We start from the raw sequence: 50,979 nt of genomic DNA on the forward strand, positions 1-50,979 counted from the left end.
GGCATTGGGCGTGTATCCCTCCCAGCCCCCAGCCGGGGGTGGGGTAACTTTCAGGGTTGTCCAGCATGTGTGGGGGTTGGGCTAACTCTGGAGAACATATGTTCAAGCAGATAGCCCGCCCCCCGCGATGGCCGCCGCTGGAAGGGGAGGGCAATAACAGCCAACTGGCATCGCCAAATGCCCCCCGCCCCATTTACAGGAACCCTGTTATTGCCGCCGCAATGGGGCGGGGGGGTCACTGTCCCAAACCCCGCCCCTTTATGTAAATGACTAAAAGATTCCGCCCAAGGCCTGCATCCACCAAGTTGTGACGAATTGCTACGGGAAAGGCGAAACCTGCCAATGCAGGGAAAGTCCTTTCCTGCCCTTTAACAGCAGCCTTGTTGTAGCAGCGCCTGCGTGCGTGTACACCTGTGGAAGGAATAAACCTGTAAAGCAAGCATTATTTTAGAGAGTGGAGGGTGGGAAAGCTCTGAATCCGTCGGCTGCTTCACCAGAATGGCTCCTCTTCTCTACGTGCCAGGTAAGGCTACCTGTTCCTACCTGGCCAATCCCCCAGCACGCCTCCCCTTGGCCGGATTGGATGGCTGACCGAGTGGGTGGAGACACCAGTCTCCAGCCTCAGGTAGGCAGTGCCGGCTTCCAAACTTCCAGGGCTGCCTCAGGGATCCCAGGGGGGCTGCACGCGACTGCGCAAAATGCACCTCCCCTTTTAGGTTGGGGAATCGGTCATTCCAAAACAATCTGTGCTTTTGCTAAATGTTTTAAAAGGCAATGAGCTTCTGTTTCAAGAAAATTAGTTTAGAAAACCCTGAATGCAAGGACTTTCCCGGGGCCATTAAATAAAACATCTTATTAAAGTGAAAACAACACATGTATTGATGATAATTCTCACACGCTAATATCTAAGAGTCGAACTTGTATAGCAGGTGGGACTGGCTTTGTGAAAAGATCAGGACCTGCTGCGTTCTCCATCCTATGCTTAGCCAGATGCTTGCAAGAGGTGTGATAGCCCTTGGTATCTTTTGGAGCAAAACGGCTTTTCCATTTTGTTTGTTACATGGGTGAGTGTTTGTTCTAAGTTTGCTATATATCAGGCAGTGAAGTCTTGTAGATTTCACTATGTTCGAGCTCGGTTCAACTCCCAATAATGACAGTGTGACTGAAAAGGGGGTTAATTGGAAAGTGAAAGGTCTAGGAAACCCAGCCAAGAGAAATCCTATTGCCCAGTACATAAGAAAAAAACCTAGCATGATCTGCCTTCAGGAAATTTGCCGTGTTAACTGTTAGCAATGTTCATTGAAACAAAACCAATTAGGACTTCACTTTTCTGCATCTGGCACTTAAAAGTCTCCTGGGATAGCAATCATATTAGACTGTAATTTCCCCTTTTAAGTGCCATATAGTTATTGGCACCCCTCCAGGTACCTGTCACTATCAATGGTTTATGGGGGGAAGCACATCACAATAGCTTTGGTATACAGCCCCAATGTAACACAAAGGGACTTTCTCAGAAAGACCTTGACAAAAATTGCTAATATTAACAAGAGGTGATTGGAGACCACATGCAGACTAACCTTGAATCTGCCATTGTGTATATACACAATGTCTGAAATAAGGATGGAGCTATGGAGAGGCATTGGCTGGCTTCACGGTTTCCCCCTCATTGTGATTTTTGCATCACACACACACACACACACACACACACACACACACACACACACACAATGATCTTGAGAAACTGCGAGGTGAAAAATTATGAAACCAATATCACGATAATGGACTTCAAACCAGTTTTGGACGATATAGGTATCAATATATCACCCACCCCTAATGAGGAATGGTAGTTTGCTGAAATGTCTACATTTTTCCCCCTTCAAAACTGATGCTCTGATTTGGCAGATATGCATACGAGGTCTCCTGGTCTAAATCATTAGGAGTATGCCTTCTATTCAGCACTCACAGACCCTTTTCTAAAATAAGTTATGTTTTTTCCTCCAGAAAACTTTTTGGATTCCCAAATTGCATCCAGGGTATGCAAAATAATAGTACATGCATCATGATGGCACAATTCTGTATTTTCTTTAAAAAAATATTTTTCCGCAGCTTAAAGAGCTGACGTCTTATTTCTTGGCCTTTGATAAAAGCCCTTCTGTTTCCACCACCAAACCTTTCAGGGGAGAATTTGCAACAGTTTGGCACCATTTTTGAGTGAAGTGGATAACGTCAGATTTTTGGTGAAATTGTGACCACGCAGCTTAGGGATTTTTTTTAAAAAATGTTTTTCCGCAATTTAAAGTGTTGAGGGCTTATTTCTTGGCCTGTGATAAAAACCCTTCTGTTTCCACCGCCAAACCTTTCAGGGGAGAATTTGCAACAGTTTAGAACCATTTTTGAGTGAATTGGATAGCGTCAGATTTTTAGTGAAATTGTGACCGCGCAGGTTAGGGACCCATATGATACCCCAATTTTCAGATTTCATTTTAAGTTACTTTGCAAGAACATGGAAGAGACAATCCACTACTACCTTAAAAGGCAAAAGTGATATGGGACTACAATGAAATCTGTTATAAGGTGGTTGCAGCAATTAGTGAAGTTGCGACTATAAACGGCATGAAAAACAAAAACTTATTAGGATCTTAAATGAAGGCATATAATCTACCTGGTTCTCCAGCAGCATGTAAAATAATGGAAGATAAAAAAAAATGTGTGTAAAGAACTAGATAAGATAAAACAGAACTGAAGGATACCAGTTATTTGAACTGGTAAATGTGCCCTTAGAATAAATGAAGAAAACTGCCATTAAAAAGAAATGCAAAAATTGAAGCCAAGATGGAGCCAAGACTTTTGATTCGAAAAAAATGGAAGATTTGTCAGGTACTATGCACCGTTACATAAAAGCAGTGACCTGGGAGGGAAACGAAATGTTCCAAGTTAATTTCCAATGTATTTTGGAGGATCACAACTTACCTAAATGGCGAAATAAGATTGGAGAAGGTGCAAAGGCAATTAATAAGCTGAAAATCTCATTTACCTGATGGGTTTTTGAGTGCTCTTCTACAAAGCACTTAGAGCGCCTTATACTTTATTTAATAGACAGAGGAGGGTGTGCTAGAAACATGACGGTGGTTCAAAAGAGTAGTTATAACCTATACTAGGGGGTAAGCTGAGAGCATGTTGCATCATACTGACCAATCTTGCTATTTAACTCTCTACATTAATCTGGGAGAGGAGTTGAACTCACTAATTTCTAGCTGTATTGGTCTGGATCACCTCTAAGAAAAATCAACAATTTTGCAACTGCTTTTATTCAAATTATTTCCAAAATATAATTTCTAGGAATTGCAGTCCAGAGACTTCTAAGACGGAATTATTGGTCTTATGTTTTATAATGTTTTGGTGATGGGTTGATCTGTTACTGTGTTTTATAAACTTGTATCCCTGCCCTCCAATGTAAATCTTGTCTATGGTGACTTAGGATAATGTGTACACACACTATTGAATAATGAACATGATTCTGTGTTATGTGATCTGGGCAAGTGTGAGTGCAGGTTAATCTAGCAAAGAAGAGTATATAATTTTTCTCCACCCCCAAGAAAAATCTAATTTAGTGTTAGCATTGCGTGCCCTCCTTTAAAAACTAGGAGGAATAATAATAATAAACTTGCTGTCCCCAATGCAAAACGAAAATGCTGTTAATTTCCACATGGAATATGCTTTCGATGGCTGGAGGCCACCGGGGAGAAATGTGTTGCAGTCCTACTAGGAATCATATTCAAAGGTTGAGGGAATGAAAGCCGTTAGTTTAATTGAAATGATGGAAATGACTCAGCACTCTGTAGCAGCAAGAATTCTGAGAACTAGCCCTAAGTGTGGCCTAAGATGCAGTGGAGGGGAGAGGCAAGGCAGCTTTGAACTCTGCAAACTGACTTTCCTAGTTTGCTGCTACACCAGAAAGGGATGCTGTCATTTGCCATCTGGGCAGGGCTGGGCTGGGCTGGGCTGGCAGGAATACACAATAAACTTATTGTACATGGCCTTAGTGAGGTGATCAGTACTGGTGAGTGTTATAACCAAGTACAGTCATACCTCGGTTTAAGTACACTTTGGTTTGAGTACTTTCAGTTTAAGTACTCCACGGACCCGTCTAGAACAGATTAATCCACCTTCCATTACTTTCAATGGGAAAGTAGTGGACAAACAGGCCAAACCCTACGCCAAAGGATAAATGGACATAAATCTGACATCAGGAATCACAAGACAGAGAAACCAGTAGGAGAACACTTCAATCTCCCAGGACATTCTATACAAGATCTCAAAGCAGCTGTTTTATTACAGAAAATTTTCAGAAACAGACTGGAAAGAGAAGTTGCTGAATTGCAACTCATTACCAAGCTTAAAACCATGGAGACACCTGGTATGAACAGAGACATAGGATTCTTATCTCATTATACATGATCAAGCTTTCTTTAGCACCTCAGCCCTTGCTTTTTCCTGCAAGACCAATTGCAGTCATCAACAGGATTACCACTCCTATCAGCCCATCACCCATTCCCATCACCCCCCCTAACTATACATAAGGGTCTGGTGACTTCTGTTTCAGTGTATCTGAAGAAGTGTGCATGCACACGAAAGCTCATACCTATGACAAACTTAGTTGGTCTCTAAGGTGCTACTGGAAGGATGTTTTATTTTTATTTCAATAGGAAAGTTCGCTTCAGGTTAAGTACGCTTCAGGTTAAGTACGGACTTCCAGAACCAATTACACTCATACTTCGGGTTAAGTACGCTTCAGGTTGAGTACTCCGCGGACCCGTCTGGAAGTTCGCTTCAGGTTAAGTACGCTTCAGGTTAAGTACAGACTTCCAGAACCAATTGTGCACTTAAACCCAGGTACCACTCTAGCAAGATTGGGTGGGTGGTGCCATTCTGCCATTGATTTAATTCTAGACAGTTTCATTTTAGTAGCTTCAGATGGGGAGGCGTAACACAACTGCATGTGTGTCCCAAATCAGTTGTATTTATAAATGTGGAAAGTTTCCACTCCAGTGATGGAGTGTGATTCTGTGGCGCTCTTTGTTGTGAGTACATTTGGTCTAGTCCAGTTCTTGCCCCCCCCACCTTTTCACTGAAAGCCTTTTACTGGGTCAGCTGCAGGAAGGAAATGATAAATGATCTGGGTTTAAGCCTAATGACAGAGAGGAAAAACTATCTTCAGGACCAATACATTAACCATAAGAGTTTGAGTACTCTAATGTAGCCAAAGTCGCAGCATTCGTGCACAAGAGGAAGGTTCTGACAGGTTTGCAGAACTACAAAAATGTTTTGGAAAAAGAGCAGCAGCTTAATCATGACTGAGAATTGTCAGTGGCCACAGATTCTGATTGGTTGTTGTCAGGGTAGGGACGAACAGAATGGAGTTCTCCAGAACAGGGCACAACTGGCTGGAATCTTCAACAGCAGCACTCCAGACTGCAACATTTTAAAAGGGTATAAGATGTTAGCCAAAAGCCTGGTTGAAGAGGAATGCTTTCACCTGACGGCTGAAGGAGTATAATGAAGGCACCAGACGAACCTTCCACTAACCTCTAAATGTATATATACCAAAAGAGTATATTATCCAGCCCTGTTACAGTGTGGAAATCATTATGGCTTTTCAGTTATTGTTATGTTATACCCTCTCGCTTCCAGCTTTTGGTATTTCTACTGTCAGTTTTATCAAGCAAGATATGGAAACCATGAGTGCTAGAAACATTAAAATAAATAGGAAAGCTATGGCATCAGAGTTGCAACAGGAAATGTTGAGGGGTATAAAAGTGGCCCTGTTGACTCTGTAATCCATGAGCCTTTTGTCTGCCTGCCTATAATAAGCAAACAGCAGATAAGTTTGCAATTTTTTTTTGAAAAGTCTGTCTCCACTGAGAATTCATAATCCAGAGTTCTCATCCTGCTGAAACAAAAAAAAAAAGCGCTTTGCAGTTGTACAGCTCTTAAGTAATGTGAGCTACAATATTCAGCTTAATGGGAGAGAAAATGATTTTTTATAAGTGGCTGAAATGGTGCCTATTGAAAGCAAACTTGATAGATGAGACTGGAGGTGATAATGGAGAAAACCACAATGCAGGCTAGGCTTATTTACCTGCTCCTCACAAACTAGTTAGTATTTGTCATTACATTTTCAAATGCAAAAGAGAAAAATGAATGTGAAAACTGGCAAGCTGTATAAGGTTTTAAAGTTGTGAAGCTTACCCTCCACCCCAGGGGAAAAACAAAACACTTTTTATCAAACCTCTGTGCTATAGTTTCTTTTTCAAGGGGGGGGGGGGCTTTGGATTCCACAACGCCAAGTGGGAACTTGCATTACTTATTATTTTAAGAAATGCTTAAGATTAATTTTTAAAATCTGAGCCAAGTACATAGTCTCAGTGAAGTTCATGCTCATAAATTCAGCTGATCCAAATGACCTAAATTTGGCTTCGCTCTGTTTTTGAAGTTCCACAAAGTTCTCAGGGGCAATTAAATTATATATGGAATTTTGAACAAACCTTGACAACGAAGCTGTCTTCTCAGCCCCCCCCCCATCTTAATACTGGTAACTAAAATGACCTTCTGTTTTACAATATGTAATGGAACAATTTTGTACCATAGCACACAGGGTTTCCCCCCCCTCTATGTGTGTGTGTTAAGACAGAGTCTCCTTGATTTGAAGTTCAGTGTAGATTCTGAGTTCTCATACACATAGCTAGTACCCACCTGAGTATTCCTATTTGCTATATATTCCAATTGCTATTTCGTAGTGTGTATATACAGATTAACAAAAAACAAAACAAACATGTTTACACCTTCATCTCAACTTCATGGACACGTAGCTGAGATTAAGCACCACTTTGTTGCAGAAAAAGTTAATATATATTAAAAGTAAAAATAATAAAATTGAGCAACTGTAATCAAGTGGATGCTTGGCTGGCTAGCCCCTGACTACACAATGTTTTAAACAACAAGAAGAGAATGTTGTGGCAACCAGAATTGGGTGTATATTGAAGCCTGTTTGACACTGACTCATCTTCTGCTGCTAAGTGGATAGCTTGGGGTGGTTCTGGCTCCCTTGAATTTCAGCCCCCCTCCCCAAGCAGTCACATGCAGGTTCTCTGCCCACAGCGTTACATCCTCAACCCCCTGAGAAATGACAAAAAAAAGTATCTGAGGAGTGGCTGGGGAAACCCAGCCAGATGGGTGGGGTATGGATAATAAATTATTATTATTATTATTATTATTATTATTATTATTATTATTATTATTATTATCCAATTTACTGGAAGCTACTTCCACTGAAGAGATAAATGGAGAGGCTTCATTTCTCTTTAGTGCCTTAAAACATCTCCGAGGTAAAGCATCTGATAATGCAAGGTAAAATGCTAGTATGAGCAAGATTGCTAGCTGCCAACCAAGCAAGAGTGAATCTTGCAGAAGTACGGCCGTACTTCTCCGTAGCTTCACGTACTGTACGGTGGACCTGCACTGTTGCAGAGGTTTGAACTAGATGACCCTTGGCAATCCCCCCCCCCCAGCTCTACAAGTTCTATGATTCCATCATGACCCAACTACAGATTAACCTAACAGAAAATATATCAAATCCAGTTTGCTGACTTTATAAGAGCAATAAATGCAAGGGCAAGATCACTGAGATATTGGTCAGGTGGGCGAGTCATTGTTTGGGTCTACAATGGGGCTAACTGGGCTTGATGGCTGGTAGCAGTGTTTGTTTAACTGCAAGTCTGGCCTAGTCACATATAGGGTGTGTCTGTTAGCTTCAAAAAGAGGCACACAGGTATGGGGAGCTGAAACCTCTCTTGCAGGCTATACCTTTTCTGCAGCCTGTTGCCCTCACTTCTGGCATTGATGTCGGCAGTGCTTTTTCTCTAAAAATGTTTAGGGGTAGTCTCATTTTGACTCAAGAAAATCACCATCTTATAGTTCAAATCGGGGGGAAATAAATACAGTAAATGGACAAAAGTACAAAGATTCACAAAATGTTTAGGAGTATGCATACCCCCAGAAAAAAAGCACTGGATGTCGGGCTTGAGAAGGACCTTCTATATTAAAGGGATATGAATTTTGCAAAGTTGACACTTTTATGAGACCTGAAATTTATTGCTGAACTTTTCGAGAGCACAGCTTTCATATTTATTTAGGTTTCTAGCACTCATGGTTTTCTTGCTTAAAGTTACGGATGGTCTCCACTAATACAGTGGTACCTCTACTTACGGACATGATCCGTTCCTGAGTGCCGTTTGCACCCCAAAAAGTCCGTAAGTAGAGTGCCGTTTCTGCGTGTGCACGTGGTGCAACAGAGTGTTCCTGTGCATGCACGAAGCACGCAGACCACTCATGCGCAAAGTGCGACGAAACCTGGAAGTATACACTTCTGGGTTTGCCGTGTTCGCAACCCGAAAATCTGCAACCTGAACCTAACGCAACAAGAGGTATGACTGTATTTGCTTTGAAACTCCAGCGCATGAATATTTCAGCTCGAATGTCTGAGACTTACTTTCAGTGCTTCCTAATTGAATTTGTTGAAAAGCGAAGACACAGCATCTTCCTTTATTTGATTTGATTTGCTGCTTATTGGTAAGATTAATGTTTCAAGCCATATTGTGGAAGAGCTGGAAATTAATGCTTTACTGAAAACACTTGTCATGTTCATTGCTGTCTTTCTTGCAACAATGAAAAAAGAAAACCGAGAGCTAGGCTGGCAAAAGTCTTATGTCAGCTTTTTACGTTTTGTGGTGGTACAAAGTCAAGAAGATGCCTGGCGCTTTGATCAGCTCTTAATTCTGCCTAGGACAAGAACCGGCAAGACAGCTTGCAGATTAGCTCATGCTGCGAGCTGTCCCACAGTGGAGGCAGACATCAATATGGCCACTTAACAAGTTTTCTGAGAATGAGCACTCATTTCCCTTCGTTCATTGAGTCTCTATGGGAGTAAGAGTTATCTCAGAACCAAAATTGTAATTTGTGTAAAAAGCAGGAAAGGAATTACAAAACAGAAGTGGCTTTTTAAAAGGGAGGTGGGGGTAGGAAAAAGTCAAAGAAAGGAGATAGCTGTGTTGGTTGGGTGGGTGAGGAAAAGCATAAGAATTGCTTTAGGAACATTGGAGGCTGCCAAGGCAATTCTATGTAATAGAACTAACAGCACAGAAATAAAAAGGGTTCCAGTGGGGAACAGGGCCAAAGTTGGATTATTTATCCACCTAGCCCAGTATTGTCCATACTGATTGGCAGCAGCTCTTCAGGGTCTCAGGCAGAGGTGTCTTGTAGCAAGCACCTGATCATTTTGACTGGAGCTATGTGATGGCTCAGCAAAATTTTTCAGCAGGGGGCCGGTCCACTGTCCCTCAGATCGTGGGGGGGGGGAGCAAGCTATATATTTTTTTGGGGGGGGGGAATGAACGAATTCCTATGCCCCACAAATAACCCAGGGATGCATTTTAAATTAAAGCACACATTCTACGCATGTAAAAACACACTGATTCCCGGACTGTCTGCGAGCCGGATTTAGAAGGCGATTGGGCCAGATCCGGCCCCCGGGGCTTAGTTTGCCTACCCATGGTTCAGACCAAAGTCTAGCTAGTGAAACATTCTGTGTTCCAATACAGGTAGTTGGTCCCCAACCTCTGGTACTCAGAGCAATACTGCCTCTGGGCATGGCTGCTCTGCTTATCTACACTACTTATAACATGTTATTCATTGATCACACAACCCGCAGAGTGAGAAACAGCATTAAAACAACACAAAAAGACGAGGGTGGCTAACCTATGGCACTCAAAGATATTGCTGGGCTACCAATGGCCATACCGTTGGAGCTGGAGCCCAAATAACATCTGGAAGGGCTTCAGGTTCCTCACCTCTGCAATAAAATAACATTTCATTTACAAACAATTTAATGTAAAAGCAGACAATATACTAATATCTGCACCAGCCCAGCGAAGGATATCACTTTAGTCAACTACTTGGGTGAGCAGCCATGTTTACCTAGTGGCAAAACTCACAAGGGCACTGCTGCTGTTTGCACCCGAGAATGGAGGGCAGTCCAGAGTCAAGGTGTCAGTTGCATGGGTCCGCACATACAGTACTGTGTGCCAGAGAAGTGTGGCACCTGCAGCAGGCATCCTCTGATGACCTCAAAGTCCTGGCAAGGTGCAAAGGAGCAGAGTGCCTTTTGCGCATAGATGATTGCACAGGGGTGCGGCAGCCCCTGTCTGGTTCATAACTTTCCCACATGGCTTCAAAACTTTAAAAAACCTGCTGCATTAGGGGCAGCAAGGCACATCTGCCATCCATGCAAATTCCGAGAGGCTAAGACAGGGCAGAAGGTACCTTCACCCTTCTGTCACATGAAGTAATTGTGTGTGCGAGCACGCGGAAGTCTGGAGTTCTGTATGCTACCACAATCCCATGCCCTAGCCGTGGGGCTTAACTTTTGAGCTGTGGGGGCTGGTAGGGTCAGCTAGTCCAACCCCCTGCAATGCAGGCATCTCGGCTAAAGCATCCGTGACAGATGCCCCATCCAGGCAGGAGGTGGTGCCAGAGCCATGGGCACGCATTCAAATTCTGCCCCCATCCTAGCTAGGGCCCCCCCATTATTATTATTATTATTATTATTATTATTATTATTATTATTATTAAAAGTTTTCTTGGTATACAAAGATATGTGCACTGTCTCTCATAACATTTTTACAGATCAGTTTCATTTGTTGAGACATTTGGAAGAAAAGGGGAGAAGAGGTAGATGGAGGGAGGGTGGGGGGGTGGAGTCGGGTGGCGATGTTTCTATTTTGCTTAATATACAGTCATACCTCGGTTTAAGTATGCCTTGGTTTGAGTACTTTCGGTTTAAGTACTCCGTAGACCCATCTGGAACGGATTAATCCACTTTCCATTACTTTCAATGGGAAAGTTCGCTTCAGGTTAAGTACGCTTCAGTTTAAGTACTCCGCGGACCGTCTGGAATGGATTAATCCACTTTCCATTACTTTCAATGGGAAAGTTCACTTCAGGTTAAGTACGCTTCAGGTTAAGTACAGACTTCTGGAACCAATTACACTCATACCTCAGGTTAAGTACGCTTCAGGTTGAGTACTCCGCGGACCCGTCTGGAACAGATTAATCCACGTCCCATTACTTTCAATGGGAAAGTTCACTTCAGGTTAAGTACGCTTCAGTGTAAGTACTTCACGGACCGTCTGGAATGGATTAATCCACTTTCCATTACTTTCAATGGGAAAGTTCGCTTCAGGTTAAGTACGCTTCAGGTTAAGTACAGACTTCTGGAACCAATTGTTTGTAAACCGAGGTACCACTGTATGTGGGGTTTTTTGTCAGCGTCGCTTGTGTAGGTTCTCTGCTGTTTGTTTGTGTTCCTTTGGTGGTGAGAGATGTTGGGGTTGGCCTAGGATATGGTTGTTCATTTGTGGTTGGCTGTGGTGGTCTTTGTTTCGTGTGTGAGTGGGGTGAGTGGGTGTATTGGATCAGGTTAGCCATATTGATTTGTATGCTGTTGGTGGAGTTTTGTCGGTGTCTTGTTGGGCTGTGTATGTGATAAAGGGGAGCCATACCAGGGTGAAGCCGTCTTCTTCTATTTGTCCCCGTGTCAGTTTCATCTTATTAAACACGGAGGCCGAGGAAGTTGGAAGTACCTGTTGGAGGTAAGAAGGTGAGGGCAGGCCCAGGTCTCGGTGGGGCACTGCCCCCTTTGCCCTGGAGGGTTAGTCTTCACTGAGTATGCACGCATGTGGAGTGCGGGGAGGGGAGAAGAAGAAGAAAACGTAGAGGAGGAGCAGGAGTTTTTCACTCGTGGTGGAAAGTGGGTGGCTGTGAGGGACTGATCCAGCCAGCCAGGGGCTGGGAGAGGAGGAGGAGGAAAGAGGCGGGAGCAGGCAGGGAAGCGAAGCAGCAGCGACTGGGCTTTCCCGGTGCCGCTGCTGCCCTTGCGCCTTGCTCCTTATTCACTCGGGAGGAGGAGCAGCGCAGCGTGAAGCTCCTCAGCCCTCCGCTTGCGAATGAAACCATAAAAAAACCACCGAGGGCCCAATGGGAATGGCCTGAGAGCTGCAGGTTGCGAAAGAAACCGCGCGGCTACGTTCCCAGCGCCGGCCCAGAAGGCAGCCTTGACCGACGGAGGGCGCCTCGGCTCGCCGAAGGGTTCCCCGCCCTCGCGCCGCCTTCGGTGGGGGAAAGGAGGCAGCCCACGGCGGCGGTGGCGGCTATCGCCGCCAAAAACTCCACCGTGCACTGTCCGGCTTGACGGGAAGGAGCCAGCGCCGGAGAGCGAGCGAGCGGGCGGCGTGGCGCGTGCCAGCCGGGCATGTGGGCAGGCAGCAACTGAGGCGCGCGCGCGCGCGGACTGCTGTGGTGAGTGAGGGGCTTGCGCCCTGCCGTGAGGAGAGAGGGGCGGGGAGTGGGGTAGGGAAGTAATGGGGGGGAGAGAAGGGTGACTGACACGCCTGCGGTGTGGCTCCCCTCTCGGCGCCTTTTCCACTTGTGGAAGCGGGGTCCCCTTGGGAAGCTAGGAACTGCCAGGGGATCCGGACTCGGGCGCCGCCGCCGCCACCGTCTTCTTCTTCAAGCGCCTCTGGCTTCGCGCGGAGAGGAAGCTGTTGCTTAGCCCAACAGCGTCCGCCGCGGTGCTGAGGCGCGCGCGCGGAGGAGGGTGGACAACGTACAAAGCAAGGAAAAAGAGTTTTCTCCGGGGAGGTGGGGAGCGACAGGACAGCGGGGATCGGGAACGCGGGACCCCTCTCTCTGGAGTTTGGGCCACGGAAGGAGCAGCTTCCCTTTTTCTCCTAGCGATGCTAGCACAGTTGCAAAGCTAAGCAGGGTCCGGTGTGGCTCCAAGTTGGATGGCAGACCGTGCTGCGAGATTCCTGCATGACTTGATGACCCTTATGGACCCCTTCTAACTCTGCAGTTCTATGATTTGCTTGCTTGCGCTCTCCCTCTGAACATGGGTGTTGCCAGGATTTATGTTGGGGGGGGGGACACAGTGCCGGATTTACGTGTAAGCTAAACAAGCTATAGCTTAGGGCCCCACTCTCTTGGGGGGGGGGCAAAAAAATTAAAGGAAAAACAACAACTGGATGTACATTTCCAAAATATAAGATAAAAAACAAATAAAATAAAATAAAACCAACATACAGCGTTTGTGTATTGTGTAGGCTCCTATGATGTAAGTAATGTGCCCCACTTGCTAGCCTGCTCCCTAAGGACAAAGGACAGCTGGACATATAAAGGGCCCCATTAACTTCAGTAGCTTAGGACCTCATCAAACCTAAATATGGCGGGGGGGGGGACAGGACACCCACCTGTCGCCCTCCTCTGTCTAGCAGATTCAGAATGAAATGTCTCAACAGCAGTTGTTTCAAATTACTTTCTTTTGAACCCAAGGTAGCTCCGAAAAATCTGTCAAAAATCTTCCTACAATTTCCAAGTACAGTACTGTATTTTTATTTTTATTTACCGTATTTACTGTACTTGATTTTTGTGGTGGTGGTGGGTCAGCTGCCCCCTTCCTCCCCTGGCTATGCCCATGCTTATGGGTGGTGCTGTTTGGGGGATTGGGCCCTGCCCGGACAGAGTGAGAAAGCGTGAGTGAACAGCAGGGCCGGCTCTAAGGCAAGGCTGGGTGGCGCAATGCGTCGGGCCGCCAGGGGGTGCTGCTAGCCGCGCTGCACCCGCCAGACAGCCGTGCTGGGAAACGGGGGGGGGGCGGGCGCCTGAGGGATCTTTGCACCACGGCGCCAGGGCACCAGATACGCTTAAGACGGCCCTGGTGAACAGACAGAAATGGTAGCTGCTCCTCCTGGGAGAGTTCCTGGGGTCACATTTCGCTCCCTCTAGGTGACCCAGCTAGAGCCAGGCTTCCTTTCATCACTGTGCAAAAAGAGAAGGCTTTTTCCCCAGCAGGTAGAGCAAAGATAGGAACCTGTGGGCCCTTCCAGACTGGCAGCTCCCAACTTTCCTAACCATGTGCCATGCTGGCTGAGGCCGATGGGAGAAGTTTGATCTGAAGGGCCACAGGTTTCTTCACCTTTGAGGCAGAGCCTTCCAGCAGTGCTGGATTTATGGCAGCGCAGGCGGGACCCCCCGCCCCCCCCAGGGCGCCGAGCCAAGGGGGCTCAGAATAATAACGAAACCTATTTATCATATTGGGTGTGCGTGACAAATTTTGTCCTTGCTCAGGTTGCCCTATTACCAAAATCCGCCCCTGCTTTCAGAGGGAGAGGGCAGGTGTGCAATTAGAGATGGGAGCAGCCGCAACCTGCCCTTGCCTTGTTAGCAAAGCTGGCAGGATTGCCAACAAGGGAAGAAAGAACTTCTCATCACTACTACCACCAAGAAGAAGTGTGTTTAATTTAACGTATGGACTTCAGAGTTAAGTGTATCATTACAGCAGGCAATTGCCCATGTTCATACACTCATGTCTCTTGGCTACTAAATGCCTGTTGGTTGTTGTGACTGACTCTGATGCAGCCAAGCGAGCGGAGATGTTTGGATGTGGTTTTTTTTTGGGGGGGGGGTAATCCTCATCCCCAATCCATTGAACGCTGCCATTTCGATTTTCCTTTGCAACATGTTTGGTTCCGATGATGCCATTCTGGCATAAGCTCTTACATTTGCTTTATTCATCCAACCGCCTTGGGGCCAACATATACCGTAAGTGCTTTCTCCCCCCCCCTCCCTCTCCCTCTCTCTCCCTCTCTCTCCCTCTCTCTCTCTCTCTCCCTCTCTCTCTCTCTCTACCCCCCCCCCCCGTTTGCAGTTCCTGCATCCATCATTTGACTGCAGTGCTAATCTGGCTAGAATGCACATTCACTGTTTTGTTTTGTTTTTTAATCCAGACACTGGGTCCTTCCAGACGGTTGCTAATTTGAGGGTGGTATTCAACCACATACTGTACTGGCAAATTCAGTTTGTGCAGTTAAAGTGGACGTGCTCTTGCACAACAGAACTACTGGCAAATGCTCAACAAACAGCTGATGTTGTATAACCTCCCTGCAAACTCTGTCCAAACCAATCAGAACGAATGCTCAATAAGTTAGGGCTGTCTTAAGTTAGGGCTACGGCGCTGCCTTTGTTTTTGTGCTGAGTACCTTGTCCCAGTCGCCTTTTCAATCACTTTGTGGTTCCAAGCAGCTCACTTCATGGGCAGACAGTAGCACTGGAAAAGGCTGAATCCTTGGCTACTGGAGAGTGGAAAGAATTTCAATAAGGCTCCAACAATGAGAGATAATATTACTAACAGGAGTGGGACTGCCTTCTTTCGGGATATATGTTTACAGGAGCGCCTGGACAGCCAGATATATTTAAACCAGGATCCAGTCATAATCCTGGGTGACTTGTAAGGCTGAAACCTAATCATTCATTTGGGTGATTGCAGACTGGGATTTAGCTGGGGCCCTTCGTTGCATTGTCAGGCCGCAGATAAAGATGCAAAGGGTTGGCTTCTTCCCTTATCTTAGACCTCCCTTGTGACAATCAGAGGGCGGCTCTTTAAGGAACGGTGTCCCTAAGGATGAGACTCTCTTTGTCAGCCATGCAAAGTATTATACACTTAAGCAGCCGTGCTCACCTAACCTCTGTACCTATATTCATTTGGAAGTTGGCTAATGGTACATAACATAAAATAATAATTGTGACTACAACGACAACAACAATAATGCCAATGAATTCGTGGCAATCCTTTCCATTTACTGTTGAGCGGGAAGGCTAGCAAATGGACGTACTGTAATTGATTATAAGCCAGAGTTTGAAGTCACTGAGCCTTGTGGGCAAATACCTGTTGCAAGGCAAATTGTTGGCTAATTGATGCATGAAATAGAGTGGCACCAAGTGGAGATTAAATGCTCTAAGGTTTGCCACTGCTGAGGCCGATAACAGTGATGAGTTCACTGTGTTATCAAATATAGCCAGGAGCTAAAGTCTCTCTCTGTGTATGTTTTGCTACTTGCATTGTGTCTATCCTCTAAACTGCTCTGGATTGGAGAATGGTTCTGAGATTTTCCAAATTAAGGGTGGGTGGTGTGTAAATGACCTAAAAAAATACTAAATAAAGTACATGCTTGCCTGAGAAATTTTTAGTAAACCTCTTGAAGATGTAACACAATACTTGCAGCCTGTGGTGGCTTTTCATTGTAAGTGTGTTCCTGGGGATGGCTGCTGGATATTACTTCTTTACAGCATTAATTGCCCCTTCACTAAGGGTGGATCTACACACGGGGGCGGGGCGCTATAAATAAGACAGAAATTAAATTTTTATAACAAAAGGGGGAAAAAACACCATGTAAAATCGCAAAGAATGTTTTTTGCTCTCCAGCGCCATCTCATGTTGCATGCTTATAATGCATTCAAAACGCTGTTTTCTGACTAATGTAGCTGAGTCCTAAGTCTGGGAACCAAGCTAGATGTGATGGCAGTGGAACTGTCCGTTTAAACAGGGCTCTTTTTAAACAAAAAGGGGACAGAACTTGGCAGCATAATTAGCTGGCCTCAGGGATTTTGGGCTTCATTCCTTGCCTGCAGCTCACTTGCCTACAGTCTATGTCTTAAGGTGCTCCTTTTCCTCATTCCAGCTGTGAATAAAGTGTTTGGAGAGAGAGTGCAGTGAAGAGGCAGGCATTGGTTTGGGTCAGGAGTCGTCATCCCTCGTGCACATCATCCTTTTGCTGCTGAGCATATTCTTCCTGCCTTTTTTCTACATCAGGATTTGCACAGATTTCATAGAGCTGGAAGGTACCACAAGGACCATCTAGTCCAACCCCCTGCAATGAAAGGAATCTTTTGCCCAACATGGGGCTCAAACTCACGACCCTGAGATTAAGAGTCTCATGCTCTACTGACTGAGGTACCTGTGGCCAATGGGCCAAATGTGGCCCCCAGTTCCCTCTGGCCAGATCTCATCATAGCCCACATTCAAGCTGGAATACGCCCCATACTATGGCAATGATGCACGTTTGCATGTTTGCCATGGTGCAAGATAGGCTGGCAGGTGGAAGCGTCTAGCTTTTGTGTGGCTTGATTGCAACCTCCTTTGCAAAGGTGAGAGTCACCGCCATCGTTCCACCCACTTTTGCTTCTGATTCCACCCACTTCGCCTCTGGCCCTGCCAGCCGTTTGCTTCTGACGCTCAGAAGGTTATTTGTGAGAAAAAATGTGGTGCTTCAGCTGAAGAAGGGTCCCCACCCCTCTCCTGGTTCAAGAGGGCTTAAGAGAACAATTCAACAGTATAAACCTTTCCACTTTAAATTACATGCCCTTCATTCTTCCAGTGTAGTAAGAATAAGATTTTGCATACAGCAATCTGAACAAGAGTACTTCCAATACTGTTAATCTGTGTCAGAACAGTTGATGTTATCTTTATTCTTATTTATACTTACTGGGGTAGCAGAAGATTAGTCACACGTGAAAAAAATAGTTTCAACTGGTCGAAAAATTCTCCACCATGAGAAAGGATTCAGAATTGCTTTAATATGGCAGTCTTCCATGACATGTGACATTGGTAACATGCATGGCGTACATTTAAAGCACATGCCTTCCCCCAGAGAATTATGGGAATTTTGTTTACCCACACAGAGAAAGCTACAATTCCCAGCACCCTTGGCAAACTACAGTTCCCAGGATTCTTTGGGGGAAAGCCATGTGTGGTGTGGATGTGCCCAACCAACTCAAATGAAGTTTTTCAGTTATCAGCTCCATTGATATTGGACTTTTTAATGTATCTCACCTGTGATTGGGATTAAGATATTGTCTGAAAGCTAAAGCAACCACAGCCTAGGAACATTCTGAATTAAAATTCTACACCACGTGACACATTCTCCAATGAAATATTCTGGATGGCTCATCATAGCTGCCAAGTTATCCCTTTTTTTAAGGGATTTCCCCTTATGCTGAATAGGCTTCCTCGCGAGAAAAGGGAAAACTTGGCAGCTATGTGGCTCATTCCAGATACTTAATTATGCAATGTGTGAAACAGAGGAAAACATGCTTGAGCTAGTGCTTATGGCTATTGATAGCAACATGGGTATTTTTATCTTTCCTTTCTTTATAAAAGTTTTGGATGTGCACTGGAAAGCGAAATGAAAATATACCCCGTACCGGGCTGCAAATCCTAGATTTGTCTAGGTTGGACTCTTATTTTACTTTCAGTCCACTGTAATCAGGACATTTCAGGGACTTTGAAGGCGGCTGCTCGTGGCTTTATGAGATCAAAAATCACTTTGGCTCTTTTCCTGCTTTCAGAATGCAAACAACGTTTGCAGGCATGGTTGATGTAACTTTTGCACTGGCCCAAATATGCATGCACAAACTCCTGTAATGAGGGCAGTGTAGCTATAGGAATACCGGAGGGGCTGTGTCCCCGCCCACTCTGCTCCTCAACTCCCCACCAACCCCTCCAGAAGACACTTTTATTTGCTGAATTATCTGCCCAATCATCCCCACAGAGCCAGTGTGGTCATGCTGTGCACCACACTGCAGGGGCGCCAAAAAATGCTGCAGAACGGAGTGCAGGATTCGAGGCTGGGATTCAAACCTGTGACCACCTGGGATTCGAACCTGTGACCACCTGGGAGGCTGGGATTCGAACCTGTGACCACCTGCATGCAAAGCAAGATGCACGGCCATTGAACTATGGCTTCTCCAGGTGTACAACCCAGTTTCTGAGCATGGAATGTCCGCTCTGGATCTTGGCAAGTGTGTTTTTGCTTTCACAGATCAATGAAGCTGCTCTTCTGAAATCTTTTACACTGTTTTTTTGCGGGGGTAAGCTTCCTTTGCATTGTGTTCCCAGTACGAAGAGTAGCAATATCTTTGCAACTGATTCTGTATTGAACTGTCTAGACTAGAAAAGAAGAGGCTGAGATATGGTGACTCTGCACAGCTGTGTATTGTTTTGTTGGCCGACATATTGAAGTATCTAGTCACCCCAATCCAGTAATCTCTGCTGACTTCCAATCCTGCTCTCGGTGTATACTGCCCGGGTGGAGAGCAAAGCTTAAGGGGGAAAGGATATGATGATGACGAAAGGAGTTGGTACATACATATTTAGTAAATAGTATAGAGACCGGCTTTATAATGTCTTAAATGCTGAGATTATTTCCTCATTACAGGCTGAGCTGCCAACTCTTTCTTTAGTCCTCGACTCCGGGAGTCTTTAAATGAAAGCTTTGTCATGACGTTTTTAGGTTTGATGCCATGTATAGACTTCCTAAACCGTAATTTCAGAAGATCTTAAATTATGAAAGCCTCCAGAGTCTAAATTTGTGGTAACTAGAGATGTACTGGGTGTCTGCCCTTAACAAGTTTTAGCATGGCTGCAATAGCTTTGAACTAGAGGAGTATGGTACAGAAATGGCCCACAATGTCTAACATAACGTTGCATAATGTTGTCTTTCCATGTGTGGTTTGCCTCTGTTGACTTTTAATTATTTACTCACGCCTGGGAAGTAATAAAGTGATGATAAGACACACTTGTGGACTGCTTTTCACTTGGGTTATTCAAAGGTATCTTCTGTACAATATATTTAAATAGTAGCAGTATTCAATAGACATTGTTACGATTGGCCAACACACCAATCAAACTGACTTGTCAGATGTTATGTGATTATGGTCAAATATTATCCAGTCTTTCATACAGCTGACGATGCTTGAACAATTGGGGTTTTGCCTACTTGGCAAAAGTGCCTTTGAAAACCAACTTTAAAAAAATGCTGTTGCTTTCCATTATTTCTGTTTATAAATTTATTTTTCCTATTATTATTATTGCTCCTGGCACACTTTCATAGGTAGTTATTTTTCTTGGAAATGTTAATAAATATTGCACAAAGTATTTTCCCCCTAACTCTATCTTTTTATAAATTATAGAATCATAGAATTGTAGAGTTGGAAGGTACCCCAAAGGTCATCTAGTCCAATGCCCAGCAATGCAGGAATCTCAGCTAAAGAATCCATTACAGATGGCCATCCAATCTCTGCTTAAAAACCTCCAGGGAAGGAGAGTCCACAACCTCCCAAGGGAGACTGTTCCACTGTTGAACAGCTCTTCCCGTCAGAAAGTTTCCCCGTATGTTTAGTCAGAATTTCTTTTCTTGTAACTTGAAGCTGTTGGTTTGAGTCCAGCCCTCCAGAGCAGGAGAAAGCAAGCTTGCTCCTTCTTCCATGTGACAGCCCTTGAGATATCAGTGTGTGTGTGTGTGTGTGTGTGTGTGTGTGTAATCCAGAAATGTTTTGTGTCTTCATTTTTACCAGAAATCTTTCTTATTCCAGCGCAGGAAAGATATACTTACAGTATCTTTTCTTCTTCTTCTTAAAGAGTAAGCCTGCATGTTCTAGTGTAAAAAAAAAAGGCCATTAATTTTGTGAACCAGCACTCCATCAGAGAGATCCGGTTGTAAACCCTTTCCCTATAAATCAATTTGCATTTTGCATTGTTACACTAAGTGAAAAGTTAATGATTCATTGCTGTGTGTATAAGATGACCACATTATTTGTGCTTGAGGGTTTCCCATAGGCATCTGGTTGACCACTGTGAAAACAGGATGCTGTGCAAGAGGGGGCCCTTTGGCCTGATCCAGCAAGCACTTCTTTTATGTAAAAGGAACATTATCAAACCCCAATCAAAACGTTTGTCTTCATATTTCACATTTATGTTGTTGTTTTCTTGGCATTCTTGGTAGCTCCTCTAGCTCCATGCAGCTGCTTGTTCCGAGTTCCCTCTTGACTTAAAAGGTGTGATCGCACCCATGAGCTTGGCCATGTTGCTGAGAATGCAAAGGACACTAATCCTCATAGCTCAGGCTTCCTCAACCTCAGCCCTCCAGATGTTTTGAGACTACAATTCCCATCATCCCTGACCACTGGTCCTGCTAGCTAGGGATCATGGGAGTTGTAGGCCAAAAACATCTGGAGGGCCGAGGTTGAGGAAGCCTGTCATAGCTGCTTCCCATCTCCCAATTTTGTAACTTGGGAAGGCTCCTTATCAAGTCAGGGGGTGAAATTCAACATTGCACTTGTTCCATCTGTGCAATCTGTGCACACACACACACACAACCTTACATGCTGTTTTAGGGGTTCTGCACCCACCCCCGAAGCCGTTTGCAGCGGATGTGGGTGGCATGAAGCACTACTGCGCAAGATGAGCACCTTTATAGAGATAATGTCATTATCCATTGCGCACTTCAGGACTTGAAATGCATGTGGAGTGGTGAGACCCACACCTTCAGCTAAAATCCTGATCCGTGGCTTTGTGAGAATACAGCAGAAGCAAAGCAGGAAGTTGAGTACACAGTGTCTGCAAAGAACAGGCAGCATGTTCTTTTTCCTGTGAATAACAATGCAGGCGAGGTGTTTCTGCCATGGGAAAGTCCTGGTGAGGCATTATCTACAGAATTACCCAGAGTGCTGAAAACTAGACGGGACAGGGATTGCTTATACCCTCCTCTGCAGTAACATAAGTTCCACCTAATCTTAAAGGCTGTGCACTGTGGAAATTTTTAATTTTTTTTTAAATTTTTAAATTTTAAAAATAAACTTTATTTATTTTTTGCAAGAATTTACAAAAAAAATTGCCATCCCCCAACCAAAAAATATAGTAAGCAATAATCAAAAATTATCGCAACCTAACAAAAAAATACAATAAATAATAAATAATCTTTGCTGAATCGAAAAGCAATTTACATCTCATCATCCACCCCCACCACCCACCCTATTGTGTTTTCCAGCCAGTCTTATATTGCGCCTTTTTACTCTTCCTTTACTCAAATGTCACCAATGTCAGACCCTCCAAGTGTCCCTCTTTTCCAGGGACAGTCTTGGATTTACAGCAGCCGTCCCGGTTTCTGATTTGATCCTGGGATGACCTGCTTTTCATTAGGACTTCCCTAATTTCACTGGAGAAATGTTGGAAAGTATGGAGTTATGCGACCCCCCCTGAGCCAAGGAGATAAGTAACTGTACAACCTTTAGAAGACGTCTGAAGGCAGCCCTGTATAGGGAAGTTTGTTTGAATGGTTTATGCTTTATTATGTTTTTATATATGTTGTTGGAAGCCTCCCAGAGTGGCTTGGGCGACTCAGTCAGATGGATGGAGTCTAAATATTGTTGTTGTTGTTGTAGAATAGGATGAAATGTCTCATCAGAGAAATGTTGGAGGTTATGCAATATGGGTATTCAGGAACCATTTTGCACACAACCACTTTTTGAAATATGGCAACCCTAAACTAGCCTAGAAAAGTCAAGTGAGGGTATATAAAAGTGTGTTGGGGGCAGAATCTCGACTAGCTATATTTGCCTATATTCACCATGTTCGTGTAGGCTCCACTACTCTGTTTGACTCAACCCTTTAATTCAAGGGAAGCCAGCATGGTGCCTGCCAGATGTTTTGGACTACAGCTGCTACAGTCCCTGACCACTGCCCATGCTTTGTGGGGCTGATAGGGAGCCATAGTCTCACATCTGGAAGGCAGCATGTTGGCTCCCCTTTGCTTCAACTGCTAGTCCATTTGCAGGACAAGGCATCGGACTTCCAATACCCCAACACATATAAATAAGAGACAAACGAGGCTGGTTTTTTGGGTAAAAACAGGCCACAACTTTATTGAATACAGGTGAAATAGGTTTGGCTTGGGCATGGGGCAATCTAAATACTTCCAGCCCACCTGCTGGAGGTGATGCTTGGTCAATCCAGGAGGGGGTTCCTAAGACTTACATCAAATAGGATGACCCCCACAGGTGTCACCGTCTGGGGGAGTGCCTTCGGCCCCAGCCCCCCTGGGCACATGGACATGACCACTCCCCCTGGATCCCTTTAACGGGATACCCCAGTGTTTGGAGGGGCAGGCGGGGACTGAAACCTCCCCTCCAATCCAAAACATGGGGTTGCCCCAATGCTCAACCACCAGAGGTGGGCAGACTTGGTAAAACAAGCGTGCTGCTTTGATGAAACAAGCACACAGGTCTGAACACGACGACAGCAGCCTAACTCCCTGAAATCCAAAATAAGGCTGTGGCCAAAACACAAAGGACTGCTGCTAGTGAACCGAAGTGGATGAGCAGAGTGTGTGGTTCTGGAGGGTGAGGGAAGAAGGGGTAAAGTGAGATGAAATTAAGGGGTGGCAGAGATTTTTCGTGGAATCCCACAATGAAACAAATGAGACCGTCCTTTTCCAACCTTGCGATTCTTCCTTGGGTAAAGAGGAGCATGTGGAGATGAGCTCCAACGGTCATGGAGGTCCAGAGCTCTTCCTCAAAATGGAAGAGGAGCTCCAAAGGCTAGCAGCTAGTCTTTGATTCAGTTGTTCTGAGGCCCAGAAAAAGGGCCAAAAATGTTTGCGTTGACTGACCCAGGGAAGGTTAACAGCACACATGTGATTCTTGACATGGTTGTTGGAGGCCTCCTTCCTCTGTTCGTTTGCCTTGGGCAAGGCTTTATAATTGGGTTGCTCAATCAAGCAAAGCATCCTCTCTGTTTATAGGGCTTTATATCCCAATGAGACTCCTGCCCTCTTTGTCTGGCCCTCAGGACTCTCCCCAGACCACACCACTTCTCCTGAGGCCATGTCCCTCAGCAGTCTTGCTTCACAGCCTCCTTGAGTGTTTTTTTTTTTTTTGCCTGACTGGAATGTGCCCTTGAACTCTGATGATATCTTTTTCTTGCCTAGATGAAGGATGAGAGGTCTGTGTAGAAACCAGCATATGATACAAAGGTAAATTGTAAATTTGTTGCTCAACCCACGTTTGCCTCTGGCTCTGCACAAAAGCTTGTCCAGAAACAAAAAAATGCAGTCCTCTGGCTAACACAGGTTCCCTCACCATTGGCTACTGCATTCCTTCCTCTTCCTTTAAGTCTTCAAATTCTGAAGTTCCCTCACAGGGAACCTGATTCTTCATGCACTTGCCAACACACTGTTGACAGGAACAAGAAGAGGACAGGATCAGACTGGTAAGGAATGAGCAACACTAGTGCTATTTGAGTAGCTATAGCAACTAGGGAGGAAAATTTTGAGTTCTATGATTCGCAAGTGATAGAGGGATAAGGAGAGGCCTTAGTTACATTAATTGGGGCAGGTCTGCTGCTCTTCACAAAAGTAATGGCCTACCTGACTCAAAGGTGACGGCTTCAAGCTTAGCAAAGCATTCCCGTCTTGCACCTTTCACCGCTGTGTACCAGAAGGGACTTCAGCAGGTTTACCTGGCATTATATGCTCCACCTGCTGAAATGCCATCTCCTGTACTTGGAGTGGACAGAAGGTAGGGTGGTAGATCTTTGGATGATCTGAAGTTGACCATCGAGGATGCCGGACTCCCAGTATTTAACGACAACGACAACAAAATGCCCCCATCCCTCCACATTACAGTGCTGAGATGAAGGAAGCGGAAGCAAAGGTTACAAGGATTGGATTGTTGTGTGGAAGAGCTGCAAGGTCCATTCAGTTCTGGGATTTAGAACTATTTCCTGGTCGCAAAGTTCTTTAATTCTAAGTGGACATCTTTTGTACCTGGCTCCAGTTAGATCTTGGGGTTCAGTAGGGGGCTGTGAAATGAAGTTGATTCTCACACGCTGAAGGCTGCTCTCACCTCTGTTCCACACAGCTGTTAGAAGTGTGAGAGCTCTGCTAATTTTTTTCAACCGACCACCCATGCACTCTGCAGTATAAACTGGGAGGAATGGAGAATCTGGGTGTCTGTGTCACAATTAGCACACAGTGTGCACATTTTAAGTTAGAAATGGCGAGCGATGCCTGCTTAGCTGACTCTCGTGTGCCTAAATAAAGCAAGCAACCTAGCAGAGTGAAAATTATTAGCTAGCATACAAATCATAGAGAATATATGCAAATATACATAACAAACATGGCTCCTGGTGAATCAGAAGTTGCTTTTAAGGTTGCAGCAGAATTGCCACTTTTTAAACATTGCCACTTAAACATTTGATTGATTGATTGTCCTGAAGGGTTTCCAAATGTTTCCCCTGAGGCTTGGAGGTTCTTAAAGAATGGGATAGGACTCCTTAGTAAAGCTAGAAAAGGCTCAGGTACCTCTTACTCAACGCTTCAAATATATGTGCCTGATATTGTGACCAATACAGTGGGATAGAAATGTAATAAATTTAGAAAATTCCATGTGATTAAATCAATGGATGGGACATTTAATTACATAAATAAGCCATTTGTAAGGGCATTTATATAGTTAATTTACACTCCTATATTAACGAGCACTCAGAATGTCTTGCCATAAAATGACAAAGTGTATGTGATTCTTTTGGAAGAGCATTGAATATGCTTGGATCTGGATTCTGACACATGGCTTGCTTGTGGCGTGTAGGAACTCTTAAAACAGGGCATGTCCACATAAGGACTCCACTTAAAAACACCAAGGTTCTGAAACTGGAGTAAAAAGCATAAATGTGCGCATTAATGGATTTAGCTTGCCTGCTTCTCATAACCTGTGTAGTTGCATAATTTGACTTTCGAAGGTGAGAAATATTTGTTTGGGAAAGCTCCCTTAGCCATGGCAATTCCAAAATGGAAACCACTCCTAGCCTCCATTTTTTACCTTCCTTTCTTTTCTCTCTCTCCCTAGGATGCCATACTCTAATCCAGGATGAATGAATGTCACTATGATAAACGCATGGACTTCTTCTATAACATGAGTAATACGGCCACAGCAGATGAGTGGACAGGGACAACTCTCGTCATTGTGTTATGTTTCGGGGCCTTCTTTTGCCTCTTCATTTTCATCTCCAATTCACTGGTCATAGCCGCTGTGGTCAAAAACAAGAAGTTCCACTTCCCTTTCTACTACCTGCTAGCCAACCTAGCAGCTGCGGACTTTTTTGCAGGCATTGCTTATGTATTCTTGATGTTCAACACCGGCCCAGTCTCCAAAACGTTAACCGTTAACAGGTGGTTTTTGCGACAGGGACTTCTGGACACGAGCCTGACGGCTTCTCTGGCCAACTTGCTAGTAATTGCCGTTGAGCGCCACATGTCTGTTGTTCGGATGAGGGTCCACAGCAACCTCACAAAGAAGAGGGTCACCTTTTTCATCTTGTTGATCTGGGCCATAGCTATTTTCATGGGCGCGGTGCCCACCTTGGGCTGGAACTGCCTCTGTGACATCTCAACCTGCTCTTCGCTGGCTCCTATTTATAGCAGGAGTTACTTGATATTTTGGACCGTCTCCAACCTGGGGGTTTTCTTCATCATGGTGGTGGTGTACATAAGAATTTACATGTATGTCCAGAGGAAAACGAATGTTTTATCTCCGCACACAAGTGGATCCATCAGCCGCAGGAGGACTCCAATGAAACTTATGAAGACAGTCATGGCGGTCTTAGGTAAGAGGATGTGGAGGGCAGATGTGCTTGTGTTGTATCGTCGTCATTCAGTTTGAGAAGGATGGTAGATCTTGGTTGAGCCATCTGTGGTTACATTTCCAGTGATGAGGGCCCACTTGGTCCTCATCGTAGGATGGGGGCTCTGGGATGGTGGGATGGAAACTCACCACGTGTCTTCAGCTGCAAGAGGGTGTTATTATTCCATGCTTCATCCTTTCTCTTGGATCTATGTTTGTGGTGCCATGGGAGGGCTACACAGCCGTTGACCTAATGCTTGGCCTTGGGGCTGCTTATGAATCATTAGGCTGCTTATGCATAATAACCAGCTTTAGTTTACAAAGGTACCGGTAAACTAGGCATTTAAACTGCAGGTGGAGGATGTATCTACCTGCAAGCTTCTTGTTCACTACATCCAAAAAAATTGAGACGGGTTCAATCTACTCCATAGGCCCTTTAACCTTTTTTGTGGTTATCCTTTTAGCTACAGTTTTAGGAAGGCTATAGGATGGGTATGATTTGAGTAAAATGGAGATGGGAGGTAGGGGGTGGAATTTGGGGATTTTATTAAGTGCTTTTTACCGCAATCTGGGTGTCACCACTGAGGGGGGTGACAAAATGTGGGATGGCACTCACCGCAGGGCCTGCAGCACGCCCGAGCCATGCGTCTCTCCTGGGAGTGACACTGTGGCTTGGGCACCTGCAGGCTCCGCGCTGCCCCAAACGGTCCGCCCGCTGCCTCCCCCTCAGCTTTGGGCAGCTGAGTGGGAGGATGTAAGCAGACTCCTCGGAGGCCCCGCGGAGCATCCTGCCCTGGCTCACCCCACCCCGCGGGTAGCTGGCCCCACCCCTGGGCACAGGGCACCGCGCCACCCCAGGCACCCGATCGGCTTGCTCCGCTGCTGGGTTTGGTCCCCTCCAACTTGAAATGCAGTCCTTTTAAGTAAGGCCATTCTAGTATCTCTCTGGTGGTTTATTGGCACTATGATAGATCTCAACTTCCCCTGTTTATAAAGCATATCATCTTCCACCCATTTCCACTCTTCCCAGAGCTCATTCCCCTCATAATTATTTTTGCTCTGTCCCTAGTACCCAGGATCTGAAAACCTGCTGAGATGGAGCCTCTACTCTTAATTACTGGCAGGTGAACCCTGTCCCGTGATTGAAAGACTCTGAATACTTCCCTGACATAGTACCTTCTTGTTTATTTTGGGCTACAACCTCCTGTTGTCCTTGGCCATGCTAACTAAGGGGCTGATGGGAGTTGTAGGCCAGAACATCTGGAGGGCACCAGGTTGAAGGTTGGGGAAGGCTGTTATACAGAACGCCTTTATATAAGTCATCCTCCTGCTCCCCCCCCCCCACAAAAAAATAAAATCTAGTATTGAATTTTCATTCTCACCTGCTTGGGCATCTACAATGCGCAGTGCAAATATTATAACAGTCAAGGAATGTTAAGTGAGATGAGGTGACCCTGAGCATCTCACAGTGGCTGTTATTCATGTTGCAATTGCCTGTCAGGCACCGAATAGCTTCTTTCATAACCATGCCATGTCCTTTTCACAGGAGGTAACAAAAGAAAGCATTGCTCTGCCTTGGGGGAGACCGCTACTGACCCTATTGTAACATTGCAAGATATCTGTAACATGGAGGACAGCTTCTCTTTTCATAGTCCGAATGCTTCGCCCATTTATCTATTGAATGCCGTGCCCAAGGACACTGCTGCTTAGGTCTGGCTTCAGAATTGCTCTTCTGTTTTCTTGTAGCGCAACACAAAGTATGTGTGGGAAAGGTGGAGGGGGACGGGGACCCAGCTATTAGATCTAAACAAATACATTGTGGTTGACATAGTGAATTCAAAGTAGGAATTGTATTCTACAATGCAGCTGTCCCATTGCAAGGCACGTTTGTTTTTCCACTGGGTCAATGCGGCTGACTTTAGTAGATACAAAATTATAGATTTGGGTAGACCAGTCCCCCCCCCAAAAAAACCTTGGGGCTCCAGCTGCTTTTGGACTACAATTCCCATCACCCCTGACCGCTTGTCCTGGTAGCTAGGGATGATGGGAGTTGTAGTCCAAAAACAGCTGGCGACCTAAGTTTGGGAAACACTGGGGTAGATGGACATAGCAAGCTGCCTTATACTGAGTCAGACCATTGGCTCATCTAGTTCAGTACTGTGTTCTCTGGCTGGCAGCAGCTCTCCACGGTTTCAGATGGGGTTCTTCCCAGCCCTAACTGGAGATGTTAGGGATTGAACCCGGGACCTGTTTTATGCAAAGCACACTTAATATTTTACCACTGAGCTATGGCCCTTCCCCATATATTATTGACTACTACCATTGGTAGGAGGTAACACAATCTGTTTGCTCAAAGCAAAATCGTTAAGTGCATTCTGGGAGGTTAAAAATCCCCCCATGCCTCTCCCTTTTCTTCCCTGGGTGGTTTCCATTTCCTCTCCTTCTTTTCCCTGCCTGTTTGGACATGCAGGGAGACAGGTTACAGGACAGCAGAACCAACACAGTACCAGCAAAAGCTTTGCTCTCTCATTCACCAAATCCTACGCATCCATAGCATCAAGATGTGATTTGAGCCATGGTTTGTTCAGGCTTCTTAGCCCCATGATTTTTCTTTGGGAATGCCAAAATCACAGTAAAAAACAACACCTTTCTCTTACTGCTGAGTAATCCACAATAAATGACCACACTTCTGATATCAAAGAAAGGCTTTCTAAAGTTAGAGGGTATGGGAGTTTCTTTTTAGTGACTTTTTAACTATACTGTACTATGTACTTACACTAAACTGCTACGAGGAGCAGGTTACAAGTGGAAGAAGAGCTTTATGGTTTGGTTGTGTGTATGTACCTAGATATTTGTATTTCAGGGGCTTTGTGGTTGGTTGGTTGGTTGGTTCATGTGTGTGTGTGTGTGTGTGTGTGTGTGTGTGTGTGTGTGTGTACATGTGCACAGATACATTGCACCTCCCATCTCCTGATGGCTGGAACATGTCCACTGTGAGGGGTATATCTTCAACCCCCCTGAACTTCCTCTTTTGCGTGGCAATGTCCCCACCTCCACCCCGTGGAAATAATGACACATGAGACATCAAGTAAGGTTAATAGGCAGAAAAGGCCACAACTTTATTGGTTACGGATGTTGAGCGGTATTGGCTTAGGCATTGGACCCTAACTGGCTATATCTGACCCCAGCCCGTGTGCTGGGAGTCCGGGAAAGGTTAACCACAGTCAAGGAGCCCAGTGATGCACATCGACTAGGAACTTCCGGCCAGCTTTTGCTGTATCTTGGCTGTGACCTAGACTGTGCGCTTTTGACTTTTGTCAGTGGGGAATCCTTACTTTGAGCTAACTTTTCTCTGCAGAGCCTGAGGCCGCCTGATTCCATTTCAGATTGCGGTGCCAATCAGGGACCACCAACGTGTTGCCCTCCAGATCCTATTAAGACTGCTACCCCTGTGCTACAGTGTGGCCAGGGAAAAGGGGCTTCAAACCTAATTCTGAAAACTTGTAGTGGCAATTGGTTTTTATTACATAGTTTTTAGAGATACCTGAGCAGGAAAGCAAGTAGAACGAATACCCAACAAGCCTTCCTCAAATAAGTACTGCTAACAAGAATCGCAATTGCCTCTGGATGAAAGGTTCCCAATGCACATATTTGCACTGATTCAAGTATGTTTTGCTGCCTTTCGGTGGGAAAGGAGAGCCCGCTGGTGCAAACCGCTTGTAAAATAATGCACTGCCGTGACTTCACCCAGCTCATACCGAAATGGATGGCAACGCTCTCCATAAATTTTGGCAGGGCCAGATAAGGGCTTAGTTTAGCAGTAAGCTATAGCCTATTAATTTGCTCAGGAGAGCAGCATTTTCACTCCAGTCAGACGTCATGCCAGTTGCTTTTCAGATGTTTCTGATTCCTTCTCCTATTATGTTGGGAGATTAGAATCTAGCTGGGTTTCTTTAAATGACTTGTTTCCACTCTCTGGAAACTACGTATTTTAGTCGCATTGCCTTCCATTTATTTTGAGTGCCTTCCTTTAATCTGAAATGGCTTTTGTTTTCTGGTTGTCAACCGTTGAAGATGTTTAGGCTTGTAGCTTGTGCGAGAATTCATTTTGTATTTCCATTTCCTAGAAAACAGAAATGGTTTTGCATTATTGACAATCTGCCTGCTTCTTAATGTTCCAGTGTGATACCAACAGCTAGATTACAAGAACCCTTTCTAGGTTGCTTTTTTCAGCATCCTGTTTTCCAGAGCGGCCAACCTGATCCATAAAGAAGGGCTAGCTGACCCTCTTATTCTACTGCTCTCCAGCAGCTGGCATTCAGAGACATGATGCCTCTCATCTTGTTTTACCGTCACCAATAGTTGTATCCTCCTCTCCTACACAAAAAAACCTATCCAATTACTACATCTTGTGGTGGTGAGTTCCTTGGCTTAGCTGTGCTCAGTGGGAAGAGGCACATCCTCTTTCCTGGCCCACATCCCCACATTTCAGCTTTATTGGTTGACCCCGTGTTCCAGTATTCCGAGAAAAAGAAGAAAAACTCTTATCCGCTCATTGTCTTATTATTATGATCGACTTGCAAATATTTCCACCAAGGGAATTTTATCATGTGCTCTCATATCTTTGGATAATGATAGCGGTCTTCTTGGGAGGCTTAACCAATCAGGTGGTAGAGAAATTTAGATAACGCTAGACAGACAGAAATTACTTGCTGTGGTTGCTAGTTCCATTGGCCTACGTGTGCAATGTCTGTGTTACTCTTGACCCTTGGACAGATAGGGGAGAGCCCTATCATCAACCCTTTTGTTCTTCTTCTTGCTCTTGTCCCCTTGTGATTCCCTGCTCCCACTTGAGTTTCCCTTAAGAACACAGCATGGATCCCAACCCACAATTTCATAGTCCCCAGCTTTTTGTTTGTTCTTGATGTGATCAGATCCAGATTTAGCAGAAAGTGACCCAGATAACCGCTTGTCTATTCAAGTATCCACTCAACAGATGCTTTTAATGGTTGTGTTGTTCCCTGCTTTTTTCCTCTGAAATGAAGCCTAAAGTTGTTAATAAGTACAATTAATCAATTGCACAAGTAATCAATGAATAGAGGCACAGTGGTCGAATGTGCACGTAATGTCAAACCATGGTTTAGTGCACAAGCCTTTGCAAACCTAGGCGATACTTTGGACTCAAGCACTCCCCTCTCATGTTACCCCTGCAGTTAGGAGGCAGAAATAAACCAGCATTCAGTTGCACTTTAAGCAAGCCAGGTGATCAGGAATTCATTGTGCTTTCAGTTTCATTCCTTGCCACAAGCCAACTTCAAACAATGGGTTGATACGAGGCTGGCTTGTTTAACAAGTAGATGTTTTAAGAGGCGGCTGGATCATGATATAGAGGTTTATAAAATAAAATACAGTGGTGCCTCGCTAGACGAATTTAATTCGTTCCACGGGTCTTTTCTTATAACGAAAAATTCGTCTAGCGAATCCCATAGGAATGCATTGAATTTTTTTTGCCCATAGGAACGCATTAATTGAATTTCAATGCATTCCTATAGGAAACCGCGATTCGCTAGACGAATTTTTCGTAAAACGAATTCGTCTAGCGAGGCAACCTCCACTAGAAAAAACCTTTCGTTAAGCGGAAATTTCGTTAAGCAGGGCATTCGTTAAGCGAGGCACCACTGTATTTTCTTCCTTCCTTACAATAGTAGAACTCAGGATCACCTAATCAGTTGACTATAGGTTTGCAGGCAAGAAAATAAAGTATATCTTCATGCAATGTGCTGTTGTCTCATGAAATTCACTACTCTTCCATAATCTTCTAGATTCTCAAAGGTCTGTGAGCATGGTCAGACCTCATTGAGCTACACATCCATGGTGGAAAGGTCTATTTAGCCAGTGCAGCTACAGTCGTACCTTGGTTTTTGAACAGCTTAGTTCTCAAACGTTTTAGGTCCCGAATGCCGCAAACCCAGAAGTGAGTGTTCCGGTTTGGGAACTATTTTTGGAAGCCGAACGTCCGACAGGACTTCTGTGGCTTCTGAACATTTTGGAAGTCGAACAAACTTCCGGAACGGATTCCACTCGACTTCTAAGGTATGACTGTAAATGGAAATGTCACCTATGATACAAATTCACATCTAAGGATGAATAAGGAGGTCATGTTGAGTGAGCTTTCAGAGGTCTCCTGTTGGCTGCTCTTAAAAACACTGGACAGGACTGAATGGATCTTTTGTCTGATCCAGCAAGACAGTGTTGTTGTTTTTTCATGTTCTAGATGCTCCACTGCATGTAGCTTGTGCAGAAGCATCCCAGTGAAAAATGCAAAGCAGCCTTTTGAAAGGAAAGGAGGTGACATTCCAGGCAAGTCCACACATGACCTTGGTTTTTGCTAAGCTGAAGAGTGATCGGCAGTCTGTCCTAACATGCTTATATTTGAACAGAAATGATGCTTGCAGATACCAAAAAGCAAATAAAAGGTCTCTCTCTTCGTATAAATTCGTATCGCTTACGTCTATATAGCATACACTGACATATTTTGTATTGTGCAAATGAACTGAGTGGCTGTTTGAAAAATGATTGAGATGTACTTGGCCTTGGACTTGTCCTGTACGTGGAATGCAGGGAGGGACAGGGCAGAGCTACACCATACAGTACATTTAAAGCACCTCAACCCCCCCCCCCAATCCTGTAGTTTTCACCTCATAGAGCTACAGTTCCCAGGATTCTTTGAGGAATGCCATGTGCTTCCAATGTTTTTTGGGTAGGAGTTTTGAATGTACAGCATTGATCTGCCCACAGTTAGGTCTCACCGCCATATGCATTTCTTACAATGCCTGCAACACTGATGGGGGATTTGAAATTCTTCAAAGCTGCCCATTTCAAGGTGACTGCAGGATTGTAATTTGAACTCTTGTCCCTGTTCAGATTAGGTTTCCATTGCCCTACGTTTGCATGGTTTGTGGGCGGGGAAACAGAGCACTGGCATAACTTGCTGGAATATTTCTTTGCCGGCTTTAGGGGAGAAGAGAAAAGGCTTCCTAAAATGTAAGCTTTTGTGATTTTTTTTTAAAACAACAACAACAACACATAAATGGGCAGCACTTCCTCTGTGCGTCTTCTGTAGCCTGCCTTTTGTGCAGAGCTGTAATTTTCCTATTTTTGTAAACTAGGCAGCAATTGTGGCTTGAGCTAAGCACATGCTGGTTTGTGCGTTAGCTCTGGCCTCTCTTTCTCTCCTTCTCTTTCTTTCTCTTTTTGCACTAAGAAGCATGGAATGACAAACTGGCAATGCCGGCACCAGAGATGAAAGAGCGATACAATTAGCCTGTTCCATAAATATTAATTGAGTTTGTCTGTTTTACTGTGTGGTTTTAGTCTTTCTGATTTGTTAGTTGCTCTGGGAACCCAGCAGGGCTGAAGAGCAAAATACAAATTTAAGAAATGGAAGATATGCAGTGCTCGTATGTGGTGGTTCATAGATTCTGACCAACATCACCAACCTGCAGGCTTGGCTGGTCTGCACATTGTTCCGGGTGCTTTGAGACAGGAGCAAAATATTGTCAATGGGCTGTTGCACTATCACAAATGGGTGATGGACCACAGTTTCTCTCAACTTACTGCAAGAAAGAAATTCGACTTGGTTTGCATTTGAAGGTGAACTTCCCAAATTTGCACTTTTTGAAACAATGCTCAAATCGAAACACAGCCATCCTTCAAAATCCAAATTTCTCTAAATTTTGCAACGTGGTTTTCCATACATATACCAGGGTTGTCAAGGTCGGGGAGAGGATGAACCAGTGTTTGTCTTGAGCAGCAGCTGCCTCCTGCAGTAGCAGCTGTGAGGGAGCATCCCATGGTCTCTCCATGGCCGCTGCTGCCAGCTTCCTCCCTTGGGCAGCTCGTAGCAACTGCTAGAGAGCGGGCAACGAGGTGAAGAGGCTGCCATCGCCAGCAAGGCCCAGTCCTGCTTAATGTGCTGGCTATGAGAGGCAGGCAGAGGGTAGGGCTGCCCTGGGCGGGAAGAAAGGGGGAGTGGAGCAGAGCACTTCTTTTAATGCTTTGTGTGTCCACATCTAAGCCTGCTCCTTTCTAATATTTATGTATTGGTATATGTTTTTTTTCTTTTTGTAAATCTACCAAAGAATAAAATAAAATCTGGATTAAATAGTTTTCTCAAGACAATGGAGGGTGGGTGTTCTGTGTCCCATTGGTGTTGTTGTTGTTTAGTCGTTTAGTCGTGTCCGACTCTTCGTGACCCCATGGACCATAGCACGCCAGGCACTCCTGTCTTCCACTGCCTCCCGCAGTTTGGTCAAACTCATGTTCGTAGCTTCGAGAACACTGTCCAACCATCTTGTCCTCTGACGTCCCCTTCTCCTAGTGCCCTCAATCTTTCCCAACATCAGGGTCTTTTCCAAGGATTCTTCTCTTCTCATGAGGTGGCCAAAGTATTGGAGCCTCAGCTTCACGATCTGTCCTTCCAGGGAGCACTCAGGGCTGATTTCCTTAAGAATGGATAGGTTTGATCTTCTTGCAGTCCATGGGACTCTCAAGAGTCTCCTCCAGCACCATAATTCACCACTACACCCATTGGTGTAGTGGTGGTGGAAATGCTCTGTGGCAGGGGGAGATCTGTGTGGCAAAAAATGGGAGGTCGAAGGGGGTCAGTTGAGGGGCAAGTGAGAAATGTTCCTGTTTTCATCTGAGGAATATCGGAGGCTCTGTAGTCCTTTTTGTCTTGTCCTAAACCCAAATGCTTAATGCAGCACAATACAAACAAACAAACAAATTGAAGCAAACAAACACATCCATTCTCTCTCTCTGCTTCCTTCTCTCTCTGATAGGTGCCTTTGTTGTGTGCTGGACTCCTGGCCTCGTTGTCCTTCTTCTCGACGGCTTGAACTGCACTCATTGTGAGGTACAGAACGTGAAGCGGTGGTTCCTCCTCCTGGCCCTTCTGAACTCTCTCATGAACCCCATCATTTACTCGTTCAAAGACGACGAGATGTCGAGCACAATGAGGCGCATGATCTGCTGCTCTTTTGAGGAGAGGCCTGAGCGCCGGTCTTCGCGGATCCCCTCCACGGTGCTCAACAGGAGTATGGACACCTCTAGTCAATACTTAGAAAATGGCATCATCCAAGGGACGATCAGTGGCAAAGGAAACACCTGAGCTGCACTCTCTCGTTCTTCCTCCTTAAGAAGTGGACTGTGGCTTGTGCGGCGGATGAAAGTGGACCGAGCACTGAACCAGCCGAGTTCATGAAATCCCAGAACAGCAGAAGTACATGTTCTGTGTGCCAGGAAACCCAAATCCCAGGGTGGCCTGACATCATTGTAAATAATTATTGGATTGGGGGGGGGAATATGCTGGAAGGGATGGAGAAGAATAGAAGGAGCGGACTTACTTTGCAGTGTGTGTTTTTAAGTTGGAAAACTGTACAACCAGCATTGTGGAATTCATCCTTCTTCAGAGGCCTAGTTAACACTGTGCCTGGCATATACGACTACAGACTGCTGAGATGAGGCTGGTTCTCACATCTAAATGCTTATCTATCTATATCTATTATCTATCTATCTACCATCTCCACATAGAGAACTAGGATATCAGGGAGAAGAGTTGTAAACTAGCTTTCTGACTCATGTTTTAATTCTCTATGTGGATTTTTTTTTATTTTAGTTGTTGTATGGAGGGCTATTCAATACTGTGAGATCCAGACCAAAGTAGCAACCTGTCCCTACAGATGTTTACATTGAAGTATGTGCCATTTTGCTCAGTGGGGGTTTGCGTCCAAATGATATGCATTGCTTTGGATTGCAGCCCTAAAGCCCTAGCTGGGACCAAGCAATGGGAGCTCACCCCATTGCAGGGATTTGAACTGCCGGCCTTCTGATCGGCAAGCCCTAGGCTCTGTGTTTTAACCCACAGCGCCACCCACAGAGACATAAGCAAGAATATATGTGCAATTTGTGGTTTATGGATTGAATCCTTTCAGGTTAGTGAGGGGAAAACTTCTTGCAAAGGCATGGGGTCATACCTCTTGTTATTTCAAAGAATTTTTTAATGTGCATAGATTAATTTTCACACTGTACTTTTTAAGTGGTTTTATCTCCTGTGGACTGTGTGTGAGATCAGTGGTATGCTTCAGGCGATGGTCCAGAACTGTAAATAAATGCAATGCTTTATTTCTGAGTTTGGGTACCTCATTGTTTGGGGGGACCACCTTCAGACACTGGGATTCTTCTAGAAGCAATACAGGGACCTTTCCCTCTAAACGCTGCCAGAAAACAGGACCAGAATTTGCCACCTCCCTTGGGGAGAGAAATACCACTTCTTATTAGCATGTGCTAATTTATTCAAATTCATGAATGTTTAAAATTATGCATCTCCTAGGATTGCAAAATAATAGTATGTCAAATGAGAGAAAACTGCACTTTCTCTTCTTGCATGTTCCCTGCATGAAAACAAATATAAACAAAGTTCCAGGCCGACTTAGGTCTGGCTTAATAGCATGCCTAAACCAGTCCATCAGCCCAGTATTTTCCTCTTACTCAATCATTTTGCAAGTAGGTGTCATTACCTGTGTTCAGAGATATCTGCAGCCACTGCTGCCAAATAAGTAGCACCAGGGCATTGTGGCAAGAAGAATTAAGACAGGAATTTGATATTAGATCTCCTGGGGCCCAGCCGATGAAGGCTAAGCCTTGAAGGAATGATGCCCATTGTTCATGATGATACAGATTGCCCAATTCCACACAGCTAGCTACGTAACTTAGAAGTGAAAAACAACAACAAGGCCAGCCTACGGTGCAATGTGAAAATCTGAAAGCCTAATTGCAGGATGCCCCATTTCTATTTTATTAAGCATGTCATTGGCTTGCATTAGCGTAACAAAGATCTAAAATTGTATACATCTCTGTGTCAGTCTGCTGCTCTCATCTAATACCTGTGCACGCCCTTGCAGGTCCAGTTTCTCCTGACTGCCATATCCCTCACTATTATCCTATAGCATCACCAACCTGTCTCTCCGTTTCAGGTGCCTGCTGTACAAAGATCACATCATCTCTCATGATGAATTTTCATCCTCTGATGGCGGACATTTGGTGTGCCACCCGCCCACAACTCCCAAGCCTCCCCCAAGCTGTCAAAACGAAAGGGGAAGGGGGGAATGCCGCCATCAAAGCGGCGCAGCTCTCCCCTTACCCCGACGGCTCAGGGTAGGCTTGGGAGTCACAGGTGGGCAGTGCGCCAAATGTCACCCACCTCAGTGAAGACACCCGGGGTGGTCCGCCCCCACCTATATAAAAACATAATTAAACATTTAAAAACTCCCCTAAACAGGGCTGCCTTCAGATGTCTCCTATAGGTTGTATAGTTACTTATCTCCTTGGCTTGGGGGTTGCATAGCCTCCAACATTTCTCCGATGAAAATAGGGACGTCCTAATGGAAAGTGGGACATTCCGGGATCAAATCAGAAATCCAGGACTGTCCCTGGAAAATAGGGACACTTGGAGGGCCTGGTCTTTCCCAGCCCTGCCAGGAGATGTCAGGGACTAATCCTGAGACTTTCTGCATGCAGGGCTCTACCACTGGAATCTGTGCAGCAGGTGGGGGTGGGGGCAGGAAGTCTCAATTTCAAATATTTGGCTGTGCTTTCCAGCAAATAAATCACCGCTGACTGCCATGTAGGACTCGCTCTGGTAGGAGGACATGGTTTGTTCTTGATCAACCAGCATGCAAAACTTTTTTTAATGCTGAGAAACAAGGCTGAAGGATAGGGTGGAATGAGCAATTGGCCCACCCTATGACTTTCCCCACATTTACTACCCTTGGCCAGTGATAAGATTTCTTGTTCCTTAAATATGCTCCATGAACATATGCATGGCCTTGCTTCTCTCCCTTGGCTCAAGCCCTCCTCAAAACCAACGTTTTGTGTGTGGCATTTGTCTTCTTAAATTTCCTAACCAAGCTTTAAGTACATATCAATGAGACTTGTCCACGTTCTTCCCTCCCATTCTCTTGTCTGTTGTTTCCTTTGTCTGTGGTTTCCATTGGTTTGTTTCTGGTTGTAAACTCCTTGGGAGCAGGGACTCATATATGTTGCCTGTGTAAATCTTTAAGGCGCCATCATGCACACTGATGGTGCAGCATACGGAAATAAAAATATATCCATGCTACAAGATCTAACTCTTTATTTAAGAGAAAAAAACTACACTCTTTGTTAATGAATTGTTGACTTATTACTCAGCAGAATCACATACTCTCCAATACCGTGACAGCAAAATGTAGGACACCAAGTTCATGGATGCCATCTTCCTGTTTATTTCTTGTGAGAGCACAGTGGCCATTTTGGGCGCTGTGATCTCGCATGATTTCACGCTGCGATTTTCCACCAAAAAAGCGCTTTTTGGGAGCATGGTGCCCAAAAACACAGCACCCAAATTGGCTGCCGTTCCCCTGCAAGAAAAAAGGGGGTGTCCCAGTTTTTCCGAGACACTTGTGGGGTATGGAATCACACTTCACCTCCCTTCCTCAGAACAGCCTTCTCCACCTGGTCCTAAATGGTGTGTGTGTGTGTGTGTGTGTGTGTGTGTGTGTGTGTGTGTGTGTGTGTTCCTCCTCTGCTGTTCAGAAAGGTTTTCTACTTCCTTCAGTGCAACTCCGTTGATTTGTCAAAATCCTGTTTTGGGTCTTTAAATAGTCAAGTCCCTACACAAGACAGATCAAGGTTCGCCAGCCTTTTGGGACCTATGGGCACATTTGGAATTTTGTGATAACGCCACAGTCGCTAGTCACAAAGGGACTGTGGGTGGCACCACATGAAATGGCTGCTACATCTTAAAAAGAGCAGAAAAGCAGACAGGAATGGAAAATGGTGTGGACATGTACAGGGCTAGGTGGACCAATGTGCTGATTCAGTAGAGGACCGCTCTCTAGACATGAAAATCCACAAAGCCCCGTCTCTCCGCCTGCCACAGAACAATAATGTGCAGTGAGCGTATTTGTGGCGAACTTGAGTTTTGGGGGCATGTAAGAAAATAAGAAAAGCCAACTGGATCAGGCTGATGCACACCATCTACTCCAGCCCAATATTCTCACAGTGGCCAACCAGATGCCTACAGGCAGAAGCACGCAGGCAGGACTTCGGCACAATAGCATTCTCTCTTCTTGCAGTTTCTATAAACTACCTGGTTACAGGTAGGTAGCCGTGTTGGTCTGGGTCGAAGTAAAATAAAAAAATTCCTTCTGTAGCACCTTAAAGACCAACTAAGTTTTTATTTTGGTATGAGCTTTCGTGTGCATCTTCATCTGAAGAAGTGTGCATGCACACGAAAGCTCATACCAAAATAAAAACTTAGTTGGTCTTTAAGGTGCTACTGAAGGAATTTTTTTATTTTACTATAAACTACCTGTGACTGTGGAAGGGGAACCTACCTATCCATTAAGGTTAGTAGCCATCGATAGCCCTCTCCTCCATGGCTGGTGTCCCTCACTATCTCCTGTGGGAGCGAATTCCATAGTTTATGAGCTTCCCTTGGTCCATCCTGGATCTCCCAACCTTCAGCCTTCTTTTAATGTCCCCAAATTCTGATGTTATGAGACCTTTTCTCTATCTGCTTTCTCCATGCCATGCATAATTGTTTGTGTGTGCAAAACCATCTGGTGGGAACTTTGGCTGCCAGCACACCATCTCCTCCTTGCAGAGCACAGACCCCCCATCCCTTCTCTTGCAACCCCATCCCTGAGAAGGCCCCTCTGATGGTAGACATGCCTTTTTAAAGGGCAGCTCAAGAAGATGAGGAGAAAACTGCCTCTCCTGTCTAAAACAATAACATACCGGTAAGTTTAGCAGTTGGGAAAGATGCTTCGCGGGGTGCAAATCATCATGCAGGCCGTTGGCTTCCATTTGCAGAAGCAACTGTTCCATATTTGTAAACAGAATTACTTGCTTACTCCTAATATAAGCGGTGGGGTGGCCGTTGTTTAGCTTCAAGCTCTAAATATATATCCCCTATATAAACCTGGCTCGCAATGCTGAATGCATGTATTGCCTCTAAGGGTAGGTTGCACCATAAAGAATAAAACAGACACAGAGAAAGAGGGAATCAGTGTGTTCCCTGTCTTGTCAGACACATTTGTATAATCAATTTACCATTTTTCATTCATCCTTGTTCCTGGGGAACTGTGCCTCTTTTTTGTTCCTCTGCAGGCAAATTTGCAAGATGCAGTTCCAGAAACAAACCCCGCTTCTGAGGACATGCATCTGCTTACAATGCAAAACGTCGAAGGTTGTGTAGCACCTCTCCATTTGATTCATTGGCTAGATCTCTGTGGGAAATCTAAGCATGGACTCCCTGCCTTCATTAAGTGAAAATAAATAACCAAGAGCAAAGAGGTTGATGTTCGGTTACCTAATGCTTTTGCAATCAGCCGGTATTAAGTTTGTTCTCCAATTTATATCATTGTTGTCGAGACACTGTTTTGGAACTTACTGCCTGCTTTTGCTAGGACTGCACATTTGCAAACAAGGTTATGAATCACGTACGGGGCACAATAGAACCATCAGAGTTTCTGCCATTTTACAGGTAGGTAAAATGAAACAAAAGGCTTCCCAAAAGGGCAATCCAATCCGCCAACCAGACCAGTTTTACTTGTGTACAGGGATAATGCCTTAATCACGCTGTTGCTTCACTGACAAGAGCTGGCGCCTCTGCTCTTGGTACTTTCGCTGTCCTCAGAATTTCAGGATCACAAAAGCAGCCCACGATAGCACCTTCTCTGTGGTAGCCCCGTAAATCAGGGGTCCCCAAACTAAGGCCCGGGGGGCCGGATGCGGCCCAATCGCCTTCTAAATCCGGCCCGCGGATGGTTCGGGAATCAGCGTGTTTTTACATGAGTAGAATGTGTCCTTTTATTTAAAAAGCATCTCTGGGTTATTTGTGGGGCATAGGAATTCATTCATATTTTTTTCCCCAAAATATAGTCCAGCCCCCCACAAGGTCTGAGGGACAGTGGACCGGCCCCCTGCTTAAAAAGTTTGCTGACACCTGCCCTAAATTCTTTGTTTAAAAAGTTTATTTATTTGATTTTTCAGATTAAAGTTTTACAATCATATATCCAACATACACCATAAAAACAAGATTCCAAAGAATCTCCTGGACTCCTCCCCTTTGTGGATCCTGTTGTTAATCATTTCCTCCTGCATCTTTTATAATAATCCAAATTTATTATAGCCGCCCAGAGTGGCAGGGGAAGCCCAGCCAGATGGGCGGGGTATAAATAATAAATTATTATTATTATTATTATTATTATTATTATTATTATTATTATTATTATTATTTCTCCTCCATTATTTCCAAAGGTCTCCATTAAACTACAAGTGTTATTCCAATCCTACTAACCATTTCAGCTGTTTACAATGGTTTTTAAGATAAATTATAAATTTTTCCCATTCCATATTAAAAATTTGGTCTTCCTGATTTCTCATTCTTCCGGTCATTTTTGCCATTTTGGCATAATCCATCAGCTTTATCTGCCATTCATCTCTGGTAGGGACTTTGTCTTCTTTCCATCTCTGGGCCAATAACATCTGCATAGCCGTGGTTGCATACATAAATAGTCTTTTCTGCTCCATTGGAATTTGGGCACCTAAAATTCCTAAAAGAAAGGCTTCTGGTCTTTTAGAAAAAGTTATTTTAAACATTTTTTTCACCAATTCATTATATATCATTTCCCAAAGTCCTTTTAGCCCCCTAAATTCTGGAACTCCCTCCCCACTGAGGTACATCTGGATTCTGATACTCCCAGTTTCCTCTTCACTCAGTGTGTCTCCACCGCTAGTATGTACACATAGTGTTAGGCACAATCCACATCTATCCTGTAGCTTCTTGAGAAGTACTGAGTTTTGATGGATTTTCCCCAAACCTACTTTGATCTGATATGAACTCATAAGTCACATGAAGTCATTATCAAGCCCTCTCTTCCAGGGCTATCTTTACCCAGGGGTGAAAGGGGTGCGGGGCACCTGGGTGCCGAATTCTGGGGGGTGTCAAATGTATACCTACTGTATACCGGTCCCTCTTGATCAGCAGCAGTGAAAAGCAATGGAGCGAAAATCCCTGCTCCCCTCCTCTGTCACTCTGTTTCTCCGTAGTGTCAAATATTCCTGATGAGGCAGGAAACAAAATAAGCTTTTTCAGCTGCGTTGTTGTTACAGGTGAGCGATCCCCCCCAAAAAAGCTCAATCACTTTGAGTTTGCCCCCCTAAAATAAAGTTAATTTGGGGATGGCTAAACTAAATTTGCGGGCGCTGGGCGGATATTTGCACCCCGGCGGCGTGTATGCTAAATACGGCCCTACTCTCTGCCTGCCACTGTGGGTACTGTAGTGGTGGTGGTGGGGAGCACGTTGGCAACAAATATTCACACAGTTGTTCAGAAATAATTTTACACCATTTCTCAAATTTGTGAGAGAAAGACAATTACTTATAAAGTGCCATGGAAACTTACAAACTACCTAAAATAAAGTGAACTTGCAATATCAGATATTACTAGGTTCTTACAAATTCTTGACTCAGTTTTTTTGTTTTTTCTTGTTTTTCAAATAAGATCAAGTAGATTCAAGAAAAAGGTAAGTTCAACGTTGTTTTGAGGTGCTGATGAACCAGCGTATGAAGATATAAAGAAGACAGGGTGCCAGAGTGCAGATGGGATTCGAAACACAGAAGAGAGAGAGAAAAACCAGCCTTGCTGTGTTTTAAGTCAGTAATGCGCACACAGCCTCTGGCCACCAGCGCTTCACTTAAGTCAAGGTGTAATAATTTTCCCTGAAGCAATGGGGGGGGGGGACGACACCAAAAGAGCATTGAAGCCTGCTGAGCTTGCTCTTTCTTAAACCGGGAGGCCTGCCAGAGCAGCCAACCCTTTCCAGGAGTTTGCCACACAAGGTCCGGCATTCGTTTTGGTAGCTCAGCCCAGGGAGCCGGATAGCAAAAGTGGGAGGATGTGGGGAGAAAACCCTTTGTTCTTTGCTGGAAAACAAGAATGCGGTGCTATGCGGATGTGAGAAAATAGCTCTGGTCTGCACTGTGAGATGCAGGGAGACATTTGTGTGCAGTCAAGGGATGTGTGTCTCGTGTCCTGGCCAGGAAGCGGTCACAAAATGTTCTCTTTGTAGTACACCCTAATTCTGGGCGTTTCTTGCATCCTTGCCTTGCCATTTCCAGGACTAGGCACTCTGTCCCCCCCCCCCCAATGGCTCTCATTGTTTCCCCATGATCTGTCTCTTGTCATTTGCAACTTCCGAATCTGCCACCCCAAAATTCTTTCTGTTGTATTATATTTATTATGTTCATAATTGAGTTTCCAAATTAAAAGGGGGAAATGTCCAAGAGAATATAATCCTCAGTAAATAAATAAACAAAATCCAACAATCTGTATAGTTCCCAAGTTCATCAAATACCCAACGTTTACCAAACAAAAAGCAAGAATCTCCCTCTTCACACAAGAGTTGCCTTGCAGGATCAGATCCAAGGTCCATGGAAAGGAATCGGTTTGTGTCCAAGAGCACTAGCCAGAAACCTGCAGAAGTCCACAAGCAAGATATGGACATCCTGGCTCTTCTCTGAGCAGCATTCAATTAAGTCATCCTGTTACTGCAAGGATTACTGCTAGCACAATATGACTTTCCACTGTTCTTCTCCCTCCTGTGTGCCCCACACCCTCCCCAAATCTACTCCATAAGTTTTGTAGAAAGAACATACCTCTGGAACCTGCCCCCCCCCCAAATCAAGCAAATAAGACCATTATTTTTGCTTTGTTTTTGAATATATTTCCAGCAGGTTTAACTCAAGGCAGTTTTAACATGCCCGGAAAAACAGTTCTCTAGGCTGCAGTCCTATGACCCTGAGAATGAAATAGCAAAATGAGGGAGGGGGGGGGAAGCATTTCTTCTCCACCCACACTTTCACCTTGTTGGGAAGAGCCTAGCAGATGTGGTGGTTCAACCACCTTTATTCCCACACACCCTGTTGCCACAGGAGTGGAGACTTAGTAGGCTGACTAGAATGATTTATTCAGCCTGGACACTGAGGTCCAGCTCTGAGGGCCTTCTGGTGGTTCCCTCACTGTGAGAAGCGAGGTTACAGGGAACCAGGCAGAGGGCCTTCTCGGTAGTGGCGCCCGCCTTGTGGAACGCCCTCCCATCGGATGTCAAGGAAATGAACAGCTATCTGATTTTTAGAAGACATCTGAAGGCAGCCCTGTTCAGGGAAGTTTTTAATGTTTGATGTTGTCTTGTATTTTAATTTGTTGGAAGCCACCCAGAATGGATGGGGGAACCCAGTCAGATGGGTAGCATATAAATAATAATAATTTATTTTTTTATTGTTATTGGTTTGTAGATATTCACTTAAAGGAGGCCATACCAGAGATGGTAGAGAAAATCTTATGCAATTTCCATCATTCACTCTGTTCCTGCAGAGTTTGCCGAGAAGGGATGGGATTTTTTTCCTGATTACTCGCATCTTTGTGCAAGCACACGTGCGAGAGATAATTTATTGATGTATGCATGTTTATAAAGATGTTCATTCGAGGTCACGGCACAATATCAAACAGTCATAAACACATTTCCTCCTTAAGTTCCACAGACACTTTTCTGCATGTCTAAATGTGGACGATGGTTCTACAAGAGTTCGCCTTCTACTCTTCAATTTAGCAAAGCTGAGTGTGGTCCTCTTTGTTTACAGGAGAACAAACAGAGGAACATCTTTAAAACTCTTGGCTCCCAAATTGTTTACGTGGAAAGCACGTTATCCTCTTAGCTACAACTTGAAATTTCAAAACGAGCTATGCTATCCAATACACAAAGCATGTATCTTCTTGGAGATGTCAAATGTTGTTGTTGTTTGTCGCTGTGATGCATGATCATACGATTTTATTCTTTCTATCATCAAATCCCTGTGTGTTTACGATGATCTGCCGGTTCTTGACAATCAAACTTTTGCTGGAAACACACAGATCCTGTATATTATAACTCATAAAGCTGGGTTTGTCCTTAAAATAAAACAATAAAACAATATATAGGAGCAGATAATGGGTTGGAGAACTCCTATTGAAATTAATTGAGGTCACTTTCTGATTCTCTACCATTCATCCTAGCCATCGAACAGTCTAACTAAATTCATTTGTTACAGGTAAGTAGCTGTGTTGGTCTGACGTAGTCGAAAAATAATAAAAAAAATCCTTCCAGTAGCACCTTTGTTGTTGTTTAGTCATTTAGTTGTGTCCGACTCTTCGTGACCCCATGGACCAGAGAACGCCAGGCACTCCTGTCTTCCACTGCCTCCCACAGTTTGGTCAAACTCATGTTCATAGCTTCAAGAACACTGTCCAACCATCTCATCCTCTGTCGTCCCCTTCTCCTTGTGCCCTCAATCTTTCCCAACATCAGGGTCTTTTCCAGGCAGTCTTCTCTTCTCATGAGGTGGCCAAAGTATTGGAGCCTCAGCTTCAGGATCTGTCCTTCTAGTGAGCACCTTAGAGACCAACTAAGTTTGTCATTGGTATGAGCTTCAGCTTCTGAAGAAGTGTGCATGCACATGAAAACTCACACCAATGACAAACTTAGTTGGTTTCTAAGGTGCTACTGGAAGGAATTTTTTTATTTTGTTTAAATTCATTTGTGTGTGCATATCTTCCTAGTAGATTATACTTAATATACATATGTTCAAGGAAACAAGAGAGGTGGAACCTTTGGAGTGAAATGCTCATTCACTTCTATTTCGAAACCGCCATCTTAATTCTATATCCAGTTCATAGCTCTTGGAAAAATCAAAGTGCCATAACATTCCACCATTACGGTGGAACCTATTGATTTACTGACAATCTTTTGCCTTTCTGATCTGTTCCAACGTTAGCCACAAGATGTCCCTGTAAGCTTGAGCAAGACCTGGAGAAACCTTGTCCACGTTTGAGTTTCTCGTCCTGCAAAACAGATTTTTGAATACTTACATATTAATGGAATTTAAAATGGATCGCAAGTTGTGGGTCAGTTCACACATAACCTTTCCAGGGTGTAGGGTCGCTGCTGCACCCACGCCTTGCCACGATCCTACTTCTCAACTCAGGAGTGTTCAGTCAGTGCGTAAAGTCGACCACTGCATGTTTTTGTTCAATGACTACAAAGGAACACTGGGTTCCTTTGCATAGCTGCTAGAAAGCCACTCTTTGTGCCTGCTGGGGCACCAGAAGCAGGCATGTACTACCGGTATCAGCCTACTTCCAAAACCCACCCACCCACCCACCCTGCGTGCTCAGGGGACTTTCTGTCCTCGGTGGACATCAGGTGTGATGCAGCTGGGCAGTGGCATGGTGGGGGTGGGGCAGAGGGGTGGCGGCCTCAGGCACAACATTCTGAGAGGGACGCAATCCAGGCACCCCTCATCAAGGCCACGTGGCTTAGCTCCTGCCGCCTTCTGGAGCCACAGGGAGGCAAGCTGAGCCCAGTCTGGGCCTTCGGGTCCGGGGCGCCACTTCCTTCTCCTCTTGGCCAGTGAAGGGACATCAGCATTCCTCACTCCTGGGATGGCTGAGCTGGGAGCCAGCGGAGCTGCCAAGCTGAGAAGGGGCCATCAGCAGTGGCAGCCAAGTGCCTTGCGGGCTCTGCGCACAGACACCCCGGTGCGCTCCTCCACCCCAGCTGCCCCATCCACCAGGGGGTGCAACGCTTGCCTCACCTTGGGCAGCGGAAACCCATGCAACACCACTGCTGGGACCATCTGCATGCAAGGCAGATCCTTTGCCAATGAGCAACAGCCATTCCCCTGTTGTTGGCAGGCTGCTATCTCTAAGAGCTTGGAATGACACTCCGGTCTTGCCTATATATTTTCATTTATTTATTTATTCAGAGTTTTTGTACCCTGCAATTCAGGCCCAAAGATTCCCAGAGTGGCTTCTAGTCAATTAATTGAAAGAAGACAGTCCCAGCCTGCAGGCTTGCAATGGTTTCAAAATGGCTTTGGTATGGTTTCCTTAGCAAGCAAATCAGGGAGGTGAGAAGCACCATGTAGAAGATGCTGAAATAGTTGAATGGATGACTTCGGTGGAACCCACACAAAAAGGACATGAAGGCAGAAGGCTCTCTCGTGCAATTGCTCCCTGGCAGCTGATATTCAGCTGTATGCTGCTTGAATCTGAACCTGGAGGTTGGACATAGCCAACAGGAACATAAAAACCACAAGCATTAGAAATCAAAGTGAATTTTATTCATTTGAATAATTGTTGTTGTTGTTGTTTGGTCAACAACAGTTTGGTCAAACTCATGTTCGTAGCTTTGAGAACACTGTCCAACCATCCAGTCCTCTGTCGTCCCCTTCTCCTTGTGCCCTCAATCTTTCCCAACATCAGGGTCTTTTCCAGGCAGTCTTCTCTTCTCATGAGGTTGCCAAAGTATTGGAGCCTCAGCTTCAGGATCTGTCCTTCCAGTGAGCACTGAGGGCTGATTTCCTTCAGAATGGATAGGTTTGATCTTCTTGCAGTCCATGGGACTCTCAAGAGTCCAGCACCATAATTCAAAAGCATCAATTCTTCTTTAAGCATCAAGCCTTCTTTATGGTCCAGCTCTCACTTCCATACATCACTACTGGGAAAACCATAGCTGGGAAAACCATAGGGTTATTTGAATAATAACCCTTTTCTTTTCACCATTCCTTTTCACCTCCCACAATGGATGGCTCCCTGTCATAGTTTTGTCAGTGCTGTTTAGTTTTCAATGGCTGTGTAAATGGAGCTCCCTTGGGAGCCTCAGTTCATTAGGCCTATTAGAGGCTCCCAAACAAAGAGCTGTTGGGAAAGGCATTAGCTCTAAGAATGATTGCCTGACAGCTGATCCACCAGAGGAAATTTTGCCAGCCTTGGCAGTTCCAAATAGCAACATGACAAAAGGCTATCATTCAGAATGACCACCAGATATAAACAAAGGAATAGGAATAGGAATCTCTGGTTCATATGTTGCAAGCTGAGATAGATTATTTTAAAAGTAAATCCGTTTACCTCCTGCAAGTGGGGCAGCGTTGAGGGCTGGCACTACCTCACCTGAAGCATCCCAATGGAGAGCTGCCTCAGTCAGGGGAATCCTAGCCAATCTGGCTCTCCAGCAGCCAGGAAGAGAGGGGAACTAGCCCCATTGTATATTGGGGGGGGCTGTGTGGAGAGAGTCTCTTCCTTCAAATTCCCGGGAGTTTACCTTAGTGAAGACCTCACTTGGAACATCAATACAACCCAGGTGGTTAGGAAGGCCCAACGGAGACTCCATTTCCTTAGGGTCTTGCGTAAGAACAATGTCAAACAAAAATTGATGATCTCTTTCTACCGGTCCACAATAGAAAGTGTCCTTTCATAGTGTATTGCAGTGTGGTACTCTAGTTTGACAGCGGCAGACAGGAATCCCTACAGAGGGTGGTGAATACAGCACATGATATCATGGGCTGTCCCCTGAGTTCGCTACATGACATCGCAGGAGACCGCTGCCTCAGGAGAGCGAGGGAAATTCTCAGGGACGACTCGCACCCCGGCCAGCACCTCTTTAATCTCCTGTCTTTGGGCAGGAGATACAGAAGTATAGTCAGCTGCACCAACAGGTTAAAGAACAGTTTTTATCCGTGGGCTGTTGGGCTGCTGAATGGGGAAAAAAATAGTGGTGCAATTGACTTCTGACAAGCACACAGAGTGCGAACAAGACTGAGTGTATGGGGGGGGGAAGCGGGGCTCGTTTAATTTCACTGCACACAGGTGGTGTAGTGACAATAAAGGTTTATTATTGAAGCTTGAATTTAGCTTGCCTGCTGAATTGGCCAATCGCAGGCAGGCTTAGGGGCAAGCGTCCTTGGAGGGGTGGAGCTGAACCAGCAAGTTTCACTGAAGTCTGCTCTGAAGCCCCTTTTTCAGCACACAGAACACATTGAGTGGACACTGGTAATCTTTCATAGCATGGTGCCCTGTGTGAGGCCAAAATTTGCTGCTCCCAAATGGAGCTTCTCAGTTACAGATCTTCTCAATTGTGTGCCGCCTCAGCTCAGCACCCTGTGCGAGGGAACTGCCCATACTGCCCTAATTTTGGCACCCAATGCTAGCTGGGGTTGATGGAACTTGCAGTCCAACAACATTTGGAGGGGGCCCCACATTGGGGAAGCCAGGATTAAACGGCAGCAGATATTTAATTTCCTGCCTCAGGTGCCAAAGTGCCTTGGCCCTGTGAGTTCAACTGAGGCTATTTGTCTGACAATACTTCAAAAGCTGTTGACGACCTTCGAGTTACAACCACTTGTCAGCATTTAGTCATTATGTAGCCCAGTGTTTATAGGAGAATGACTCATGGATGAGACATAATGCAAGATGAAGGTCAATCCCGATGACACTCAAGCGAGGAAGGCAAATCTAGGAGAGGGTGGAAAATATGGTGAGGCTGAATTTTCCCACTTCTAAGAGGATGTTTGCTTGACATTTCTTTTTCGGATAAACATCATGGGCGGAAGGGCATAGTCATTCCTTGACATCTGTTGGAAAGGAATCACACAGAGATCACTGGTACCCGGTGATGTTTTGGACTGTAGTATCTTCCAGCTTTCACCTCATTGCAGATACTCATACTGTGAACTGTCTCTTTGTTGTTTTGAATATATGCTGCAACATATGGTCGTTTCTGTCATGAGACCTTTGTAGTTTCATCCTGTTGAGAACATGAATTTGATGCTCCACAGATATCAGGCAAACCTTATCATATTTCCTAAACATGTAGTTGCTGCACTTATACCTATTTCTCCCACCTGCCCACATACATAACCCTAAACGAACATTGGGGTGGGGGTCACCCTGCATGCTTCAATGTCGCTGCAAAAGGTTTTTGGGGACAATTTTAATATATGTTAAATTATTTAAATCAGCAGCTTTGACACAGCAGCTTTTCTCCTGCTCTCTTCTTGAGATTTCTCTTTTTCTTGTATTTTCTTCCTTCTGACTTTGCTCTTTTTTTTAGATTAAGTACTGTTTTATCTCTGTAAATAGTAAAAGATACTTCCACTAGCACCTTAGAGACCAACCAAGTTTGTCATAGGTATGAGCTTTCGTGTGCATGCACACTTATTCAGATACACTGAAACAGAAGTCACCAGACCCTTATGTATAGTCAGAGGGTGTGTGTGATGGGAATGGGTGATGGGCTGATAGGAGTGGTAAACCTGTTGATGACTGTTAATGACTGTTAATGACTGCAATTGGTCTTGCAGGAAAAGCAAGGGCTGAGGTGCTAAAGAAAGCTTGATCATGTATAAGGAGATAAGAATCCTATGTATCTGTTCATACCAGGTGTCTCCATGGTTTTAAGCTTGGTAAACTCATTAACAGGTTTACCACTCCTATCAGCTCATCACCCATTCCCATCACCCCACCCCACCCTCTGACTATACATAAGGGTCTGGTGACTTCTGTTTCAGTGTATCTGAAGAAGTGTGCATGCACACGAAAGCTCATACCTATGACAAACTTGGTTGGTCTCTAAGGTGCTACTGGAAGGATTTTTT

General features: G+C 44.9%; 1 protein-coding gene across 3 annotated transcripts; it reads left to right on the forward strand.

Moving 5' to 3' along the window:
- Positions 1 to 11,903: 11,903 nt before the first annotated feature.
- LPAR3 (lysophosphatidic acid receptor 3) lies at positions 11,904 to 38,584 on the forward strand. Of its 3 annotated transcripts, none has more exons than XM_060276772.2 (4): positions 11,904 to 12,411; positions 23,712 to 23,756; positions 25,630 to 26,386; positions 35,247 to 38,584. In XM_060276772.2, exons 3-4 carry the CDS (start codon positions 25,651 to 25,653, stop codon positions 35,573 to 35,575), a joined length of 1,065 nt encoding a protein of 354 aa, XP_060132755.2. In that variant the 5' UTR covers positions 11,904 to 12,411; positions 23,712 to 23,756; positions 25,630 to 25,650; the 3' UTR covers positions 35,576 to 38,584. The 3 variants fall into 3 exon arrangements, with proteins under 3 accessions (XP_060132755.2, XP_034979029.3, XP_088529981.1); XM_088673855.1 differs by lacking the exon at positions 11,904 to 12,411 and adding an exon at positions 15,148 to 15,397; XM_035123138.3 differs by lacking the exon at positions 23,712 to 23,756 and having other exon boundaries at positions 11,906 to 12,411.
- The last annotated feature ends 12,395 nt before the right edge of the window (positions 38,585 to 50,979 follow it).

The sequence above is a fragment of the Zootoca vivipara genome, chromosome 7, assembly GCF_965207765.1.
Source record: "Zootoca vivipara chromosome 7, rZooViv2.hap1.1, whole genome shotgun sequence".
NCBI classification, from domain to species: Eukaryota; Metazoa; Chordata; class Lepidosauria; order Squamata; family Lacertidae; genus Zootoca; species Zootoca vivipara.

Bases quoted from the DNA above. Each gene is read 5' to 3' on its own strand.
- LPAR3 (XM_060276772.2), top strand. From the start codon at position 25,651: ATGAATGAATGTCACTATGATAAACGCATGGACTTCTTCTATAACATG. The intron at 26,387-35,246 runs GTAAGAGGATGT...TCTCTCTGATAG, and splicing joins GACAGTCATGGCGGTCTTAG to GTGCCTTTGTTGTGTGCTGG.